The sequence below is a fragment of the Asparagus officinalis genome, chromosome 8, assembly GCF_001876935.1.
Source record: "Asparagus officinalis chromosome 8, Aspof.V1, whole genome shotgun sequence".
NCBI classification, from domain to species: Eukaryota; Viridiplantae; Streptophyta; class Magnoliopsida; order Asparagales; family Asparagaceae; genus Asparagus; species Asparagus officinalis.
This window is the reverse complement of record NC_033801.1, coordinates 43107719-43179807: the sequence shown is the minus strand read 5'-3', so window position 1 is coordinate 43179807 and position 72089 is coordinate 43107719. Positions and strand designations below refer to the sequence as shown.

At 35.9% G+C, this 72089-nt stretch overlaps 3 protein-coding genes across 3 annotated transcripts; all 3 read right to left on the bottom strand.

Moving 5' to 3' along the window:
• Positions 38334-41810, bottom strand: LOC109821182. Its single transcript, XM_020387372.1, has 3 exons — positions 41215-41810; positions 38714-41104; positions 38334-38448 (listed from the first exon to the last, which is right to left on the bottom strand). The coding sequence occupies exons 1-3, from the start codon at positions 41808-41810 to the stop codon at positions 38334-38336; spliced, it is 3102 nt and encodes a 1033-aa protein (XP_020242961.1).
• LOC109821181 lies at positions 41933-45283 on the bottom strand. The gene is made up of 7 exons (XM_020387371.1): positions 45279-45283; positions 45123-45141; positions 43927-43983; positions 43474-43501; positions 43181-43390; positions 42228-43103; positions 41933-42138 (listed from the first exon to the last, which is right to left on the bottom strand). The coding sequence occupies exons 1-7, from the start codon at positions 45281-45283 to the stop codon at positions 41933-41935; spliced, it is 1401 nt and encodes a 466-aa protein (XP_020242960.1).
• Positions 47510-49844, bottom strand: LOC109821180 (replication protein A 70 kDa DNA-binding subunit B-like). The gene is made up of 8 exons (XM_020387370.1): positions 49802-49844; positions 49556-49724; positions 49201-49468; positions 49047-49131; positions 48689-48769; positions 48181-48301; positions 47944-48104; positions 47510-47868 (listed from the first exon to the last, which is right to left on the bottom strand). Exons 1-8 carry the CDS (start codon positions 49828-49830, stop codon positions 47547-47549), a joined length of 1236 nt encoding a protein of 411 aa, XP_020242959.1. The 5' UTR covers positions 49831-49844; the 3' UTR covers positions 47510-47546.

Genomic DNA, 72089 nt, shown 5'->3' with positions numbered 1-72089 from the left:
AGGTTGAGAAAATCCTAGAAACGTTTAAACAGGTCAAGATCAACATCCCTCTCTTAGATGCAATCGAACAAATCCCTTCTTATGCAAAGTTCTTGAAGGACTTATGCACTAAGAAAAGAACCACCAATGTCCCCAAGAAAGTCTTCTTAGCTGCCAACCTCAGTGAAATTTTTTCAAAACCCATGCTGTTGAAATACAAGGACCCTGGTTGTCCCATAATTCTATGCGTCATAGGTAACACTCATATTGATAAGGCACTTCTAGACTTGGGAGCCAGTATCAACCTCCTTCCTTATTCAGTCTATCAACAGCTAGGTGTAGAAGAACTTAAACCGACAAGATGCACTTTATAGTTAGCTGATAGATCTGTAAAAATTCCCAAAGGAGAGGTGAAGGATGTTCTGATCAAAGTTGGAGAGTTTATTTTCCCTGTTGATTTTATTGTCTAGGAAACGCAGCCCATTTCTAATCTCGAAAGTCAAACCCCCGTCATTCTAGGAAGACCGTTCTTAGCCACCTCAAATGCTTTGATCAATTTTAGAACCGGTCAGATGAAACTATCTTTTGGGAATATGACTGTTGACCTCAATATCTTCAACCTAGGAAGGCAGCCTAGTGATCCATCTGATGAACCTATGGAAGTGAATTTCATTCAAGGAATATCCAGTGAACAACAAGAGAGAGAATGTGAGTCTGATACAAATGCATCTGATTTTGTGATTGAGGAGCTTTCTGATGACGATCTAGAGATAGAACCGCTGGACAATCATGTTTTTGCTATTGTCTGGCAACGAGAACCTTTAGAAATAGAACCCCGAGTCCAGCTTCGCCCATCTATGGAGAAACCCCCTAAGTTAGAGCTCAAACCTCTACCCGAAAATCTAGAGTATGCCTACTTAGAGGAGAACGAGTCTTTACCAGTTATCATTTCTTCTGAGTTGACTACCGGTCAAAAGGAAGCTCTCTTAGCTGTTTTAAGAGAGAATAGGGAAGCCATTGGATGGACCATGGCTGATATCAAAGGGATTAGTCCAACCATTGTTCAACACCGAATCCATTTGATAGATGATGCCAAACCTACTAGAGATGCTCAACGTAGGTTAAACCCAGTAATGAAAGAAGCCATTAGGAAAGACATTCTGAAATGTCTCGATCATGGGATCATTTATCCCATTTCAGATAGTTTATGGGTGAGTCCAGTCCAAGTTCCAAAGAAATCTGGGATCACCGTGATCCAAAATAAGGCTAATGAGCTGATTCCCACTCGGATTCAAACTGGATGGCGAGTTTGTATTGATTACCAAAAACTTAACTTAGCCACTTGGAAAGATCACTTCCATCTTCCTTTCATTGACCAAATGTTGGAGCGATTAGTAGGACACGAGTTCTACTGTTTCCTGAATGGATATTCAGGATACAATCAAATCCCTATCGCTCCCGAAGATCAGGAGAAAACAACCTTCACTTGCCCGTATGGAACATTCGCATACCGACGCATGCCTTTTGGCCTGTGCAATGCACCGGCCACATTCCAACGTTACATGATTAGTATTTTTTCTGACATGGTAGAGCGATTTCTTGAAATTTTCATGGATGACTTTTCCATCTTTGGTGACACATTTTCTCAATGTTTGCATCATCTTAAACTGGTCCTAGAACGGCGTAGGGAGAAAAATCCTAGAACGGCGTAGGGAGAAAAATCTGACTCTCAATTGGGAGAAATGTCATTTCATGGTTAAACAAGACATTGTCTTAGGACATGTAGTTTCCAATAGGGGAATCGAAGTGGACAAAGCTAAGGTAGATCTCATTTCTAATCTCCCTCCTCCCAAAACAGTCAAAGATGTCAGATCATTTCTTGGTCATGCTGGTTTTTACCGACGTTTTATCAAGGATTTTAGCAAAATTGCTAGACCCTTGACCAATCTCTTAGCCAAGGATACATCATTTGTCTTCTCTCCCGACTTCCTCAAAGCTTTTGAATATCTAAAAAAGGAGCTAACCACAGCTCCTATCATTCATGCATCGGACTGGACCTTACCCTTCGAACTGATGTGTGATGCATCTGATTCTGCAATTGGTGTTGTTTTAGGACAACAATTTGATGGAAAACCTCATGTGATCTACTACGCTAGTAGGACTCTGAATGATGCCCAGCAAAACTACTCTGTCACAGAGAAAGAGTTTTTAGCTGTAGTCTTTGACTCTTTGCCTTAAAAAAATTCAGGTCCTACCTCATCGGTTCCTTAACCAAAGTTTTCACAGATCATGCCGCACTAAAGTATCTTTTGACCAAAAAGGATGCTAAAGCACGGCTCATTAGATGGATTTTCCTTCTTCAAGAGTTTGACATCCATATTCTTGACAGAAGGGGAACAGAGAACCCTGTAGCAGATCACCTCTCTCGACTCTCAAATGCACAAACATCAACCGTTCCGATCAATGAACATTTCCTAGATGAACAACTCCTAGAAATCCAATCTGTTCCATGGTTCGCTGATATTGTGAACTACATAGTCATGAACCAGATCCCTTCTCATTGGTCCAAACAGGATAGATCCCGTTTTTTCTCCTAAGTAAAATACTTTTACTGGGATGATCCATATCTGTTCAAATACTATCCTGATCAGATCTTTAGGAGGTGTGTTCCCACGGAAAAAACTAGGAGTGTTCTATCCTTTTGTCATGAGCAAGCCTGTGGGGGTCACTTTGGCCCGAGAAAAATAGCTAAAAAAGTTCTCCAATCTGGGCTGTATTGGCCCACTCTTTTTTAGAATTCATTCGAGTTTTACAAAACCTGTAACCACTGTCAGCTTTTAGGGAAGGTCACTAGAAGAAATATGATGCCCCTACAACCCATCTTATCCGTTGAACTTTTTGATTTGTGGGGTATCGATTTCATGGGACCATTTCCAAATTCCTTTGGAAATATCTACATTCTAGTAGCCGTTGAATACATGTCAAAATGGGTTGAGACGGTAGCTTGCAAAACTAATGACAACAAGGTTGTTGTCAAGTTTTTGAAAGAGAACATTTTTGCCCGGTTTGGAATACCACGAGCAATCGTCAGTGATAACGGTACACATTTTTGTAACCATTCTTTTGAGGCTTTGATGAGGAAATATTCAATCACACACAAATTGTCAACTCCTTATCACCCCCAAACCAGTGGGCAAGTAGAGGTTACAAACAGACAGATCAAACAAATCTTAGAAAAAACAGTTAATCATAACAAAAAAGATTGGTCTGTAAAATTATGTGATGCTTTGTGGGCATATAGAACAGCTTTCAAGGCCAAATTGGGGATGTCACCATACAGACTGATATTCGAGAAAGCCTGTCACCTACTAGTAGAGTTGGAACATCGAGCAATGTGGGCAATAAAACAGTTAAATTTTGACTCAGACTCGGCAGGTAAGAACAGATTGCTCCAAATAAATGAGTTGGAAGAAATTCAGAATGATGCATACATAAACTCAAAAATTTACAAAGAGAAAACAAAGATTTTTCATGCAAATCAATTTTGCGAAAAAATTTCTCTCCAGGACAAAAAGTTTTAATGTACAATTCAAAATTGTATCTTTTTCCTGGAAAATTAAGATCAAGATGGACAGGTCCATTTTTTGTCAAACAGGTTTTTTCACATGGAGCTGTCGAGATAGAAAATCCTAAAAATGGTAACATTTTTAAAATAAATGGTCAATGTCTAAAACTATTTTTAGAATTTTCTACGCTTGGAGAGGAAGAGGTGTTGGTTCTTCATGAACCTCATTATCTGTAAAAATAGAATTTTCTACGCTTGGAGAGGAAGAGGTGTTGGTTCTTCATGAACCTCATTATCTGTAAAAAAAATCTAATTTTTCTTTTGTTTCTTAAAATAAAATAAAAAAATTTGAATAAGTAACATAGGTTATAAAAAAAATAAAAAAATAATTACTTATAATTTTCCTCTTATTTGATTTTTTTTCATCCTCATACTAACAGTAATTGCAGATCCTTATCATTATTGTCAACCGAACAACTGTAAGTTCTTTAATTTTATCTGCTTTACTTTATGCTTCAGCAAATTTGCATTAAGGACAATGCAAAATTTAGATGTGGGGGGTAAGAAATACATATTTTCCTCTTTATTTTACCCTTTTGGTTGCATTTTTTTCTTTTTGTTAAAAATAAAATTATAAAAATATTATCACTTGACAAATTAATAGAGTTAAATAATAATTGATCAAATTGATAGATTTTAAATTTTCTAATTCTTAGTTAGTAACATATTCAAGTTTACCTTTTATGATAACTTCAAATAAAATTCTTAATAAATGATTTTTCAACTAGTATACCTTACTTAAGTCTTACCTTAGATTTTTAATTAAAAATAATAAAATTTTTGCATGCTTAACTTAGAGTTCATCCAAGGGCTCTCATTCATTGTTGTTTACTATAAATAGGGGTAGAGAGTAAGGGGTTAGAGGGTGAAAAATTTTGTAACTCCTTTTGGAGAGGAGAGCTACTCTTAATTGAGAAAGCCTTCTAAAAATTATAACTTTAGTTGTAATTAATAATAATAAATTTTCCCTCTTTAAATTTGTTCTTTCTCCTCTTTGTTGAATGATGAGGATGGAGATGAAGAGCAATTTGAAAGTTTGCATTTATTTTCTCTTTTATTTTTTTAGTAATTTTTTTATTATTGCTTATTAGTTAGATTTAAATTCATGCTTGTAGTGTAGATTTATTTTCTTATCTTTTTATTTCTTTTTGCACTTTAATTTGTAGAGTAGATTTATTTTCTTACATTTAATTTTTGTAATATATTTTGTAGTTTAGATTTTAATTCTTTGTAGTTAGATTTATTTCTTGTTCATAGTTTAGATTTTTCTTTTCTTTTTATTTTTGTAATTAGTTCTTTTTCTTATTTTTTATTTCTAAAGATGTGAATTTAATTCTTGTAGGAAGTCTAGAATATCGAGTGTGTTATCTACTCTTTCGATTGGGTGAAAATGCATTATCGAGCCCTACGTGCCCTCTCGATTCGCTAGGTAATTTGGATATTATAGGCATCAAAAATTACCTATAGGTTCCCACACACAGCTCGAGATAAAGAGAAGGTGATGAATGTCGTTATTCAAGTCAAATGGGATTGTCCGATGCCATAAAGAAGCAAGAACGCATGAAGCGAGTCGGCGAAGAGTACAAATCAATGGAACACGTGAAACAGCAAAACAATAGACAAAACAAATCTGTGTTTTGCACTTGTGGTGCGAAACACCATTGGTGTTTCACACATGGTGAGAAACACCATTCCCTATCAGAACTCCCGGGACATGTTTTCGATGGTTTCGATCTATTTCGATGGTTCCTGAACCTCCCTATCTACCTTAAGGCTATCTCTAAATGTGGTTAAGTGGTTTTAACTAAGGATAAGATAAAATCAGCACGGGCAATCGGGCAATCGGGAATTTAGAGCTATTGGCGATGCCTTGTCATTTTGAACAGCAGAAGAGCACGAATTTTAGAGAGGAGGAAGAGAGGTCTATGAGTTTTTCAGCATAAAGAGGAGGAGTTCGGCAGATCTGTAGCCCCTTCAGCACCTGTTACTTGCTATCCTTGAGACCAAACTTTGATTTGATCTTGAGAAGAGTATTTACCTCAACTTGCTAAGTCATTCACTTCAATTTCTTGTTTTCTTTGTGAAACAATGAAATCAATCGGATCTGATCTGCGATGGTCCACGGATAAACCCCGACATAAGCAATGACCCCACGCAAGCAGCGGGTAATAAACATTATCTGCGCGTGATTCTAGGAAATTTTCTGTTTAAATTATTTTGTGTAGAGAAGTCTTATAAGAGGCTCACTCTTTTAAACTTGTAAGTCAATAAACGATTGTAATGAGTTCCCAAATGAATCAAATTTATGATGCAAACACGCTGGCGAACACAATGGGAACCAACAGCCTCGTTGTCGAGGCTATCTTGTCATAACCGTTGATCAAGATCCCGATTGAAGTAGAGATTAAGTACGAGTTTGACCAGTAGAAGTTCGAGGAGTATGTCTCATCCTCCTCCTCCAGATCCTCCTCTCCTTAAAAGCGTAGGAAGACCTCTTTGTTGAAGAAGGTTTGTTGGTCTTCGGATCTGAAGACTCAGAGTGCTGATTCTTACCCTATTGCCTCTCCAGCACTTAAGCAAGCCGGATCCGATGCTGAGAACAACTCCTTATCAATCAAGGAGTTTCCCGTTGAAGCTACGCCAATTCTGATGAAGAGGGCTCGTTAGAGGCAGCGCTAATGTCTTGCCCGTCAGTTTGCCAAAGTTCTAGAGCAGGTGGAAGGATTCTGCTATCAAGCGGACTTAAAATTTAGGAGGCGCCAAACGACTAAGCCACCGCCGCAGTAAGCAATGGAATCCTCAACCAATAAGTGGGTTCGTGTTAAACGAGCCCATTCGACTCTCAAGGAGCGCATCTAGAAGCATCGCACACTTCTCGTTCATGCACGGGTTCTCATGCGAAAGGCACATGAGTTGTAGAAGAAAGAGGTGGCCAAATAATTGCCGAAATCTAAACAAGTCTGGGTGCCAAAGGCCAAAATAACGTCGAAAATAGCACCAAAAATAGTCGAAACACCTCTACCTGGTGCAAAACACCAAGTGTGTTTCGCACCAAATGGTGCAAAACACCAAATGTGATTCGCATCTGGTGCGAGCATGTTTAGCACCTGGTCCTAGCTCCGCACGTGTTTCTTAGCCTCCAACAGCCTCCGGTCATGCTCCATCTGATCCCATGCCTCCAGTACAGCCTTATGGTAGTGTGGACATGTCCAAATTCACAATGAATATGGCGGATCGCCTTGGTCCTTTGCACAAGGATTGGGACAAAGCTCTAATTAAAGAATGCTTGGGTCCGGTAAACAAATCCCGAACGACTCTTTAGGCTGGGGGTCGTCCTATCCTACCAACAAGTTGAAGCTACCCAATATCGGGAAAACAATCGTAATCACCCACTTGGGGTTGCGTTTCTGGGTTAAGGAGCCCGTTGAGATTTGATAATCATATTTTATTACAATTTTATACCCTCATTATCTATTTTATATGAATAAATATGCCACTAATAAATGCTTTTATCTTTAAATGCAGGTTAATGAAGAATAAATCTCAAACTCCCATCTCACAACAAAAACCCCTTGATTTATTGAAGAAATAAAGCCCATGAAGCCAAATAAATATTTAATGAAGTGCTAAAGCCCAAAATGCCAAGAAAATGTCCAAGGCCCAAGCCCAAGAACAAACACAAGAAGCTAGCTTCGGACAACAACCAGGAAAAGGCACACATCGATGCCAGCATCAATGGGCGCATCGATGCCAGCATCGATACGCCTATCGATGCTGGTATCGATACTGACGTACAATTTGTTACGAATTAAGGGCTAAAATTTGTTGTTTTTGGATAAGAGTTCAATCATTCACTGATGTTTACTATAAATAGGGGTAGAGAGTAAGGGGTTAGAGGTGTGAAAATTTTTGTAACTCCATTTAGAGAGGAGGGCCACACTTAATTAAGAAGGCCTTCCAAATTTATAACTTTTATTACAATTAATAAAATAATTTTTCACCATTTTAAATTTTTCTTCTCTTTATTGGATGATGAAGATGAAGATGAAGATGAAGATGAAGATTAATTTGGAGGTTTGTTTTTCTTATTTTCTCTTTTATTTCTTTTCTTATTGCTTAGTATCTTAGATTTATTTACATGTTTGTAGTTAAATTTTATTTTCTTGTTTAAATAGGCAAAAGGCTAGAACCCTCTTGCCTTAGATTTATTTTATGCTTATAGATTAGATTTATTTTATGCTTATACAGTAGATTTATTTTCTTGTATTTAATTCTTACAATTTATTTTATAGTTTAGATTTTGTAATTTATTTTGTAGTTAGATTTTAATTTTTTATACTATTCACCTTGAGGCTAGAACCCTCTTGGGTTTAGTTTTTCTTTTTTGTTTATTTTTATTTTCTTTGATTCGCCTTTAGGCTAGAACCCTCTAGGGAATCACCATTTTCTAAGAAGTGTGTTCAATTTTAGATTACTCATATCTTTAATTAAATCCACCATCTTTACTTTTTTGAATTTTATTTTTTATTCTTGATTTTTATTTGTTCTTGATTTTTCCTTCTTGCCTTGTTGATCATATTTATATTATCACTTCCACTCTCAAATATATTCATTTACACAATTATTTTTATTCTCTCCATCTCTCCACAATCATATTCACTCATCACTCCTATTTGTCATGCACACAATATAAAAACCAATTTATATTTTTTTTCCTACAAAACACCTTCCTCGTGGGATCGATAACTTTTTATACTATAACTTGACACGGTTGTGCACTTACAATATTTTTGGTACATGTTTATGTCGCATCAAGTTTTTAGCACCGTTGCAGGGGAAGATGCTTAAGTAGGTTTTAATTATTTTGGTTCTTTAACTTGTGTGTTTATTGTGAAGGAAACACTTGGAGCTTGAAGATTGCGGATTGGAGAACTAGGATTTAAAGATTTGCTTGTAGGTAACTCTTCTTTCTAGAATTTTTAATTCCACCCTTTAGCTACTTCTTCACAATTAGAGACAATTAGGACTTAAAAAAAAATTATTTTTGTTGACCATAATAAAATTCACCCTCCACTTTGATATTTACTAATAAGATAATAAATTCAAATAATTTCCCCCTTCTCATTTGTTTAACTGTTAACCCTAATTAAAAAAAGATTTTTTTTTCTTTTCCATCCTTTTTAGTTGCTTTTAATTCATAGGGTTGCATTTCATATTGTTAGTAGGAATTCACCAAGTGATTTAAGCATCTTGATTTGGCACACACTTAAAAATATTTTTAAGGGCAAAACCGCATAATCAAGATAATGTGAGGGATTTTATCACCCTTTCCTTAGCCCAAAAATCACTAATTCCTCACTACACCACCCAAGCCTAATAAAACTCATTAGATGTTGGCCCTAAGGATTCAAGCTCAATAAGGAACTTGAGGAGGTATGTATTTTTATCTCGGAATTTGAGGAAGTATGTATTATGATTAAAATAAGAGAATTAACAGAAGATACGATCAAACTCAGATTTATTCTATTTGCTCTCAAAGACAAAGCAAAAATGGCTATATAGTTTACCCATAAATTCCATCACTGCTTGGGAGGAATTTATCACCGTTTTTCTTAAGAAATTTTTCCTGATCCATAAAACGGTGAAGCTAAGAAACAACATCATGAATTCTAAAATTATCCCGGGAGAACCCTTTTGGAAGTACTTTGACCGATTTAAAGATCTTCTCATCCAATGTCCTCATCACGGTTTAGAAAAATGGTAATTGTGCTAAATAATTTATGAAGAATTAGATTATTCTGCAAAAACTTCCTTAGAATCAATGTGCCATGGGGATTTTATGAGGAAAAACGCTGACGAAGCTTGGGAGTTTTTAGAGAGCCTTTCTGAAAAAACCATGCAATGGGAACACTGTGATGACCGAGTGTCATCAGTTCCCTAACCCAAGTCCAGTGGTATTTCCTTAGAGTCGAACATTGCATCTGAAGCTAAGATGGCCACAATCATACGTAGGTTAGAAGCTTTAGAAATCAAGAAAAGAGCCCAGCTCAAATCAATCAAGTTTCAGCCTCAGGATGTCACAACTGTCTGTCCCCAACTCATATTTCAGAAGAATGTCCTCTCTTAGGAAATAATCAGCCATTAGGATAGGTCAACGCTGCATTCCAGCGTTATGCAAATGATCAATTCTCTCCAACCTACAACCCAGGTTGGAGAAATCACCCAAACTTTGCATATAATCAAAGAACTCACTCCGGAACTCAAAACTTCACTCTCTCTTCAAACCAACAGTTTCCTAGGGGAAACACAGTTCCTTTCAATTCTCATCCATAATTTCAACAACCCAATCTGTCGTATCAAAATCACTCTCCTCTTCATCAAGCTGTAATTTAGACTCCTCACAATCCAGATCAGGATAAACATCTCAATGTCTTGGAAAGTGGTTTGGAAACCATAATTAAGGCCTCCACTTAAACCACGAATATGTTGACTCAAACGTCCAGAACTTTGAATTTCTTTATGCAATCAACCGGACAAATGCTCAATTCTAACACTCAAGCTATAGCTAGATTAGAATCCTAACTTGGTCAACTAGCTAGTGCCGTGAGTGAAAGAAAGAAAGGAAAATTTTCAAGTCAACTCGTGGTCAACCCTAAGGACACAGGATGCAGTTCATCCTATGAAGCTCAAGTGAATGCAATCCATTCACTTCGATCAGGTAGACATGTTGATAATCAAGTAAGAACTCCTCCAAGTTAAACTCTTGATCCAGTACAAATTCCTTCTCCTTCTCCTTCTGATGAATCTATTCAACAATCACCCCCCTCAGATGACCAAGAACCTGAACCCGAACATGAGCCTACTTCTGATAGGTTTAGACAAGTTGCTCCTTTTCCAGATAGACTCAGGCCTAGGAAACACTCCCCTCAAGAGGAGAAGATCCTAGAAACATTCAAGCATGTTAAGGTCAATATTCCTCTCTTAGATGTAATTGAACAAATTACATCTTATGCCAAATTTTTGAAAGAATTATGCACCAAGAAGAGGAAAATAAATGTTCCAAAGAAAGTCTTTTTAGCCGCCAATATCAGTGATATGCTCTCAAACTCCATACCTTTGAAACGTAAGGATCTAGTTTCTCCTATTATTTCATGTATCATTGGTAATACTCACATTGATAAGGCACTGTCAGTGTCAATTTGCTTCCATATTCAGTCTACCAGCAATTGAGTTTAGGTGTACTGAACCCAACCCACTGTAGTTTACAGTTAGCTGATAGATCTGTCAAGGTCCTATGGGTGAGTTAGAGGATGCTCTGATTATGGTTGGAGATTATATTTTTCCAGTAGATTTCGTAGTCTTGGAAACACAGCCCGTTTCTAATCCTAAAGGACAGATACCTGTCATCTTAGGATGACCATTCTTAGCCACTTCTAATGCTCTCATTAACTGTAGAACTAGTTAAATGAAGTTGTCCTTTGAGAATTTGACTGCTGATCTTAACATTTTCAATCCAGAGGACCAACCAAATAATCAGCTTTTAGAAATAAATTACATTCAGGAAAGATCAGAAGAAGAAGAAGAAAAGGAAGAGTCTGATTTGAGTTTTGAGGAAATTTTTGGTAAGGAGCTGGAAATTTTAGAAATAGCAGATCAGATATTTGAGAATAATGAAACAGTATTAAACATGTGCTACTTTGAATTAGATTTTGAAGAACTCTTTCTTGATGAACTTAGATTCTTGGAGAATAATCAACAACCTAATTTTCAGAACTCAACCATGAATCTTGGGGTTGAGGAAAATGCTACAGAAGAATTGGTTGTTAGAAAATAAAAATTCACAGTACAAGAGTCTACGTTCATTAAGAAATATAAAATGCATGACACCGATAATACCTACCTTACTTTGTTGCAAGAATTACTGGACACCCCGAAATGCTTAGAATTTCACATTATTGATTATATCATTCTGAATTTATTTGAAATCCGGGGAAGAATTTTTAACAATAAGGTAGGATTCAATGTAGAATACGAGCTCTTCATGTTGAACACTTTATGCTACATTGTTTGTTTTGTTTATTTCAGAATAACAAAAAGGATTTATTCTTCTCTCATTTGAGAGTTTCTTGTTCAGTTGTAAAAAAAGAGAGAAAAAGAAGAATAAATTGATGATTTCATCCTCTACAAGACCAAAGATAATTGCAGATTTTTATCAGCCGACCAATTGTAAGTACTTCACTTCTTATTCGCTTTACTTTGTATATCATAGAGTTTGCATTGAGGACAATGCAAAATTTAGGGGTAGGGGTGGGAGTGGGAATTAGTTATTTTTTCTCTTTATTTTACCTTTTTAGTTGCATTTTTTATTTCTTTTTATTTCTTAAAAAAATTATAAAAATATTGTCACTTGCCAAATTGATAGAGTTATGTAATAATTGATTTATTTGATAGATTTTAAATTTTTTAATCTCTAATTTGTTATTTACTCAAAGTTTACCTTTTATGATAACTCTAAATAAATTTCTTAAGAAATGACTTTCAAAGTAGTATACTTTATTTAAGCCTTAACTTAGATTTTTATTTAAAATAATAAAATTTATATATGCATAGCTTAGAGTTGAAAATAATTTTTCAAAGTGTCTTGATTTACATATTTTTCGGAATAAGTATACATATACATATAAAAAGATTAATAACATTGCAAAAGAAGAGTGCGAAAAATGGCCACCAAAAGAAAAAAAACTCTTAAATTCAAGGTGATTCTATCTTATAAAGCCTAAGCTAACTGAGTAACGAGTAATTAAGCCTAAGGAGTATTTCCATACTTAATGACCTAAGCCCAATTAGGTTGGGATCCATTGGCCCAAAACTCGTTAAATGGTCACTTAGAAAGCCCGTTAAAGTAAAAAAAATCACCAAGGAATAAAGAGTATATATATATATATATATAGATATAATAAAAATACTAAAATATATTCTTGGAAAATATTTTAGATCAAGCAACTTGAATATTATTTTAAACAAAGAGTTAGCATGTTCTTTTCAAAACTTTTAAATTAAATTTCTAAGTTTGGCTTGGTTTTGTATTATTATAACGAGAAGATTTTCTTGGATGTTTACCTTAGAGTTATATATAAAAACGTTTTCTTGAGTGATAACTAGCTTCAATTAGATTATATAAAATTATCAAGTAAATTTAGTTATTTACTAACTTCTTTAATTTGGCAATTTGACCGAATTTTGTGGGTATATTCACTACAAACTCTCACGAGACTACAACTCGTCCACTAGGGTAACCTAGGGGTTTAAAGGCTTATTGTATGTGCTAAATACAACTGCGATTCTTGCGAAAATGAGTTAGGTTTTTTTATTTTTCTTTCTTTGCTAGAGGACTAGCAAAAGTTTAGGTGTGGGGGTATTTGATAATTATATTTTATTATAATTTTATACCCTCATTATCTATTTTATATAAATAAATATGCCACTAATAAATGCTTTTATCTTTAAATATAAATTACTGAAGAATAAATCTCAAACTCCCATCCCTCAACAAAAACCCCTTGATTTATTGAAGAAACGAAGCCCATGAAGCCAAATAAATATTTAATGAAGTGGTAAAGCCCAAAATGCTAAGAAAATGTCCAAGGCCCAAGCCCAAGAACAAACACAAGAAGCTAGCTTCAGACAACAACCAGGAAAAGGCACACATTGATGCCATCATCGATGGGCGCATCGATGCTAGCATCGATGCCCGTATCGATGCCAGCATCGATACGCCTATCCCATCATCGATGGGCGCATCGATGCTAGCATCGATGCCCGTATCGATGCCAGCATCGATACGCCTATCCATGCTGGTATCGATACTGGCTTACAGTTTGTTACAAATTAAGGGCTAAAATTTGTTGTTTTGGATAAGATTTCAATCCAGTGGCTCTCATTCACTAATATTTACTATAAATAGGGGTAGAGAGTGAGGGGTTAGAGGTGTGAAAATTTTTATAACTCCATTTGGAGAGGAAAGCCACTCTTAAATGAGAAGGCCTTCCAAATTTGTAACTTTTGTTACAGTTAATAAAATAATTTTTTTCACCACTTTGAATTTTTCCCCCTTTGTTGGATGTTGAAGATGAAGATGAAGATTAATTTGGAGGTTTGTTTTTCTTATTTTCTCTTTTATTTCTTTTCTTATTGCTTAGTAGATTAGATTTATTTACATGCTTGTAGTTAGATTTTATTTTCTTGTTTAAATAGCCAAGAGGCTAGAACCCTCTTGCCTTAGATTTATTTCATGCTTATAGATTAGATTTATTTCATGCTTATACAGTAGATTTATTTTCTTGTATTTAATTCTTGCAATTTATTTTATAGTTTAGATTTTGTAATTTATTTTGTAGTTAGATTTTAATTTTTTACACTATTCACCTTGAGGCCAGAACCTTCTTGGGTTTAGTTTTTTTTATTTATTTTCATTTTCTTTGATTCGCCTTTAGGTTAGAACCCTCTAGGGAATCACCCTTTTCTAAGAAGTGGGTTCAATTTTAGATTACCCATATCTTTAATTGAATCCACCATCTTTACTTTCTTGAATTTTATTTTTCATTCGTGATTTTTATTTGTTCTTGATTTTTCTTTCTTGCCTTGTTGATCACATTTATATTATCACTTCCACTCTCAAATATATTCACTTACACAATAATTTTCATTCTCTCCATCTCTCCACAATCACATTCACTCATCACTCATATTTGTCACGCACACAACATAAGAACCGATTTATATTTTCTTCTACAAAACACCTTCCTCGTGGGATCGTATTTGTCACGCACACAACATAAGAACCGATTTATATTTTCTTCTACAAAACACCTTCCTCGTGGGATCGATAACTTTTTATACTATAACTTGACACGGTTGTGCACTTGTAATATTTTTGGTATATGTTTATACCGCATCAAGATTCCACATTCGCAAGGGGGTAGATCTAAACATACGACTCCTAAGAACGTCAACAAAGTGTTACATTCCCGGAAGGAGACATATTCGTTACATGACAACGTCATACCTGGGGAATCAAGTCAACAGCTGATAGGTTGCTCCGACTACAGTGTCGATGAGTTGTACTATTAGGCTAGGGGTATGAATAAATCTCAAAAGAGAAGTACCCCAGAATCAGACTCTTACTGTCTTTGTGAGAGGTTAATCAAGTCAGTATTATCAGAATGTAGTTACCCTAAGACCGCTCCACGGAGGGTCTCGGTATTCAAAAGAATCACCACCAAAGTGTCTAAATCTAAATCAAGACGCTTCTACAAGAAAAAAAATCTATCGATCATGATGATGAGCTTCCAGAACTTACCATCAATGTGGCCGATCAAGGAAATCAACAAGACATTATAGCCCTGACTCTTTCTCGGAGGTATCTCAGCGCATTGCTTAGTTACGGTCAGGAACTAGACGACCTAGACTGAATAGAGGACACTCCTCGGCGGATGAAACATTAGACACCAACTCCGCGATCACTTCTGACAATACGACGTCCAACACAGGATAATCTCGTGAGGCGTTCACGATTATTGCTGAAGAAATGGCCAAAATCCTCAAAGATGCTCTGGCTAAGCAGAAAGAGAATTTTAAATTCAAAATGGAAATGACTGTGCAACGGATAAGGGAATTACGTGATCAACAGATTTAAGCCTTATCAAATCAGATTGATGAATTGAGCCATCGCAACACTACTAATTAAGGAGGTAGTGATTCAGACATGGATGAAAATCCTAATATTGATACCCCTCCTGTTGACCAAAATGATGTGCGTGGTCCCACTGAGGGTAACAACGCTAGGGGTGGTCCAGTTGTTTCTTCTTTAAATCGTCCAAATAAAAAAACAAACGAGGATGAGAAAATGAAAGACCTCGAGAGCAAGATCAACGCATTGATGTCTGCTTAAGAGGTAAAGAAGACTGGTATTCTATGTCTCTAGCCAAGAGAATAGGAGTTGATCCAATATCCGACAAAGTTTAACCTGATCAACATCACGTCATTCAACGGGAGAGGTTCAACCACTCAACATTTAATCTGCTTCAAGTCCCACCTAGGCGTGATCTCTGGTAATAAACCCTTGATGGTTCGGTCATTCGTTGGCACCCTTCGCGGAGCTGCCTTAAATTAGTACCGCCGTATCAAGCCAGAAAGTATCAACATTTGGGATGACACGAAGAGTATGTTTTTCACTAACTTCTTCGATGATGACACTAAGGTGTCAATCGGCACATTGTTTGATGAGAAGCAAAAAGATGAAGAAACAGTCAACAACTTCATTAAACACTTTCGAAATAAGGCAATGAATTGCCGAGACCCGGTCACGAAGGAGTTTATCCTCCAAACTTGTTATAACAACCTCTCTTTGGACGTGCTAGAATTCATGGGAATAGCATCGTCCAAAACCTAAAAAGATCTGAAGGTGCACGGGAGCAAGCCGAACGCTTCCTCAAGAGAAAGAAGGCTGAGAGAGACCAACCGGTAGTGAATCTCCCTAAGCAGAACTTCATCCCGAACGCTTCCTCAAGAGAAACAAGGCTAAGAGAGACCAGCCGGTAGTGAATCTCCCTAAGCAGAACTTCATCCCTTGTGGTAAAGGGAAGGAACCAGTAAAGGCAATGGACATGAATCAGACGTTCCAACTGTAGCCATAGCAACAAGCACCAAAACAACAATCGCCTCATTGGTAGCAACAACCTCAAAGGCAGTAGAAGGCTTCTACCCAAAATTCCCGAAGGAGTATTCTTTTAAGGAAGACGAGGTCCCCGATATATTTAAATACGTTCTGGAGAATAACAAGATCAAATTACCTCCAATCACTAACCAAGAGGGAGCTAAGAAGACTAGGATCCGAAATATTGTGCATTCCATAGGGCGGTTCATCATCCCACCAATATATGTTATGCGCTCAAAGACAAAATCTAGGCCCTGATTGACGTCGGGGTCATCACTACAAAGCAACCCAAGGAAAAGAAGGTAGGAGCGAACATAGTTACTATCAGCTTTGAGTCTGTTCCCCTAACATGGTTTCAACTAGAACTCATGATGAAGGTGGATATCCAGACCGTCAACGACAATCCTCATGGACAACACCAAAAGGGATTAGTGCCACATACGGACCCGAATGGTGAAATTCTTTGGGTCCATCCAGATCTGCTCGAAGACAAACAGTGGACAGGGTCCTCTTCTTAGAAGAAATCAAAGTCTAAGGGAAAGTCTTGTTGCGCCACCATAACAATTCTGGAGGGAAACAACGAAGGGATCCCTACCTTCCCGCTTTCAGACGATGAACATGAAGTTTTTGTCACTAGCGAAGAGCCAGCCTTTGGAACGAGTATCGATTCAATTATCCCAAGGTGACCGATCAATTGGCTGAGCAGAGGATGGTCATGACCACGCCAAAGTCTTCTGAAGAACCTGAGCAACCATCAACCAATAAACAAAGGGAGGCTGTAGCTAAACAAAAGGAACCCCAGCACTAAGACGTTCAAAACCCAAAGTAATCTCATTTCAATTATCTGATTAGGAGAGATAAGCTGGGAAGTTTGAACGCTCCGTACCACTTTGATGTTATGGCTCAATTGGCTAACATCCTAACGAGGATAACTCTATATGAGTTACTAGTCTATCTAAAGACACCAGAGAGGCTTTGCAAGAAGCTCTGGCTGATTCTGATGTATTTCTCACTCAGATCAAGCCAGCCACTGAAGAACTGGAGTCATTAGTTCAGTACTACAATCTTGCGGCCAAAAACAATTCCCCTGCATAACCTTTACCAAAGAGGACATGCAAATGAGGAACTCAAAGCATGACAGATAGTTGTATTTCACCGGATATATCGGTTCCAGTATTGTCAACCGGATCTAAGTTGATCCGGGTTTTGCTATCAGTATTATACCACTTCGATTGATGTATAATCTCAGAATTCCTACTAGCAAGTTGGCATCCATAGGCACTGTTATCTTCAGATTTAACACCAATGGGTCTAGGCCATTGGGTAAAATATGGGTGAAGTGCCAACTTGGAGATTTAAAATCAAAGGTCATGTGCTATGTGATCGATGCAGAGGCCTATTATAACCTACTATTGGGTCGACTCTAGATCCACAGTAACTTTATAGTCCCTTCCACCCTCAATCAGTGTTTAAAACATGTAAACACTAATAATGAGGTCAAGACAGTGGTTGCGGATAAGCAACTATTTAAGGGATTAGAAAACTATTTTACTGATTCCCTTCTTTACGGTGCTGAATCTGATACTGAACCATCAGCCCAAGGATGGGACAGTGGAGAAGAAGCTGACATCGATGCTGGGCTTGATTACAATAGAGATTTTGTATTAAATGACATTGTACCCTTTGTAATCAATCTTGATGGTGGAGAATCGTCAGATGGGAGTTGTAATTGGCAACTTGCTGAAAGGGAATTAAATAACAATTTAGAGTATTCGTCTTGTCTTGATAATATAATGCAGGGGTTGTATGATAACCCCGATATACATATGCCGCTTTGGTCATCTTGTATGATGAAGATACGTATCCAAGACTCGCTTCAAACAACCCTCCTGCTAAGGCAGGGGGTGAAAAGGAGTTAATCTTCGACAAAGGGGAGATATCTCCACCATCAGATCCCTTCTCAAAGGAAGATAGTGATGATGAAAGACCCGGTCCTTACTTGTTCAGATACAGTCAACAAGCGCGTAACTTCATGGAGAAATGGGGATACAACTTTTTACTCGAAAAAGGTCTCTGTTTTGGTCAAGGTCCATGAGTTTCACCTCGCCCGGCCTATGTACCGAAAGGAAAACCCGATAATTATTATGGCTATAAAAAGGGTCTAGGCTACGTCTCTTCATCCTGTGATGAGTGTTGTTGATAAGTCATCGACTGATTAGTGAATAAGGATGTATACTCATCCGATTCTTCAAGTTAGGACTCTGACGTTAGCCTTGGAGAAATGTTCAGAGGTACGATGTTGAATATGACCACGGTCGATCCCGCCATAATAAAGGAGGATGATCAATTGCCAACTTGGGAAGATTCTGTGATCCATCACCTAAATATCCAATATGGTGATAGATTTGAGCAAATAGAACCTCCCACCAAAGACAAAGTGGTCCGTGTGAATATGGGTGACGAAGTGAATCCGAAACCCATATTCGTCAGCGATAGCCTTCTGTTAGATGAGAAGGAAGAGTTGATTGCCCTCATCAGGGAATATATAGATGTTTTCACTTAGAATTATGAGGATATGCCAGGACTTGATCCAAACATGGTGATGCATCACCTCAATATCAAACCGGATGCCCAACCTGTCAAGCAACAGCAAAGACGGTTTCATTCACAAATTATGAAAGTAATCAAGTCTGAACTTAAAAAACTAATCGACTCAAGCTTTATCAAGGAAGAGCAACATCCCGACTGGCTAGAAAATATTGTACTGGTCCTTAAAAAGAATGGGAAAATCAGGATCTGCATCGACTTCAGAGACATGAACACCGCTTGCCCAAAGGACAAATTCCCTCTTCCGATCACGGATGTCATTATTGACAACAAGTAGGGTTTGAGAGAATGTCCTTTATGGATGGATTTTGGGTTACAATCAAATCAAGATGTACTCGGATGACAAAAGCATATCACGTTCAGAACACCCCTCGGTGTTTTCTGCTACACAATCATGCCCTTTGGCTTGAAGAACGCAGGCGTTACATACCAGCGAGCAATGACGAAGATTTTCCAGGAACACCTACAGAAGACCGTCGAGTGCTATGTTGAGGATTTGGTTGTGCAAAGTCATAGCAAAGACGACCACATTAAAGACTTGAAGACGATGTTCGATCTCATGCAGAGTCACCAATTGAATATGAACCCTACTAAGTCCTTCCTGGAAATATCCAAAGGCAAATTCCTCTGGTTCGTCATCACCACTAAGGGTATCCACATCAATCCTGATAAAGTGAAGGCGTTACATGAGTTATAACCCCCGAGAAACTTCAAAGAACTCAGAGGACTACAAGGGTGATTGGCTTATATCTGCTGGTTCATCTCAAACCTATCCGAAAATACCAACCATTCTCCAAGCTCACGAAGAAGGGTGTGTCATTTATTTAGGATAACACTTATTAGAAGGCCTTCGAAGATATCAAAGCATATCTGGTGAATCCTCCTATTCTTGTTGCATCGAATTTGAGTAAATCATTCTTGATTTACATCAAAGCAATGAACCACTCGTTTAGTGTTTTACTTGCACAAGATGATGACAACGGTCACGAATAGGCAATATATTATCTGAGTCAAACTTTGATAGGTGCCGAGTCTCAATATCCAATGATCAAAAAGGAGTGCCTCGCTTTGGTATTCGCAATTCAGAAAATACGACACTACCTGATTAGACAGACACTCTACGTCATCTCTAATGTCAACCTAGTCTGGATATTCATTACGCGACCGGTTTTAATAAATTGGCGATTAACGAGATGCGGCCTACTCTTGTCCTAATATGACCTGCACTTAAAGCAACAGAAGTCGGTCAAAGGGCAAGCGATTTGTGATCTTCTAGCGGCTAACCCTACGAAGGATACAGCCAAATTATATGAAGATTTGTTGGATAAAACTCATGAAGTCAACACTACCCTCATTAGTAGGTGTGGCAATTATACTTTGACAGTGCTTCTTGGGCAACCAATGTAGCGAGTGCTCCCGGAAGTTTGAAGATATCCTCAGGAGTTAGAGTTATCTTAGTTTCCCTAGAGAAACACATGCTACCTCAAGTCTATTCACTCATCAAGTCGTGTTCCAATAATGTAGATGAATACAATGCGCTACTCATTGGGCTCAGTTTTGCCAAAGAGCTGGGGGTCAAATATCTCAAAGATTTTGGTGATTCTCAAGTAATAGTCAACCAAATTTGAGGAGAGTATGAAGTTAGGAATCAAGACCTAATACCGTACTACAAGGTAGCCATTGAAATGGCAGACTCGTTCAAAGAATTCTTCATTGAGTACATTCCATGTCTCCAGAACACATATGCAGATGCACTGGCAGTATTAGCAGTATCTCTGGCATAGTCTCCTGAAATAGAATAGTTGGTTATTGTGAGAACTCACCAACTCTTTATACCAGACTGCGCCCTTGACATCAAAGAGGTACACTCGACTAGAATTGAACTCGAGCCTCGAGATTGGCATTTTCCCATTATTGATTACGTCTTGTATGGTATTTTACCAGAAAACATAAAAAAAAGAGACTCGGTCTAATGAAGAGCACCGAGATTCTATTATAATACGGTGACCCAGACACTGTATCATCGCACATATGATGGTCTGCTACTCCGATGTATTTCAACCAAAGAGGCGGAGGAGGCTCTCAAGGAAACGCATGACGCGACCTGTGGTGCACACCAACCCAGTCCTAAACTCTGTGATCGACTCAGAAGAATGAGATATTTTTGGCCAATCATGGTCAAGGACGCAGTTGATTATGCCTAACGATACCACACATGTCAAGTACATGCAAATTACATGTACTAACCTCTGGAACATTTGCACCATTCGGCCACTTCGTGGCCATTCGAGACATGGGGAATGGACATTGTTGATCCTATTTTTCCACCGTCAGCCAAATGTGACCATTTCATTTTGGCAATTACCAATTACTTCTCAAATTGTACCGAAGCGATTCCATTCAAAGAAGTGAAGACAAGCGACATCGTCAAGTTCATCAAACACCACATCATCTACCAATACGGTGTTCCAAGACGAATTGTGCGCGACAACGGCCCTAAGTTTGTTAGTAATGCCTTCATCAAATTCTATGGAAAGTTCAAGATTCAAGACATCTCGTCGTTAGCATACAATCCCAAGGTGAACGGATTAGCTGAAGCTTTCAACAAAACTATTATTAAGATTCTGTCAAAGCTTGTCAGGACCAATAAATGAGAGTGGGATGACAAACTCGGTGAAGCTCTCTGGGCATATCGCACTACAGTCCGCACGCCTACCAAAGTGACTCCGTACTCTCTAGTGTATGGATATGAGGATGTTCTTCCCTTAAAAATTCAAATTCTATCCATTTGCATTGCTCTCGCAACAGGGATGATGACAAAGGAACAACATCAGTAATGTCTCAAAGAACTTGAGATGTTAGATGAAAAGCGCCTAGAGGCTCAGTAACAAATTGAGTTTTACCAGGCTAGAATCTCCCGGGCTTTTGATAAAAGAGTCCGACAGTGAAGCTTTAAGGAAGGAGACTTAGTTCTCGCTATCTAGCAACCGATGATACTCAACTCCAAGAAGAAAAGCAAATTCTAACTCAAATGGGAAGGACTGTTTGTGATAGAGATATTCTACTCAAATGGGTAAGAAATTAAAGATGATGGATTCAATTATAGATATGGATAATCTAAAATTGAACTCACTTCTTAGAAAAGGGTGATTCCCTAGAGGGTTCTAGCCTAAAGACGAATCAAATAAAATAAAAATAAACAAAAAGAAAAACTAAACCCAAGAGGGTTCTAGCCTCAATGTGAATAATATAAGAAATTAAAATCTAACTACAAAATAAATTGAAAAATCTAAACTACAAAATAAATTGCAAGAATTAAATACAAGAAAATAAATCTACTCTATAAGCATGAAATAAATCTAATCTATAAGCATAAAATAAATCTAATCTATAAGCATGAAATAAATCTAAGGCAAGAGGGTTCTAGCCTCTTGGCTATTTAAACAAGAAAATAAAATCTAATTACAAGCATGAAAATAAATCTAAACTAATAAGCAATAAAAGAGAAATAAAAAAAACAAACCTTCAAATTAATCTCCATCTTCATCTTCATCTTTATCATCCAACAAAGAGAAGAAGAGAAAAATTTAAAGTGGTGAAAAAATTATTATTATTAATTGTAACAAAAGTTATAATTTTGGAAGGCATTCTCAATTAAGAGTAGCACTCCTCTCCAAATGGAGTTTTTTTATTTTTACACCTCTAACCCCTCACTCTCAACCCCTATTTATAGTAAACATTAGTGAATGAGAGCCATTGGATCAAATTTGAGCCCTAAGAATGCAATTTTGGCCGTTGATGAAATCTGGATGACTTCGCATCGATACAGGCATCGATACTGGCATCGATGCCCACATCGATGCTATCATCAATGCTCCAATAAGAATTCTGACTTTACGGTTAGCTTCATCTCGTCGAGATAGACGATTTTTATATATTATATGTTAAATTCCATCTTTCGAATTGGGAGATATCGTTGTTTCTTTGCAGCCAACTATCTTGAATACATTTTTTTCATATTTATTTTTTTTTATTTTCTCCGGCTTCTACAGGCTACTTGGCTTGATTCTGGGCTTGGGCTTTGACTCTTGCTTGTGTTCTTCATTTAATTCATGGGTTTTTGTTGAGATAAGAGATCTTAGGCTTTATTCTTCACTAACCTGGAATTAAAGATAAAAACAATTATTAATGGCATATTTATTAATATAAAATAGATAATGAGGGTATAAAATTATAATAAAATGTGATTATCAAATACACTCACACCTAAACTTTTGCTAGTCTTCTAGCAAAGAAAGAAAAATGAAAGAAAATCTAACGTACTTTCGCAGGAATTGCGGTTGTATTTAGCGCATACAACAAGCTTTTATACCCCTAGGTTACCCTAGTGGACGAGTTGTAGTCTCGTGAGGGTTTGCAGTGAATATACCCACAAAATTAGGTCTACTTACCAAATTAAAGAAGTTAGTAAATAACTAAATTTACTTGATAATTGAAGCTAGTTATTACTCAAGAAAATATTTTTATATATAACTCTAAGGTAAATTTCCTATAAAATCTTCTCATTATAGCAATACAAAACCAAGCCAAACTTAGAAATTTAATTTAAAAGTTTTGAAAAGAATATGCTAACTCTTTGTTTAAAATAGTATTCAAGTTGCTTGATCTAAAATATTTTCCAAGACCATATATACCAATATAACTATATATAAAACATTTATTTTATTTTATTTTATTTTTTTAACTCTTTCTTCCTTGGTGACTTTTTTTCTACTTTAACGGGCTTTCTAAGCGACCATTTAACGAGTTTTGGGCCAATGGATCCCAACCCAATTGGGCTTAGGTCATTAAGTATGGAAATACTCCTTGGGCTTAATTACTCGGTCAACTTAGGTTTTATAAGATAGAATCACCTTGAATTTAAGAGTTTTTTTCTTTTGGTACCCATTTTTCGCACTCTTCTTTTGTAAATTTTATTTTTTTTAAATGTATATGTATATATATTCTGAAAAATATGTAAGTCAAGACACTTTGAAAAATTATTTTTAACTCTAAGCTAAGCATGCATACATTCAATTATTTTAAATAAAAATCTAAGTTAAGGCTTAAGTGAAGTATACTACTTTGAAAATTATTTCTTAAGATTAAATAAAAATCTAAGTTAAGGCTTAAGTGAAGTATACTACTTTGAAAATTATTTCTTAAGAAATTTAATTAGAGTTATCATAAAAGGTAAACTTGAGTAAATAACAAACCAGAGATTAGAAAATTTAAAATTTATCAAATAAATCAATTATTACATACCTCTATCAATTTGGCAAGTGAGGATATTTTTATAAATTTTTTAAGGAAAAGGAAAAAATGACAAAAATGCAACTAAAATGTAAAATAAAGAGAAAAAAATAACTAAAAAAAATGACAAAAATGCAACTAAAATGTAAAATAAAGAGAAAAAAATAACTAATTCCCACCCCCACACCTAAATTTTGTATTGTCCTCAATTAATTCCCACCCCCACACCTAAATTTTGTATTGTCCTCAATGCAAACTCTATGATGTACAAAGTAAAGCCGGTAAGAAGTGAAGCACTTATATTTGACCAGTTGATAAAAATCTGCAATTACCTTTGGTCTGAGGAGGATAGAATCAAAAATTTATTATTCTCTTCATTTTTTTGTTTTTTTTTGTTTTTTCTCTTTTCTTTTTTTTATTTTTTTATTTTTTTATTTTTTATTTTTATTTTTTTCAACTGAATAAGAAACTCTCGAACGAGAGAAGAAAAAATTCTTTTTATTATTCTGAAATAAACAAAACAAATAATGTAGAATGAAGTGTTCAACACGAATAGCTCGTATTCTACATTGAATCCTACCTTATAGTTGAAAATTCTTCACCGGATTTTAAATAAATTCAGAATGATATAATCAAGAATGTGAAATTCCAAGCATTTCGGGGTGTTCAATAATTCTTGTAACAAAGTAAGGTAGGTATTATTGGTGTCATGTATTTTGTATTTCTTAATAAACTCAGACTCTTGTACTGTGAAGTTTTATTTTCTAACAACCAATTCTTCTATAGAGTTCTGAAAATTTGGTTGTTGATTATTCTCCAAGAATCTAAGTTCATCAAGAAAGAGTTCTTCAAAATTTAATTCAAAGCAGCAAATGTTTAACATAGTTTTATTATTCTCAAGGACCTGATCTGGTTCTTCTAAAAACTCTAACTCTTCATCAAAAAATTCCTCAAAACTCAAATCAGACTCTTCTTCTTCTTCTTCTTCTTCTTCTTCTTCTTCTGATCTTTCCTGAATGTAATTTATTTCTAGAGACTGATTATTTGGTTGGTCCCTTGGATTAAAAATGTTAAGATCAACAGTCAAATTCTCAAAGGACAGCTTCATTTGACCAATTCTACAGTTGATGAGAGCATTAGAAGTGACTAAGAAAGGTCATCCTAAGATGACAGGTGTCTGTCCTTTGGGATTGGAAACATGCTGTGTTTCCAAGACTACAAAATCTACTGGAAAAATAAAATCTACAACCTTAATCAGAACATCCTCTAACTCACCCATAGGGACCTTAACAGATCTATCAGCCAATTGTAAGGTGTATTTGGTTGGGTTCAGTACACCTAGACCTAATTGCTGGTAGACTGGGAAGCAAATTAACACTGGCCCCTAAGTCTAAAAGCGTCTTATCAATATGAGTATTACCAATGATACATGAAATGATGGGGAAACCTGGATCTTTACATTTCAAAGGTATGGGATTTGATAGCATTTTACTGATATTGGCGGCTAAAAAGACTTTCTTTGGAACATTTATTCACCTCTTCTTAGTGCATAATTCTTTTAAAAATTTAGCATAAGATGGAATTTGTTTAATTACATCTAAAAGAGGAATATTGACCTTAACCTGCTTAAAATTTTCTAGATCTTCTCCTCTTGAGGAGAGTGTTTCCTAAGCCTGAGTCTATCTGGCAAAGGAGCAACTGGTCTAAACCTATCAAAAACTGGCTCAAGTTCCGGTTCAGGTTCTTGATCATCTGAGGAGGGTGATTGTTGAATAGATTCATCAGAAGGAGAAGGAGAATGAATTTGTACTAGATTAAAAGTTTGACTTGGAGTAGTTCTCACTTGATTATCGACCTGTCTACCTGACCGAAGTGAATGTATTGCATTCACTTGAGCTTCATAGGATGAACTGCATCCTGTGTCCTTAGGGTTGACTATGGGTTAACTGGAAAATTTTCCTTTCTCTCATTCACTCACGGCACTAGCTAGTTGACCAAGTTGGGATTCTAATCTAGCTATAGCTTGAGTGTTGAAATTGAGCATTTGTCTGGTTGATTGTATAAAGGAATTCAGAGTGCTGGATGTTTGAGTCAACATATTCATGGTTTGAGTAGAGGCCTTAATTATTGTTTTCAAACCCCTTTCTAAGACATTGAGACGTTTATCCTGATCTGGATTGTGAGGAGTCTGAATTACAACTTGATGAAGAGGAGTCTGATTTTGATACGACAGATTGGGTTGTTGATATTGTGGATGAGAATTGAAAGGAATTGTGTTTTCCCTAGAAAAATGTTGGGTCGAAGCGGGAGTAAAGTTTTGAGTTTCAGGAGAATTTTCTTGATTCCATGCAAAGTTGGGATGATTTTTCCAACCTGGATTGTAGGTTGGAGAGAATTGATCATTTGTAGAACGCTGGAATGTAGCGTTGACATGTCCTAATGGCTGATTATTTCCTAAGAGAGGACATTCTTCTAAAATATGAGATGGTGACAGACAGTTGTGACATCCTGAGGCTGAAACTTGATTGATTTGAGCTGGGCTCTTTTCTTGATTTCTAAAGCTTCTAACCTACGCATGACTGTGGCCATCTTAGCTTCAGATGCAATGTTCGACTCTAAGGAAATACCACTGGATTTAGGTTGGGGAACTTAGCTTCAGATGCAATGTTCGACTCTAAGGAAATACCACTGGATTTAGGTTGGGGAACTGATGACACTCGGTCATCACAGTGTTCCCATTGCATACCACTGGATTTAGGTTGGGGAACTGATGACACTCGGTCATCACAGTGTTCCCATTGCATGGTTTTTCTAGAAAGACTCTCTAAAAACTCCCAAGCTTCATTAGCGTTTTTCCTCATGAAATCCCCATGGTACATTGATTCTAAGGAAGTTTTTACAAAGTAATCTAATCCTTCATAAATTATTTAGCACAATCGCTATTTTTCTAAACCGTGATGAGGACATTGGATGAGAAGATCTTTGAATCGGTCAAAATACTTCCAAAAAGGTTCTTCCGAGACAATTTTAAAATTCATGATGCTGTTTCTTAGCTTCACCATTTTATGGATAGGAAAAAATTTCTTAAGAAAAACGGTGACAAATTCCTCCCAAGTAGTGATGGAATTTACGGGTAAGCTATACAGCCATTTTTTTGCTTTGTCTTTGAGAGCAAATGGAATAAATCTGAGTTTGATCGCATCTTCTGTTAATTCTCTCATTTTAATCATAATACACACTTCCTCAAATTCCAAGATAAAAAAATATGCATCTTCTGTTTCATTTCCAAGGAATTTGGGAAGCATGTTTATGCAATACGGTCTAAGCTCAAAATTTATTCCATTTGTTTCGGGAAGCCTAATGCAAGATGGAATTGCATTTCTGGTGGGGTAACACATATCCTGGAGAACGGGTTGATTTGCCATTTCTTAGATTGGTTCAATATGGATTAAACGATGAGAATTATCCCTAACCCAAGTTTGCATACACCAAAACAATTTTTTTTAAAGAAGAAAAAGATAGAGAAAACCTAACTAAAACAAATCAAAGCAATCACTTTTTAATCACTCTAATTCTAGGGTTTAGTCTAACTCAACTAGACCAGCTCCTAACCAAAAACTCCTACCGTGAAAAGATTAAAGTTTTACCCAGATAGTTAGCCAGGTAAGGATAGTACTAGAGGGTGATCAGAGATCAATTAAGTACCTCGTTCCTTACGGAGCGCTTTACGCAACCCCTAAACCTTGCCTTAGACACCAACTAATCTGAGAAAACTTAAACCAGTTCACTTAAGGATTTCTTGTTCCTTATTGAGCTTGAATCCTTAGAGGCCAACGTCTAATGAGTTTTAGAAGGCTTGGGTTTGTGAAGTGAGGAATTAGTGATTTGTGGGCTAAGGAAAGGGTGATAAAATCCCTTACCTTATCTTGATTAGGGGTTTTACCCTTAAGAATGTTTTAAATGTGTGCCAAATCAAGTGCTACAATCACTTTGGTGAATTCCTACACTATATGAAATGCAACCCTAGAAATTAAAAGCGACTAAAAAAGGGAGATAAAAAAACATATTTCCACAGGATAATTGAGTAAAAGTATTACAAAAGTATCGTCATTTCATGTATCTAGAATAGGAAGATAAAACCTATTGCCGCCGAGCGATTGAGTAAGAATATTACAAAAGTATCGCTATAGCATAAGGAGATGCACACATATATGTATTATCAGTTGTAGTTACTCCCATGTTAGATTACCCATGAGTAGGATACATTCCTTGATTTGTGGCATACATGATATGGCCTATGGTGATTTTTGAGTTGGATGATATTCTCTTATTATTGCACCAACTACTTGAGAAGTAGTTCAAGATTGTGACATTAGTCCTATATGATTTAGGCTTAGAGTATTTCTTTTGAGTGTTGTTTTCATTCATAGAGTTGCAATCAGTATCCAGGGATCTATAATTTGAGACATATGGTATATATATGAGGGTTTCCTTGCTTGAATTATTTCGCTTGACGTACTACGTCTCGTCTTATAGGTGTCTAAATATTAACTCCATTAGATACGTGAAAAATGATATAGGTAGACTATGCTTAATAGATAGAGCATCCACTTCTTCTAGTAGCCCTTCCCCTAGGAGCGGATGGAGGCGATCTTGCTGTAGCACTCTGATACTCTTGTTGTTGATCTTTTTGTTTAAATTATATCTCTTAGGCAGATCAGAGTTTCAGAGAGCCGCATGATGATAGAGTTCTAGCATAGTCATCATCGCACAGTTTTAGCAGTTGAAGCTTCACTATATAGTTATGTTAATTGTTCAGACTTTAGAGTTGTATTCATTGTGTAGAGCCTGAGACGCCCCTGGGTTCACACAAGGCTGCAGTCTGAGGTGAAACCAGGAATGTTAAACATGTCATACACCACACCGTGTAATAACATGTTTCACCATCATAATTCCTATCTCTCTAGTAGAGTCAACAATAGGTGTAGGTACAAAAGCAAGTAAAACATAATACAAGAGATATATGATGAAATAATAGAGATAAAAATGATATTTCATCATCCAACATATAAAAATATAAAGTAAATCTCTGAAATAACTAGTCTGAAGATCTCAACAAGTCTCAAATACAGAATATCTGATAAAAGGAAATAAGACACACAACCTTTACAACTTCTAGAATATAACTCTCAAATGTCTAAACAACATGTCTACAGTGGAGCTCCCCATAAATAAAATAAAACTACAAATGAAAGATGAACGCTAATAAGTATCGATATCAACCTGTGACTCTTCGTGCACCTGGCTCGTTACCTGAAATAGGAGGGGATAATGAGCGTTAAAGCACTAGTGAGCTACATCACAACCAACCCCAAAGGAGAGGGCTCGTTGCATATAGAAAATACAGTTAATACATATATACATAAAATCATTGATCCTAACAATAAGAAGATTTTAGTATTTAGGAAATTACAACGCAAGCATAGGTACGTCGAGCGAAATAATCCAAACAAGAAAACCCTTATGTATATATCTTGTATCTCAAATTGTAAATTTCTAAATACCAAACCCAAGATCTAATATAGGAACAATAATATAAAGAAGACTAACCCATCTCAGAACTCAAATACCATGTCATGTCAAAACCCACATAAGTGTCATGTCCAGCCTATGTAAGTGTAAGTGCCATACTCAAGTTTTAAACAGGTGTCCAACACATGGACTAAGACTAGGTGTAGTGGATGCCCAACACATGGACTGCATAGTGGATGCCCAACACATGGACTGCATATATAAATTGTCCAACACATGGACTGAATGATGAATGTCCAAATATAGACTGAATATAATGAATGTCCAACACATGGACTGAATATGATGAATGTCCAACACATGGACTGCACATAATAATTGCCCAACACATGGACTGAATGAAATGTATAGAATATCGATGAGATATATGAAAAGGATGCATATACACTAATTTCACACGTGTCTTGGTATGCAAATCTAAACTCATGTCAGCAAGCTATCTCACATATGAAGATACATAATAAACAATAATTTCTAACGCCAAATATTTGAGGCGACTCCTCGTTCACATTAAAGCACACAACAAAAGTAATGCACAAACTGTGCCGACGATCAACCGAAACAGGCAGAAACCCTTCACAGGTTTTTGTCTGCTTCGAAACAAATCTAGAAGTGACATCATTATTTTTCAAGCATAACATAACTGATATCAACATATATTAAACAACATAAAATGAAATATTAGCATGTAAATATATCGTCGCCTAAACATTTATATACACATATTTAAACCTTTTAAAAGTAAAAACTTGTGATTTAATTCATGATTAATAGATTTCATATCTGAAATTTATCAAGGTTACTGTTGTAATCAATTAGAAAATTATAATAATGTATTCTCACTTCATAAGTTATAAAGATCTATCTTTTGTACACTAAAAATATGTTTTAGGCGCAAAAAATCTGAATAAAACTTAATAAAACGTGTAAAATAAAAGGGTGCAGAGTTGGGCAAGATGTTACTCACCTTAGATACTGAAAAACTCCTATCACGTGAAAGAGAACCAATCCCCTTCGCTGCACTGCATAAAACCCACTAAAAAATCATCCGAAATCCCTAAAAATCGCCAAAGAAAAGAACTAGGGGTTGAGAGAGGGGAAAATGGGCTGCTAGGGTTTGGAACATAGGAAAAAAGAAGTTTTTTTTATGTTTAAACATGTGTATATATGATAGCAAACCCGAAAAACTACAACCTACAATCTGAAACCCGAAACTGGAAAACCCAGTCTGACTAGAAACATACTCTTTGGTATTTTGGTTGTAACTTTCGTATCCGACCTCGAAATAAAGTGATTAAATATTTTTTTAGAAAGATGATAAAGATATATACAACTTTGGTATTTTAAGTTTTTCCATATTCACAACGTATTAATTTGTAAAATACAAAATCTCTCTATTGATCATAAATTTCCAGATTTATACATCGAGCATGATTTGTGCATTTGCTCTTATATATATACATATATATATTGAATTGATCTCAAATAAATTCCTAGCATACTCAAACATAATAATATGTTATTTATAGACATATAACATATTTATTATTATTTATCACAAAATATTCAAATTTTTGGGTTTTTATAGTGTCTTAGTGAGATTTTATTTGACTCATTGTGTTGAGATGTATTTCAAACTCAGAGATATTTTCATTCTAATTCAGTTGGGCTCATTTGTTGATATACTTATTCTGTGCATATCTGATTTTTTACTACTTCTATTACTTGCCTGTTTTGTACATTCACCTATTTGTTGTTTCCACTAGAGAGATAGTGACTGTGATGGTAAAACATGTCGTAGCATGGTGTTTGGTGCTTAGCAAGTTTGATAATCCAGGTTTCATCTTGGACTGCAGCCTTGTGTGAAACCTAGGGCATCATATTCGATATGCTTATAAAGCATCACATAGTTTATAGACCAATCTTTTCTGTTATGATTAATTATTTTCTCTAAAGTTTATTTGATCTGTCTATTTGTGACCTCTACTTGACCACTAGTTTGGGGTGATAAGGAGTCGATAATTTGTGTGTGATCGAATATTTCCTCATCAAAGCCTTAAAAGAATGGTTACAAAAATGTGTACCGTTGTCACTAATGATCGCTCGAGGCACTCCAAACCGTGCGAAAACATTATGCTTTAAAACTTTGACAACAACCTTGATGTCATTAGTTTTGCAAGCTACCGCCTCAACTTATTTTGACATGTATTCGATGACTACTAGAATGTAGATGTTTCCAAAGGAATTTAGAAATGGTCACATGAAATTGACACCCCACAAATCAAAGAGTTCAACAGATAAGATGGGTTGTAAGGACATCATATTTTTTCTTGTAACTTTCCCTAAGAGCTGACAACGGCTATATGTTTTGCAAAACTCAAATGAATCTTTGAGAAGAATGGGCCAGTATAGTCTACACTGGAGAATTTTTTCAGCTATTTTTCTTGGGCTAAAATGTACCCGCATACTTGCTTATGACAGAAGGACAGAACACTCCTAGTTTCTTCAGTAGAAACATACCTCCTAAAGATCTGATCATGATAGTATTTGAATAGATATGGATCATCCTAGTAAAAGTATTTTACCTGGGAGAGAAAAGGATCTATCCTGTTTAGACCAATGAGAAGAAATCTGTTTCATGACTAAGTAATTCACAATATCGACAAACCATGGGATAGATTGCATTTGTAGGAGTTTTTCATCTGGGAAATGTTCATTGATTGGGATGATTGATGTTAGTGCATTCAGGAGTCTAGAGAGGTGATCTACTACAGGGTTTTTTGCTCCTCTTCTGTCAAGAATTTGAATGTCAAACTCTTGAGGTAGGAGAATCCATCTAATAAGTCGTGCTTTAGCATCATTTTTGGTCAAAAGATACTTTAGTATGGTATGATCTGTGAAAACTTTGGTTAAAAACGCAATGAGATAGGACCTGAATTTTTCTAAAGCAAAGACTACAGCTAAAAACTCTTTTTCTGTAATAGAGTAATTTTGTTGGGCATCGTTCAGAGTCCTACTGGCATAGTAGATCACATAGGGTTGTCCATCAAACTGTTATCCTAAAATAGCACCAATTACAGAATCAGATGCATCACACATCAGTTCGAAGGGTAAAGTCCAGTCTGGTGCATGAATGATAGGAGTTGTCGTCAGTTCCTTTTTTAGATATTTAAAAGCTTTGAGGCAATCAGGAGAGAAGACAAATGATGTATCCTTGGCTAAAATATTGGTCAATGGTCTAGCAATTTTTCTAAAATCCTTGATGAAACGTTGATAAAATCTAGCATGACCAAGAAATAATCTGAAATCTTTGACAGTTTTGAGAGGAGGAAGGTTAGAAATAAGGTTTACCTTAGCTTTGTCCACTTCAATACATCTATTGGAAACTACATGTCCTATGACAACGTCCTATTTGACCATGAAATAACATTTCTCCCAATTGAGAGTCAGATTTTTCTCCCTACATCGTGATAGCACCAGTTTAAGATGATGTAAACATTCTGAAAATGTGTCACCGAAAATAAAAAGTTCGTCCATAAAAATTTTGAGAAATCTTTCTACCATATCGAAAAAATACTAATCATGCAATGTTGGAATGTGACAAATGCGTTACATAGCCCAAAAGGCATGCGTCGGTATGTGAATGTTCCATACGGGCATATGAAAGTTGTTTTCTCCTGATCTTCTGGAACGATAGGAATTTGATTGTAATCTGAATATCCATCCAGAAAATAATAAAACTCATGTCTAGCTAATCGCTCTAACATTTGGTCAATGAAAGGAAGAGGGAAGCGATCTTTCCAAGTGGCTAAGTTGAGTTTTTAATAGTCAATGCAAACTCGCTATTCAGTTTGGATTCGAGTGGGAATCAGATCATTAGCCTCATTTTGGATCACGGTGATCCCAGATTTTTTTGGAATAAATTGGACCAAACTCACCTATGAACTATCAAAAATGGGATAAATGATCTCATGATCAAGTCATTTTAGAATGTCTTTTCTAACAGCTTCTTTCATTATCGGATTTTACCTACGTTGAGGATCTCTAGTAGGTTTGGCATCATCTATCAAGTAAATTCGGTGTTTAATAATGGTTGGACTAATCCCCTTAATATCAACTATGATTCATCCAATGGCTTCCCTATTCTCTCTTAAGACATCTAAGAGGGCTTTCTTTTGACTGGTTGTCAAATCAGAAGAAATAATAACTGGTAAAGTCTCATTTTCCCTTAAGTAGGCATACTCTAGATTTTCAGGTAAAGGTTTGAGCTCTGACTTAGGGGGTTCCTCGACAAATGGGCAAAGTTAGACTCAAGGCTCTATCTCCAAAGGTTCTTGTTGCCAGCTAATTGCAGATACATAATTGACCAGCGGATCTAACCCTAATTCATCCTCAAAAGACTCTTCAAACACTAAGTCAGATACACAGGAATCTAACTTGCACTCTCCCTCTTAGTGCTCACTGGATATTCCCTGAATGAAGTTTACTTCCATGAGTTGATTAGATGGGTCATTAGGCTACCTTCCTAGGTTGAAGATATTGAGGTCAACAGTCATGTTTCCAAAAGATAGTTTTATCTGACCCATCCTACAATTGATCAAAGCATTTGAGGTGGCTAAGAACAATCTTCCTAGAATGACTGAGATTTGACTTTTGAGATTGGAAACAGGATGTGTTTTCAAGATAATAAAATCAACAGAAAAAATAAACTCTCCAACCTTGATTAAAACATTCTCTACCTCTCCTTTGGGAATTTTCACGGATCTATCAGTTAATTATAGAGTGCATCTTGTCGGTTTAAGTTCTCCTACACCTAGCTGTTGATAGACTGAATAAGGTAGGAGGTTGACGCTGGCTCCCAAGTTTAAACGTATAGAATTGTGGGACAACCAGGGTCCTTATACTTTAACGACATGGGCTTTGAAAAACTTTTATTGAGGTTGGTAGCTAAGAAGACTTTCTTGGGGACATTTGTGGTTCTTTTCTTAGTGCATAAGTCTTTAAAGAACTTTGCATAAGAGGAAATTTGTTCAATCGCGTCTAAAAGAGGGATGTTGATCTTGACTTGTTTAAAGGTTTCTAGAATTTTTTCAACTTGCGGGGAGTTCTTCCTAAATTTGAGTCTGTTTGGAAAGGGGGAACGGGCCTATACCTATCTAGATCAGGCTCAATCTCATGTTCAACTTCTTGGTCATCGAAAGGAATTATTTTATCATAAGGAGTATGTTGGATGGGAGAAGGGGCTTGATCCGGTGGCATTCTAACTTGGTTGTCTATCTATTTTCCTAATCGTAAATTGTGAACTGCATTCACATGGGCTGGTTGGGTTGAACTAGATCCATTGTCTTTAGGGTGAGCAACAGGTTGACTTAGGATTTTTTTTCTCTCTCTCACTCACGTCATTGGCTAGTTGCCCAAGTTGGATTTCTAATCAGGCTTTGGCTTTAGTGTTCGAGTAGAGCACTTGGCCGGTTGTTTGTATGAAGGAATTTAGAGAAGTGGATGACTGGGTCAACATGTTAGTGGTTTGTGTAGAAGCTTTAATCATAGCCTCTAAACCCTTTTCTAAGATACTAAGATGTTTTTTGTGGTCAGGACCTGAAGGATTTATGGGTTGATGAGGATGAGGATGTTGGTTTGCAAAAGGTAGATTAGATTGTTGAAAATTATTTGGTGCATTGAATGGAGTTGTGTTTCTTCTAGGAAATTGCCGATTTGAAGCAGGCATGAACGTTGGATTTCCAGCAGGATTTCCTTGGTTCCAGGCAAAATTAGGATGATTCCTCCAACCCGGATTGTAGGTTAGAGAGAATAGATCATTTCTAGGGCGCTAGAATACAATATTCATCTGTTCTAAAGATTAGGTGGTTCCTAGGAGAGGACATTCCTCTGAGATATGACCAAGAATATGACAGTTATGACAACTCAAGGCAGAAACATGATTGATTTGAGCTGGAGCTCGTTCCTTAACTTCTTAGGCTTCTAACCTTCGCAGAATTATCGTTATCTTTACTTTAGAAGCAATGATTGATTCTAAGGAAAGACCACTAAACTTAGGTTAGAAAACTGATGCAACTCTGTCATCATAGTGTTCCCACTACATGGTTTTCTCGGACAGATTTTCTAGAAATTCTCAAGCTTTGTTAGCATTCTTTTTCATGAAATCCCCTTAGCACATGGATTCTAAGGAAATCTTTAAAGAATAGTCTAATCCTTCATAGATTATTTGGCATAATCGCCATTTCTCGAGACCGTGATGAGGACATTAGATGAGAAGATCCTTAAATCTATCAAAGTACTTCTAGAATGGCTCCCCCGGGATAATTTTAAAGTTTTGAATGTTGTTTCTAAGCTTTATTGTTTTATGAATTGGGAAATTTTTCTTAAGAAAAATGGTGACAGATTCATCCCAAGTTGAGATGGAATTTGTTAGTAAACTATACAGCCATTTTTTTACCTTATCCTTAAGAGCAAATGGAATAAATTTGAGTTTGATTGCATGTTTAGTTAATTCTCTTATTTTAATCATAATGCACACTTCCTCAAATTCTGAGATAAAAATATAAGCATCTTCAGTTTTATTTCCTAAAAATTTTGGAAGCATGTTTATATAGTACAGTCGAAGCTCAAAATTAGTTCCATTTGCTTCAAGGGGTTTAATGCAAGAAGGGATTGCATTCCTAGTGAGATAACACATATCTTGGAGAACGGTTTGATTAGTCATTTCTTCAATTGGTTCAACACGAATTAAGCGATTAGTATTATCCCTAATCCACACTTGCATACACCAAAACAATTTTTTTTCTAAAAGAAATATAAGAGTTAGAGTTTTTTTATTAAAAGACAATAAGACAAAAATGAGAAAAAGAAAAACCTAGCTAAAACAAATCAAAACAATCACTTTTGTCAATCACCCTAAATTCTAAGGTTAAGCCTAACTCAGCTAGACTAGCTCCTAACTAAAAACTCCTTTAGTAAAAAGTTCAAAGTTTACTCGGTCAGTAAGCCAGGTAAGGATAGTACTAGAGGGAGATCAAAGATTGATTAAGTACATCATTCCTTACAAAGCACTTTACGCAAACCTTAAACCTTGCCTTAGACACCAACGGATTCAAGTAAACTTAAATCGGTTCACTTAAGGATTTCTTATTCCTTAATGAACTCGAGTCCTTAGAGGTCAACATCTAATGAGTTTTAAAGAGGCTTGACTTTATGTAGTGATGAATTAATGATTTCTGGGCTAAGGAAAGGGTGATGAAATCCCTCACCTTATCTCGATTAGGGGGTTTTGCCCTTAAAAATATTTTTAAATGTGTGTCAAATCAAGATGCTCAAATCACTTGGGTGAATTTCTACTAACTATATGCAATGTAACCCTATGAATTAAAAGCGACTACAAAATGATGATAAAAAAAATCTATTTTTATTATAGTCAACAATCCAACAAAAGTGAGAAGGGAGATACTGTTCAATTATTATCTTGTTAGTAATTATTCAAGTGGAGGATAAATTTTATTATGATCGACGAAATTAAAAAAATTTAAGTCATACTTGTCTCTAATTGTGAAGACTAACTAGAGGGTGGAATTGAAAATACTAGATAGACTCAAGCAAATCTTCAAATCCTCGATCTCCAATTCGTGATCTTCAAGCTCCAAGTGGTTTCTTCACAAGAAAAACACACAAGTTAAAGAACCAAAATAATTAAAATCCTACTAAAACACCATCCCCGGCAATTGCGCCAAAAACTTAACGGGGCATAAATGATGTCTAAAAGTTGCAAGTGCACAACTAATCAAGTTATAGTATAAAAAAGTTATCGATCCCATGAGGAAGGTGTTTATAGGAGAAAATTAGATTCAGTTCTTATGTTGTGTGCATGGCAATTAGGAGTGAGAAAAATTGTAATTGTGGAGATATATGAGGAGTATTGTGAATATGTGCAAAAGTTAATAAATGAGATTTAGATGATAGAAATAAAGAGTGGATGTGATAAAAGAATAAATAAAATCATAAGGAAAGAAAAATAAAGGATATAAAAATCAAGAAACAAATAAGAGAAAATCAAGAACTAAAAAAATCAAGAAAGAAAAGATGGAGGATTCAATTAAAAATATGAGAAATCTGGAATTTAATCCACTAGCTAATCTCAATTATAAAATATGAACTATTCTCTTTTTATCACACTAGTATGATGCATGTGCGTTGCACGTGTAAATACTTTCATGTTTATATGTAGCCCTATAGTTTTTATTGCATTGATTAATTTTTTTTCTACTTAACATATATACGTGAAAGATGTCATAGATAATATATATATTATTTATATGATATAAATAGATGTTATAGGGTTATAAATAGCATCATAAAAAACACTAATTTTGCATATAAAAAACCAGTATATTGACCAAAAAGACTATAAATAAATGAAGTAACCGAAATTATTTAATTATATGTTCACTTAATGTAGCATAATCATATCTTATTTAAGTTTGATATAAATAGACAGAAAAGAGCTCAATTTTAGCAGGATTCATCAACTTCAAAAGATGCATCTTTGTCAAACTGTAGAGAGCCATGGGGAATTGGGCTGCAGCAAGGCAATTTGGTTTGATCTATAATAGGTAGAGTCCATGACCTGTAAACAGAACTGAATCGAGCATGATCAGGCATCATAAACTTATGGAAGATCAAACCTAACTATAAATGTTACATAAATGGGGAAATTACCTTTGAGATCAAAGATAGTCCGTTGCATTGTAAATAGTTAACAACTTTAATACACATCTTCGTTGCATATTAGAATATTGTGTTAGATAATAATTGTTTGAAAGTTAATTTGTACAAAATGTGCATCATAGAATGAAAAAATAATGAGTCATGAAATTGATGAGTTGATTTACCTTTGAGGCAATAATACTTCTGGATACACAATATTTTTCGCGTATGTTTTTGTTGTTCTTCTTGTTTGGTCAACTTTCACTAATACCTTAGTTGTTCTCATTGATATCCCCCTTGATAATGCAACATATAATTGACCATGTGAGAATACATGGTGTGGCAAATAAACTCCAACATAAGGTATTGTTTGTCCCTGCGCTTTGTTTATTGTCATTGCAAAACATAGTCGGATTGGAAATTGTTTTCTACGAAATTGGAATGGATAACCCTCATTTTCAGCTGGAGATAATGGTATTCTCGGAATCATGACATTTTGACCAGAATGTTGACCAATTGTGATTTCAGCATGGATAACATTATGTTCATATCCTCTATAGATCATTCGTGTGCCATTGCACATTCCATTAGATGGATCAAGATTACGTAACAGCATGATCAAACAATTTCTTTTAAGAATCAACTTGTGAGGCGGGAGTCCATTCGGCATTAAGGTGTTCAAGAACTCTTCTTGGTAATAATTATTTGTGTCATCTACTGCTTCAACAAAACTAAAGAATGTTTTAGCTTCACCAGGAAATAATGCAATTAATTTTTCATTAAGTCCATCAACATACTCATTCCTTGTTGAAAGAATAGCACGTTGTGTCATATATTCAGCAGATGATGAATTTGATTGTAATGATGGAAAGATAGCATCAATCAAATTTTTTTCAGAGTTTTCATCATTGTCATATTCTACTACCATTTCATGTGGAAGAAGTATCAAATTCTCATCTATTGTGGGTTCCTCTCCATTCCCCACGCGCAATAAGAACTCTCCAAATACTTGATCAGTTCTTGCTCTCATATTAATAGTGAGAGATAATTTTTCCATTTTTTCCCAGAGATATGATTTCACAAGACTTGCATTGACTGTTTCTGCTCTAGTGCCTCGTGGAACAACTGGTAGAACTTGACGAAAATCACCTCCAAACACGACTACTTTTCCACCAAAAATTCTTTTGTCACCCATTACATCCCTCAATGTTCTGTCAACCGTCTCAATCGCAAATCTTTTTGCCATAGGTGCTTCATCCCATATTATAAGTGATGCCAATCGTATCAATTTTGATGTTCCATCCTGCTTTGATATATTGCACATTGTAGTTTCATTAGCAGTAATTGGAATTTTGAATCGTGAATGTGCAGTTCGCCCTCCTGGCATTATTACTGCAGCCACTCCTGATGTCGCTGTTGCTAATGCTATCATCTTTCTTGATCTTAGATTTGCAAGCAATGCACGATAAAGAAAAGTTTTACCTGTTCCTCCCGGACCATCCACAAAAAATATTCCAGATTTTTTTTTGTTGACTCTATCTAATATGATATCGAAGGCTTGTTTTTGCCTTGGGTTTAACTTTGATTGAGCATGAAAATCTTCAAATGGAATGTCTATCTCACTTTCATCAATAATTTCTCTTGGTAAAGTTTGACATTGGTCAACATCATCATGTATCAGTAATGGTAGATCATAATCTACAATATGTTTACCCATACTCTCAAGGAATAGACTAATGCTTTTTAATGTCCATGCAACACGAGCTGGTAGCATGTAATCATCTACTCCTCCCTTGAAATCTTCTGTCATCGCTTCAAAATGATTGTTCCATAGTTTTCTTACATTTGATGGTTGGCAATAAACTAAAATAATGGCAAATAATCTTCGTAGTGCATAAGGCATTTGGAAGGTAGTGGCCTCAACTAAACAATCAGAAATACTATCATCAGCTTCTAGTAATCCTCTTTTTTGTGCAGCTTCCTTGAAGGACTTATATGCAATACCATCAATTGTTAAAAGATATTCCCATGAAGTAGGTCCCCTCACATGATTTAACAATAGACATAAATAATATCTCTCTCCTTCTTTTGGGTTTGCAGCGTTTATACGACCAATGACAAGTTTGTGCTTCCGATCAGACCAAATCTTTGCTTGGTTACTCCACACGTAGTGTTCAGGAAATTCGACGTATAAAAATTTCCTTGCATTTTCAGTTGTTGTGCATTTTGTGAAGAATTCAGTGAGCATAGTTTTTGATGATCTTTCTGAACCTATTACATCACGAAGATCTCGATGTTGCCAATAACAAATTGATTGCTTATCTGGAAGATGTAACTGAAGACTAATAACTGGAGGAGTAGTTTCATTCATCTTGAATTCATACATTCTCCAAAATGCTTCTTGCGCTGACACCCACCGCCCATCTTGGAAATGTTTTATTTCATCAAACTTATTTTGCTCTTCATTGTGTGCAAGGTAGATAGAGATCTTGTCGTGCCCTTTATATATATATTTATATAAATATTTGATCACTTTTACACTTGAGAAAACCTCAACATTAATGTGGCAATTGTACCTGTTAAGAAGATATGACGATATCATATTTAGAGATTTTCTCACATAGTATATTTTTTGTTGAAATGTTCTCATAAATAATAAACTTTAAAGCTATTATGAAGATTGTACCTGGTAAGGAGATATGGATTATAAGGAACAACCCATTGGTTGTTCAACTCTGCTCGACGCACACTTACTTTTCTACCATTATTCCTCCTCATGTAAATTGGATATGAATCTTTACCAACTATTGTCTTAGAGAAAAAAGGTCGTGGATAATGATGTCTACATTCTTGATTAACCATGCAAGGGCTGTCCATGCGGTGTTTCCCACAGGGACCATGCATCATATGTTTGACAACCATTTCATGAAGTCTTGAATGAGTAGACACATCTGGGATTTCTGCTGAAATATATTTATTGAACTGGTCAGGAGTTAAGATTTTGCAATCACCTTTCAATATAACCAAGATATGAGCATGTGGAAGCCCTCTTTTTTGAAATTCAATCACATACACATGCGCTCCAACTCTTCCAAAGACATTCTTTTTAAAAAGTTGATCTTTTAGGTCTTCAAGTTTTGAACGGAATACACGTGATGTCAAATCAGGTCTGTCTTGAGCAACTTGTCCCATTAGAAGTTCGTCTTTTATTTCTTTCCAATCTGGATTACAAGTCATCGTAATGAAAATATCTGGTTTACCAAACCTCTGAACCAAAGCCATTGCATCCATATACCGACGCCGCATGTCTCTTGGTCCTCCAATGAAAGATGCAGGTAAGATAACCGTTTTTGCCCAACTTGATCACCTCGAGTTTCACCGGTGGTTAGACTATCCATTATTCCTTAATACACTTCAGCTCTTATTTCTGATTGTTTGTTCCGAAAGTAATCAAGTCTAGTTGTCTCAAGTTTGATATACATGTCTACTACAAATTGTTGTAACAATCTTCCAGTAAGCAAAATCACAGATGGTTCTGATTCTCTTATTTGTAACTTGTAGCAATAATATTCTCTGCATGAAACATGAGATTGCTTTGGCATAGTGACACCTATATGGGAAAAAAATTTATTAACATTTAATATATGAAGAAATATTATTGACCACAAATGTAAAATAAGTATATTTATGATAAATTACCTGTCTGTTCTTGTTGTAATAGTTCTTGTACCGATGAGAATCGAAATTGACTTGAATTATTGTTTTGTTTGGAGATGGAGCAATCAATTTTTATGATATTTTGATGCCATCCGGATTCACCTTTCGGAAATAAAAGCGGGTATTGCAATGGATCATAGCAACCATAATAATGCTTCACATAATGTCTTTGACCAGAGTGTTCATGAATCACAATCTCCCTTTCAAATGGAACATTTGAATTATTCCCTTCAATCCATATGGCAACAACTTCATTGGATGTTGGTGTTTTATAGACCCGTTGATCAAGGTTGGTATTTGTAGCAATACAAACACGGATATCTTTGAATGATTCAAGATCTCTCAATGAACGAAGGAAAATAGCATATGGATTATCTTTCAAGATTTCCATTACCATTTTCATAACGCCCTCATCAATTATGTTATTTTGCAATATTTTCATTCGATTGTGAAGCTCATTATCACAATCATGAAAGTACAATTGGAAAAAAGCAGGTTTATCTGTGTTTGGTATCAAACCCGGTAAATGGTGGTAAATTTGCCCTTGTGCTCGAAATGTATAAACACCGTTCGTCGATGATGCCAAACTTTTATCAATAGTAGCTCCAAATGAGGTGAATGAGAATAGATTATTGTATTTTCGGATATTTTTACGGAACTCTATTGCTTTTGTAGTGTTGGACTTGAACAATGAGTAAAGAGTTGGATGGACATGCGTTGAAGCCAATTTGATTCGTTCATTATCGCAGCAAAATGTTGGGACTTCATGTTCGAATTTCTTTGCTCCACAATGAATACAGTGCGGGACTACTTTCATTTGATGTAACTCTGAGCATGAAGGATTATAGAATGTGTTTCCTATAAAATAAATTAAGCGATTAGTATTTAATTTTGTATACCGTGAGTTTTATATAATTTTAGTGTGTTGAATATACCTTGAAATTGATATTCTGATTGTGTAGCACGAAGTAACCACTTGACTCGTCGTTTAGCAGGACTATGATGATCATTCAATGCACCGAGACTTGATTCACGCCTATTCTCAATGGATCTATTTATATAAGAATTTCGCTCTTCTTGAGTGAGATTGGTATAATAATCTTTGAAGTAATTATTCCGCTTTCGCTTTCTTGAGGTCTCTCCATCTGCAAATTTATATTAAAATTTATTAATAATTACATTTTAGAATTGAAGGAAACATTTTAGATATTAAGAACATAGTTCAAACCTCCATCAAAAGTCATCTCTGGTCTAGTCTGTTGAAATGAAACACATGTAAAAGCAATGGAATATAAGTAACTATATGTAACAATTTATTCATATATACATATGCAGAATGAAGGAAATTTAGTTTGGCGATGAGCGAGAATTTTCAAGTATCATATTTTGACTTGGTATTTCTCATAATGTGAAGTTATTTTGTTGTATATATGGAAATTAGATATCAATAAAATATGAAAATTACATGAAATAATTACATTTTCATATTACTGTGATGAAGAGGTGATATGAATTTTACATATTGTATTGTGTTGTATATATGCTAAGTTAGCTATCAAATTATGGTATGGAATGTGCAAAGCACGTGTACCTATTCCAAAAATATTATGATGTGGATATAGCTACAAAAATAGATAGAAACTCCCAAAATAAAAAAAGAAATATTGCAACAAACAAATACCTTCTTTTCACAAAAGTGGAATGCTTGCTCCTTTGCCTCTACCAGGTTCTCTTCAAGCTAAAAAAGAAATATTATTAGCTTCTCATACTTAGCATTAGACTTCTTGATAAATATATACTTCTTAAAATAACATAACTAACTTTGGAGAAGATATATTAATATTTTTTTTTTCTAATAGAGAGAAAAGATATTAAGGTTAATGGAGGTTTAGAGTTTAGATGAGTGGTTGAACAATTTTCTGGAGAGAATGTGAGTGGGATTTATACAGATATGAAAGCAATTCAAATATTTTGAGGATATTTACTTAAAGATTTGGAATAAATTTTAATTTAAGAAATGTGTTTCATTAGGTAAGAAATTTTGGTAATTGACCTAATAAAAATAAAGTTGTTGTATTTAGTAATAATTAACTTGTAGCCAATATTTAGCATTATTGAAACGTTTTTGCTCTCCCTATTTATTCTTAATTATTTGTTAAGATTTGGCTTAGATGAATAACAGAACCGTGCACAAATTTATAGTAAAAATGATATTATTATAACACTTAAGATATATATATATATATATATATATATATATTATTTTATTCATAATTATTTATAAATGAGGTAAGTCATTACCGTTACTTCATAATAATTCATAAATTAGGTAAGTAATGGTTACTTAATAATTATTTGCTAGCCAAATCAAAATAGGAGAGAAAAAACGTTTTGTATATTTCACCAAACGAATGCACGTGATTCAGAGAAACAAAACAGGAATAAATATTAATATGCAATTTCTTTAAATAATTCATAAATGAGCAAATAGGACCTAATTAATCAGGAATAAATATTAATATACAAAACGTCCTCATTTATTAAAGAAATGAGGAATAACTTCATCAGGAATAAATATTAATATACAAAACGTCCTGATTAGGTCATATATATAAATGAGCAAATAGTAACAATTTCTTACCTAATCAGGAATAAATATTAATATACAATAACTTACCTCATCAGTAACAATTTCTTACCTGATGAGGTAAGAAATTTCTTTAATAAATGAGCAAACAGGAATAAATATTAATATACAAAACGTCCTTATTTATAAAACGTCCTCATTTATAAATGAGCAAATAGTAACAATTTCTTACCTAATCAGGAATAAATATTAATATACAATTACTTACCTCATCAGTAACAATTTCTTACCTGATGAGGTAAGAAATATCTTTAATAAATAAGCAAACAGGAATAAATATTAATATACAAAATGTCCTTATTTATAAAACGTCCTCATTTATAAATGAGCAAATAGTAACAATTTCTTACCTAATCAGGAATAAATATTAATATACAATTACTTACCTCATCAGTAACAATTTCTTACCTAATGAGGTAAGAAATTTCTTTAATAAATGAGCAAACAGGAATAAATATTAATATACAAAACGTCCTTCTTTCACATATTTGTTGTGGAGTATATTTGCCAATAATTCATAATTATTTATAAATGAGGTAAGTCATTACCGTTACTTCATAATAATTTATAAATGAGGTAAGTCATTGTTAGTTAATAATTATTTGCTAGCAAAATCTTACCAAATAGGAATAAATAGGGAGAGAAAAAACGTTTTGTATAGTTGGCCAATTTTAGAAATGTTTTGTAAAGAAATTATATAGTTTTGCCAAATATTTATTTAAAGATTTGGAATCAATTTTAATTTAAGAATTTTGTTTCATTAGGTAATAAATTTTGGTGATTGACCTAAACAGGATAAAATTGTTGTATTTAGTAATAAATAAGCCGATATTTAGCATTATTGATTCGTTTTTTCTCCCCCTATTTATTCCTAATTATCATAAATATGTAAAAATAATTATGAAGTTATGGAATTATCATATCATAAATGAAAAAATAATTTGCCAATTGTAGAATGGTTTAGCAAATCCAAAATCGTTTTTGCTCTCCCTATTTATTCTTATTTGGTAAGACTTGCCTTATAACTTAATTATGTAGTAATAATGACTTGCCAAATAATTATTAAGTAATGAAATTATCATTAATGGAAAAAATAGATGAGGTAAGTCCGTGTGTTTGAAAATCGGTGCAATTGTAGAAACTTTTTGTAAATATGAAAAAATAATTATGAAGCAACGGAATTATCATAAATGAAAAAATAATTTGTCAAATGTGAATGGTTTAGCAAATCCTAAAACGTTTTGCTCACCCTATTTATTCTTATTTAGTAAGACTTGCTTATAACTTAATTATGTAGTAATAATGACTTGCCAAATAATTATTAAGTAATAGAATTATCATTAATGGAAAAAATAGATGAGGTAAGATCGTTACTTCATAATTATTTTACCAAATAATTTCAAAAGAAACATTCGATTGTGACCATCTCTATGGTAAAAACATGGGTCTGAGGTTGTCTAAGGGGGTGTTTGGTTCAATTTCTAGAAATTATAGGGAATGTTTTCCACCTAAAATATGATTTTCTTGTATTTCTTAAAAAAATTATAGGAAAAGTTTTGAGAAATCAAAAAGTACCAATTTTCTTATTTTTTGTACTTTGGTTGTTTGGTTCAAACCAAGAAAATAGCTCATAACTTTATAGAAAAGAACAAGATTTGGTAGGGTTTTAATTAAATATGGTATGTGTCAGATTTCTGGTGATTTCCTCTCATTTTGAGAGAAAATTGCTTTTTGTAAAATTTGGTAGGTTTTGATATTTTATAGAAAATATTTCTGTAAATTTTTTGTTGAACCAAACACAATTTACAGAAATCTCTGGAAAACTTTTAATTACAAATTTACCATTGTTAGATATTTTGAGAAAAGTTTTCTCAAAAAATGTGCAACCAAACAGCCCCTAAGACAAAAATTGGGACAATAAAAGCCATAACACAGAAGTTGGGATATTTAGCATACCATTAAACAAAATAGAAGAAATCAAGTTACATATTGATCAATATAGTATAAACAAAAAATTTCCTGATGAAGTTATATATGAATCACTATAGTATTTCTTATTACCCAGGGATAATCCTTTCTGGTCATGTGGACTGAGGTTTTAGCTCTATCAAATCTACGCCACAATTCTTTAGGATCCTATCAAAAGTTTCACATCTAAGTGGCAGGGAGGATATATGTATTAATTTCTGACGTCCATATTAATTTCTTATGTTCATCCTCAGTTTCAAGGCATTAATTAAAGTTTTTACTTAAGATTAAATTATTTCATATGCCAAGGTTGCAAAAGTTGTTATTTGTCCGAAGTAAATAAGAATTGAGGACAACCTGCACAACAACTTCAGCAATGTAACAATGACAAGAAAAAAGAAATGAGATAACCAATATGTTGGGATGCCATCAATCGGAGATGTCATCAAAGTACACAGAGGAAACTCCTTCAACAATCTAACGAATTAAAAGCTTAATTATTAAAATATAACGGTTAACCATATAAAATTAGAACTAATTATTAAAGATGACAAAAAAGAGTGATCACATTACAGCTAAAGAATAAAATAACATTATAACAAAAAAAATTACAAATCTCAGCTGCTTGAAGTACTTGGTTCCATTTTCATTTTCTTTTTCAGCATTTCACTCTTGAGTCCAAATAGTCATTTTCTGGCGTCAATAACTTTGTTCCTGCCAGTTTCTTCAGTTTCCACAGTAGGAGGGTGTATTTCTTCTACTTTTCGAACCTCCTGCGCAATTATACATCTTGCTTTTCGATTGGATTCTTCTTTCTCATTTATCTTCACAAGGAAAACATATTCCTTTTCTAAGCATGATTTCATTTTCTGGTAGCATTCAGAAGATTCATCCTCAAACATCTCTACATATGCAATAGCTGTGCAACCAATTAAAATTTCTGCTTCGTCAAATAAAGTTACATATGCTGTATCTGTTCCATCATTCACCTCTAGTCGCAAATTATACCTGGAATGATTTTTTGCATAAGAAAGCGTACATACATATTAACAATAATCTAATAATAAGTGTATATTATCCAACCTGATTGTCCAATCTGAATTTCCATTTTTACAGTTTGTACAATTTGCTGTGCTGCCATTAATCTCATGCACTGCCTTTTTGCATTTTGTACATGCACTAAAAAATGGTTCTTCCGCATTGATTATTGTTATAATTTTTGCCACAAATGAGCAAAACATACTCTGAAGAGAAGTCAAATAACAAAAGGACTTAGATGATTAATTTAATTAAATTTCATTATTACTAAATTTAACATACCTTAGACAATTGAGGCGAAGTATTGATAACATCAATAAGCTTGACCCTATTTGCTTGAGTAATCCTTTTTGTTGTTGTCAACAATACACTTTTACTGCTTTCACTGTTTGAATTTTTAAGCCTAAAATTTATGAGAAGTAAGAGTTAAATTTAATGAATAATTTAATTTAATAAATGTTTTTTTATATATGCCCCTTTAATTATAGATATGTTAAAACTTACACCACATGTAGTTATATTTCTAATTCGTAAAGTTTAATGACAGAATTTACATTATTTTACTGTTTATATATTTTTAAGAAATAAATGACCCAAATATTCAATGTTAATGGCCAAAAAATAACAATGGACAAAAAAATATTAAAAAACTTGAGAAGATTTGATATAATATTTTTGTATATGTTGGACTTGCCAACAAAAACCATACCTAGGACGTGCAACTGCACCATAGTGATTATTTATTGGCAATTAATCTATTCACTGATCATGAATTTTTTTTCCAACTTACCAGTCTATCATTTCGCTACATTGTGGAATTTCAGGATTCACGAGCACCAGAGTTGATGATTTTGTAGTAATTGAAACTCGCCTAAAAATAAAACAAACTTGAAATTAAAATATTTTCAAATCATTTTAAAACCATGCTTGTCGTTATTTTTTTTTACCTAAATAGCGTCTACCAACTACGCTTAGCAATGCAACAACAGGTTTCGCATCTTTCAAATTCTCCAAAGACGATCCTTCAATCTCCGCTAAATCACCCCATAGTGTCACCGAAATTTGATCAAATCTAAAATATTTAAAAAACATTAGTTTTCTTACCAATAATCAGTACATAATAATAAACAATAATATTAAATTCTTACTCTTTATTCATAATTATGACCTCCCTTCTTTTGGATTTGGGATTGGTAAAAATTGGTTTCACAGTTATTACGAATCCAACAACATCTGCAATAGTGAAAATTTAGTGATTATTAATATGAATTATTTTTCACATAATATTTTAAAAAAACTTACCAAAAGGCATTATTCCATCATCAAAAGCAGAAACATCTTTAAATGAAAGGAATGTTGGTTTCAACTTTTCCAATGATACAATTTTTTTTGTTTCTCGAATGATTGTCTTTGTTGTGAGTGTCAACTCCTTTTCTGGATTAATTGTTGGATATTTCAAATTTGGAGGCTTTACTTCTCCATTGGTTATAGTATACGTCTCTTCCTTTATCAATAAACCGCTGAACTTTTCTATCAGCTTATTAAATAAAATTGCTTGGATAAGTGTTCCCTGCAAAATAAACAATGTAGAATAAATTACGTAATCATGGTAATATGATAATTAAATGAAATAATAACAATGTGAAATTCGTATCACCTCTTCATCAATTAGAATTAGCTTTTGTTTATTCCCTTCTCCATTCTTAAAGGAGTCTATAGTATTACGTAAGACACGAACATTTATACTCCATTGTTTTTGATAAATTTTTAACTCTCGGATCGCGATGTTGGCTTGATCATTAGTTCCATCTTGATCAGATGACAGGCTTCACGAAAAAAAAAATATAATTTATAGAGATAATGCGGAGTTTATACCTTACAAAAAAAACATGATTTTACTAACCTTTTTGAATCACATAGTGTTGCTTCCATCTCTATTTTTTTGGTAGGATTTGATAAGATTTGGTAAGATGGAAGTTGAGTATGGAGTATATTTATATGAGATAGAAGAGACAAAATTGTAAATAACATTCATTACATAGTTATGAGAGAAAAAAAAATTGTAACGGATGACATTAATTCAGCATCTGCAGAAGTTTGGCGGCATTGACGATTAGTGGTCGTGTTCACACATGTACGTACTTTAGCTGTATACTCATTCTCATATTAAATAATTGGGAAAATTGCTTCCATACTCATTTTGGTTTCTTCTCTCGTGGCCGTTTGAGGTAACTATTAATTCAGCAAGCGTTAAGTTTCAATTAAAATGTATGTTTTATGTAACACCCAATAATGTCATTTAGTGTATTCTTCAATCGGCATAGCTATTCTAACATATTAATAGCTAATTATAAAGATCATTTATATGTGCGTGTAAGTTACAAAGCTAGTAATCTGATCTCTTACATAGTAATCTGGCTTTGTAACTTACTTTTTATGCCTCACAGCTAACATTTTTTCAATTAATTCAGCAACGCACGTACCTAATGATTAGTGGCCGTTTAAGCTCTAAGGCATACGTTACTCATTTTGGTCAGTCCATGCTTGACTTGGTTTCTCTACATAAATTTGTATGTTTTATGTATGTGTTATGTTATGTATGTATATGGTTTAGCATAAATTTGAGGGCACTTTGGGAAGAAATGTTTTAACATGCCAACACACTTTTATAATAGTATTAGATTTTACTTTAGATTTATTAAGCATAGACTATCAAACCATTTAAGAAAAGTATAGTCTATCATCTACGCAAAATTAATATTCATGACAATAACAACAACAAGATATTAATTCTAGAATTCACAAGCATAACATATCAAACCATTTAAGATAAGCATAGATTATTAAATTCTTCTTCTATCAATTGGTTCTCTAGTTGATTATCCTATACATGATCATTTTAAGCATAAGAGAATAATTCATGCAATATAAAGAAAATAAAGCTAATTTCATGTAATTTTAAGTTTCCTACAAGAATTAGTTCTACATCTTAAGAAATAAAAATAAGGAATAAAATGAAAAGAATAAGAACTAATTACAAAGAAAAGAAATAAGAACAAGGAACTTTACACTATGAATAAGAAATAAATCTAACTAAATTACAAAAAGAAATAAAAATCTACATTATGTAATAAAATAAATCTACTCTACAATTAAAAATGTAAAATAAAATAAAGACAAGGAATCTACTCTACTAGACATGAATATAAATCTAAACTAATAAGCAATAAAAAAGAAATTACTATAAAGAAATAAAAGAGAAAATAAAAGCAAACCTTCACATTGATCTTCATCTTCATCATCATCATCAAATAAAGAGAAGAAAATATGAAGAGGTGAAAAAAATTTTATTAATTATAACAAAAGTTATAAATTTGGAAGGTCTTCTCAATTAATAGTAACCCTCCTCTCCAAATAGAGTTATAAAATTTTTCACATCCTTAACCCATCACTCTCTACCCCTAATTATAGTAAACATCTATGAATGTAAAATGCTAATCCATAAGAGCTCCATTTTCAGCCTTTGATTCATAACAGACTCGTCAGCATCGATGTTGGCATCAATGCCACCATCGATGCTAGCATTGATGGCCAGCCTTCTCTAATTGTTGCCTGCGGATTTTTTTTCTTCCATTGGCTTTAGGCTTGAGCTTTTTGGCTCTTTCATGTATTCTTCATTTAATACAAGGGCATTGTTGAGAGATATGGTTGTTAGGCTTTATTTTTTATTAACCTGCAATTAAAGATAAAAACAATTATTAGTGATATATTTATTCATATAAAATAGATAATAAGGGTAAAAAATTATAATAAAATGTGATTATCAATGAGCGAATCAACACGATAGGTAAGGCTCTGTGTGACAGCGCTCTTTCACACGAAGAATGTGATATCCGGGCCAGATGTTCATCAACCATCGGAAGCAACCTATATCAAGGATAGCATGCCCCGTCCCTGGCCTCTCTTCATCAATCAGCAAATTATTATAATGGCCGAAGAAACAAGGGAAGCATTTGAAGAATTCCCAACACTTGTGGATGTGAAGATTTTGCCTTGCTTCATGGAAACTTCTCGCAACCCACATGCTCTCTTCTAATGACTGCAAGAGAGGAATGGAAGGATCTGCGATGCTTGGTGCTGACATTAGGTTGGGACGATGGAGAACAAGCTATGCCATCATATAAGTATACGGGAGCTTGACCTTGATAGGGGGAATCTCGTTCAATGGCTTATGCCCTACCTGTGTGAAGCCAGAAACTAATTATCGAAGCCCACTGTGTATATCGGTGACCATCGCCGGAAGTAAGGAAAGGTCTTTCCCATAAGCAAGCTAGATGGTAGGGAAGAGAACCTCTATCTGTAAGGCGGTGGAGAACTGATAAGATATGATGCACTTCTTCAGTCAAATGACGATATATCCTGCAAGAAGATTCATGGGCCAAACCCACTGCTGGCCATGCCACAAGAATGTCTAAAACTTGGTCCTCGTTGGAAACTTTCCCTCAGCAGCAAAAGTAGTGTATGATTAGGCACCTATCTTCTCAATTATATTATTGATCTCTGAGAGAGTAAGAGGAGTTAACTCAGAAACTGCTTCACTGGAACTATCCTCTAGGCGCTAGAACAAGTAGTCGTTGAATTATTTTAGGCTTAGCTGTGGTGATGTCTTATTCGCCACAACACCTACGCTAGCTTAAGCCATATAATAATGACACGTACGATCCCACAACATGTCACGAATATCCGGAGAGGTCTTCTCCAATTTCCTTAGCTGTTGGTTGGGGAGAATACTCCTGATATGGATGATCGCCTATAGGAAGTCCAGAAACCTTCTGCATCTCATGAAGAGCCAACCCCAACTCTCCATTGCGAGTTAAAAAAGTGTTGGTGTCAGGATTATAAAGCTCTAACAATACCAAGAAATGGAGTTTACTGATCTGCAATGTGTACGTACTGGCCTATATCGGTGTATACAATCCGCTATTCTTCAACTCATTACCCCAGCGTCCAAGAACATAGCTCATCATATGAGTCCATCATTTCTTCACCGGTGAGTGCACCCATCTATAACACATATATCCTAACACAGGGAGTTCCCTCCCAAGTCTGGCAAGCTGATTCCTCATCGTGTTGGCGACTACCGATAGCTCATCCGGCGGTGCTGTATCAAGTCCCAGAATGCCCGGTTGGAGAACATGAATAAAGTCCTGCCCATCAGAACCCGGGGTCTGCTGATAAGTAATAAACCCACAATGGACTCGCTCATGATCATCCGTGAGATGCTAAGGCATCACCCGAATTTTGGCTTGCTTCCTCAAACGTACAAGGGTATATATAGCAAACTCCTACCATCCTCGTTCAACAATGCTCATCCTCAAGGGTTAGCATATCCAGGTCTTCAACATGATCACCAAACAAATAGTCCGGCTTCTTCAGGGCTTGAGTAGAGCTAGGATCTATAGTAAGTAAGGCGTTGATGATCTGCCATCATAGTGTACGACGATCCCCATCTCACACAAGCTGAGGAATTTCCCTGGGCCCGTCCGAATTGAATTGAAGAGCAATGGCGACGAATGGTGCATCGTCAACAGCAATAAAAGTCTCGCCACTACCGCCACTTGCCACATGAGATGAGAACACATCTGAGGGGAATTCAACTGAAACAAATAAAACACAGTTAGAAAAATATTTCTAAGGAAATACAAAAGGTTGAACTCATCTCACAAATCCGCGAGATAGGGTCATTACCTTGTAAATTGGCGAGACGATTTCAACTGCCTCACATGTAAGGGACAATGTACATTGTTGTGTAGATAACGTGACAATATACCCCACCCGATGGAGTGCAATACAACATGAAATTGCCCTATTTACCATAGAACGTGTTTTGATGAAACAAAACACGTCTTTTAAGCGTTAAACCCTGCAAAGGAGGATATCCGCTCTTCTCGAATGCCTTGGAAAGGAGACAAAAGAGGGTGAAACATTCAAAATATTAATTTGAGTATACAAGAGCTATAAAGGCTCACCCCCATATGAAGAAGCTGCGAGAGCCATTCTCCTAATATGTTGAGAGACCGATCGACTCTTGTGAAAACGTGGACGCCTCAGAGACATTACTAACTTATAGTGAAAATTAACGGTTTAGGTACACTTTCTAATTCAGAAACCTAAAATTAAAAGGGAAATTATGAACTTTAGCCAAAATCCTATAAACAAAATAGGATTTTATGGTTGGAGTCTAATTAAATCTACGGGATTCATACATACAAACGATGGATTTGATTTTCATCCAAAACCCTTCAAGTTCAACTTTTGGCCAAATTACCCAAAATACCCTTCATGTCTCAAGCTCAATTTTGGCCATGAGCACATCAAAAATTCGGCCATGTTTGAGAAAAAACCACCATCCTCAAATCCATTTTTTTTTTTGCCATTATAACCATCATCCTTAAACCCCAACTTTGAACAAAATGCACACAACCCCCTCATATCAAATTTTGACCATCATCACCATGCTCAAGCCCTCAAATTTTCGGCCATACCCACATCAAAAAACCCCTCAAAAGTTTTGGCCATCATCACCATGCTCAAGCCCATCAAAAATTTCGGCCTTGATTCCCTCCAAAACCCCATCAAAATTTCGGCCATATTCCCTAAACCCAAGTTCTCAAATTCCCTCCAAAATCCAAATTCAAGTCGTTAGATCAAAGCTCTAATCTTTGCATACAAGTTCATGAACTATTGAATCACGCCCATGAATTCTTACATACAAACCCATGAGTTCTTGAATCAAAATCAAGCATATAATAAAGAGTCTATGAAGAGGATCTTACCCAAGAAGAGGCTTGAACTCAAGAAGCTTCAACCCAATGCCAAGAACGCAACTCAAAAAGCTTGCCCTAGATCTTGAAAGAGGAGACCTTGGTCGAATTTCTTGAGAGTTTTAAGGGATTTAATGGGGTTAATATGAGTGGGTTTAGAACTCTTAAAGAGGAGAAAGTATGGGTTTGGAGGAGTTTGAGAAAGAAGAGAGTTTGAAAAAAAGATGGAAGTATGAAAGAGGCAAAAAAAATTGGCCAAATTTTGAAATTCCCCCCTAAAAACCGACCCCCCTGTTTCTCTCTCCTCACATGTGTAAAACACACTTGGTGTTTTGCACATGTATGAAACACTAAGTGTGTTTCGCACTTAGGTGGTCCCGGGTGTTTTCAGTAGTGTATTTTCACTCGTTTTCAACTTTCTCGCCCGTTTCGATGTATTTGAAGCCTGTATTCACTCTGATGAGTATATGAGTATAAATTGCATCTCTTTAAATCTCCAATGGATACACGAGGTTAAACTGATTCCCAAAACTCCTAAGAGTATATGCATATAAACTGGTCCTCCCCGCTCCAATACCTTAAGAGCTTTAACTGTGTAGACTCTAATTAAAGTATGAGTATAAACTGTGTTCACGTCGGTCGTGAGTCAATACAGGTCAGCGCATTACAATGAAGGTTCACGCTGATCAACGCACAACGATGAAAGTCAATGTTGGTCAACGAGTCTCAAAAGAGAGTCAATGTCGGTCAACGCGAGTCAATACCCGTCAACGCGTTGTAGCAAAAAGTCAATGTTGGTCAACACAATGATGAAAGTCAACACCGATCAACGCGTTGTAACGAATGTCAATGCTAGTCAATGCATTGTAATGAAGGTCAGTGTCAGCCAACGCATTGCAATGAAAGTCAACGCCAATCAATGCGTTACAACAAAGGTCTACGCTAGTCAACACATTGATGATTTTCGCCAAAATAAGGCTCAGGATGAAATTCCAGGGCAAAGAATAATCCTAATGAGTTCAATTATGATTCAGATATGAACTACTAACGAAGATGATAATTTCAATGTTGATTCAACGACATGAGCTAAATTCAAAAATCAACATATCAACTTCAGTTCAAGATTTCGACAATGGTCAGACAATAAACGCAGCACCGGAAGAATTTTAGATATTCGATAAAATACTAAATACTAAAAGCTAAAGAAGGTTAGGAGTATCATATCCAAAGTATTCCAGACTCCTCTATAAAAAAATAAGACTGAAACACTTTGGAGAGGGTATCTGTAGGCGTTAAAAATTGCCTATAGGTTCCCACACGTAGCTCAAGATGAAGAGAAGGTAATGAATACCATTATCTGAGTCAAATAGAATTTTCTGATGTCATAAAGAAGTAAATGAATGCATGAAGCAAGTCTATGAAGCATACAAATCAACAGAGTGCATGAAACAGTGAAACGACAGACAAAACAAAGCCGAGTTTTGCACCTATGGTGCGAAACACCATTGGTGTTTCGCGCCTGTCAGAACTCCCAGGACATGTTTTCGACAGTTTTGATCTATTTTGATGATTCCTAAACCTCCCCAACTACCTTAAGGCTATCCCTAAACATGGTTAAGTGGTTTTAACTGAGGATAAGATCAAATTATTAGTTCTTATCCGAAAATACAATTTGTGGAGGCTATAAATACAAGCCTAGGGCCCCTATACACGAGCAATCTGGAATTTGGAGCTGTCGGTGAAGCCCTGCCATTTTGAACAGTAGAGGAGCATGAATTTTAGACAGGAGGAAGAGAGATCTACAAGTAATTCAGCATAAAGAGGAGGAGTTCGGTAGATCTGCAGCCCCTTCAGCACCTGTTACCTACTTCCCTTAAGATCAAACTTTGATTTGATCTCGAGAAGAGTGCTTTCCTCACCTTGCTAAGTCATTCACTTCAATTTCTTATTTTCTTTGTGAGATAACAAAATGAACCGGATCTAATCTGTGGTGGTCCACGAATAGACCCTGGCACAGGCAAAGATCCTACGCAAGCAGCGAGTGATAAATGTCATCTACGTGTGTTTCTAGGAAATTCTCTGTTTAAATTCTTTTATGTAGAAAAGTCTTATAAAAAGGCTCACTCTTTTGGACTTGTAAATCGATAAATGATTACAATGAGTTCCTAAATGAATCAAATTTCTAACACAAACATGTATGACCAACTTTATGTTGGTAACCCTAATCCAGAGTTGGCTCAAATTGGAAATTTGTATGAGGGAACTCGCGCTTGGTACTTCTTCTCTGCTAGAGGGACTCATGCCTGGTTCACCTTACCCAACTCTACGCCCAGTTGCTCCACTGTTTCAGAGTTTCGTAATTGGTTTTATGAAGTTTCTCGGATCCCCGAATACAATATGTACTCTTCTTGTATCAACGAGATTCGAGGACTTTATGAATCTAGGAAAAGTTCTGCGAGGACTCGTTTGTCAGGGATGGAGGGGTACTTGTCCTATGAACAAGTGGCAGCTGAAGCATGGGCAGTCCAAGAGGAGGCACCAGCTACCGAACCTTATGAAGAAAAGGTAGCTGAAGAAGTTCATGAGGAGGCACCATCCATTGGGCTTCGTGCATTAAGATCATCAGGGAAGAAAGCTCTTACTACTAGGAAGGAGGGTGAACATGAGAAGAGGGCTTGCAAGAGAAAACCTACCGAACCCAAATCTTCCAAGAAGCTAAAGTTGATGAAAGACACAATAAAATCTGTGCCTTTTGTATCAAGCCTGTTGTGACCCCAGATAATGAAGACAAGGAACCTTCTACTCCATTATCCCCTTAATGACTTGAGTTTCAATCAAACATCCCTACTTCGGAAGACTTAGGAGGTGGAGGAGAACTAAGTGTTGGGGGATCAGTGTATGTTCCCTTGATCTAGCCTATCACTTCGATTTCTACAGGCCAAGCGTCAGAAGGATTTTCTCCTGCACTTATTCAGTCAGGTTATATATCCTTGCGGGACCTTGTCATGCAGTTAGAGAATGCCATGAAGCAAGCTATCTCACTAGTTAGCCTTAGGCAAGGTACCTATGGAGACTTTAAGCCTTTCCTAATGAATTTCTTAACCAACATTAGGCGTTTGGGTGAGAACCGATGGGATTCACATTGCCTGGTGAATCTTCTTGAGTTCGAGGTATATTTGATGCGTTTGGAAAACTTGACTCATACTAACTTAGAATCCGAAATGAAGTGAGTTTTTGCTCTTCTTCGAACTGCAAAAGCCCATGAGAAAGAAGCTCTTCGCCTAAATCTGTCTAAGAAAGAAGCACGTATCGTGAGTTTATAGGAGCAATATGACCAAGTATAGTCTGCACGGACTGCCTCTGATGCCACCATTGCTCGGTTGAAGGCTCAACTCGCTGAGGAGGAGTTGACTATGCAAGGGATCTATCTTAAGAGTGCTAAAATTTGCAAAACTCAGCAAGGAGAAATGCAAGCTCTTGATGTAATGCAGAAAGAGGTTGCTGCTACTGCGCCCATTGAAGCTGAGCTTAGGAGGGAGGATGCAGAATAGGTTTGAGCGGCCCATGCAAAGAAGCTTTCAGATGTCAAGGCCAAGCTCGCGTCCATTAGCCTGCTAAGTCCTGACGCTTAATTCTTATATTGCTCTTAGCTGGGGATAAATTCTTGTATCATTTTCATACGAAGTATCATCTCTTTGTATCAAATTAACAATATAGAATAAAAATGATATAATTTTATTTTTTTCACTGTCTTCTCTTGTGTTGTGTTTTGACTTAGAATAATGAAAATATTGAAAATACCATAGGTGTAATGTTAACTTAGCATCAATTAGAAATTCTCTTTATTATCACTTAGAATAATTCCAGAAAGTTTCCATCGTCAGAGGTGTAATGTTAACTTGATGATATACAAGGTGAATGATTTATTACTCTTCATTTAAATGAATTCTGAGTAACCAACCCCCAGTCTGAATAAAATTAATTTCTAATCTTAGACTTGCTAGGGAAAGTTAACATAATTTGTTACTCTCTATTCAATGAATCCCGCAAAACCAACCCCCAGTCTGGGGAAAGTCGATTCATTATCTCAGACTTGGCCGAGGATTAGGAGAAGGGGACTTCATGGCTTACGGGTAATATTTCTTGAGAAATTTCTCGTTAATAGTCATCATGAGCATGTCGCCTTTCTAGTTGATGAGACGGTATGCTCCATTCGAATAGACTGATTCTTTTACAAAGGGTCCTTCCCATTTGGGATTGAATTTCCTCTTAGTCTTGTTGTCATCACCATAGGTCGTCTGACAGCTAGGACCAAATCGCCTTTCTTGAAGATTCGCTTTTTGACTTTTTTGTTGTAGCCTTTGAAGATTTGAGCTTGATACAACTCGATCTGTTGTTGAGCTTGAAGTTGTCTATCGTCCAATACTTCAAGTTCTTGAAGATGCAATCGATGTTGTTCTGTCATCCCAGTTGCAAGAGTGACTCTCAGAGATGAGATCTGAATTTCTAATGGTAATACAGCTTCGTAGCCATATACTAAAGAGAATGGGGTTTCGTAGGGGTCCTCACCGTTGTACAGTAGGCCCATAGACATTCGCCAAGCTTTTCATCCCAATCGCGATGGCTCTTGGGAACGAACTTCTTGAGGAGCTTCACGATGGTTTTGTTGAACGCTTCTACGAGACCATTGGCTGGCGGGTAGTATCCTGTCAATGCGACACTCTAGGTTATAAACTTATAGCAGAATCTCTAAAAACTATGACTGGCGAACTGTGTTCTATTATCATGGACTATTCATCTTGGTACATCGAAGCGGTAGATGACGTGATGTTTAATAAATTTGATCATGTTTGAAGCCTTGACTTCTTTCAAGAGAATTGATTCCGCCTACTTGGAGAAGTAATCAGTTACTACCAAGATGAACTGATGTCCTTTAACCGTTGGCGGAGTGATGGGTCCAATAATATCTATTCCCCACATCTCAAATGGCCAAGATGATGATGTTGGGTGTAGGTTCCTTGATGCCTGATGGATGAAGTCACCATGAATCTAACACGCATGACACCGTTTAGCATAATTGACAGCATCTGTAAACATTTTAGGCCAATAATAGCCAATTCGTCGAAGGCGATCTCCTAATTTGGATCCAGGTTGGTGAGCTCCACACATCCCATCATAAGCTTCTTTAAGAGCCTCATGTGCTTCTTTTCTAGAAAGGCAGAGAATCAAGACTCCATCATGCAATTTTCGGTGCAAGGTTTGAGAAACTGCATCATAGTAGAATCAAAGGGTCTTCCATTTTATGATGGACGCTTCTTTAGAATCATCGGGCACTACCGTACAAGACATAGTCAATATATGAGAATCACCAATCCCTTTGTTCAAGCTCAATTGACGTCGCACAGGAAATCTCTATTGTTGCTTCATTTGAGTAGTCTTCTAAGGGAAACTTGGAGTGATACACGTCACGGCCTATGACGAATATCGTTGTCTCAACCCTTGATGGTTATGCCAATGAAGTTGCCAGTAAAGCTAGAGCATCTGCATAGGCATTCTCGACTCGTGGGATGTACTTGTAAGGATCATAAAATTTTGATACCAGTAAAAAATAATAATAATAAATTTTCTGGTATTTTAAAATATTCTATTATTATTTTTAAAAGAGTATTTGTATTTTCTTGGCCTTCTAGAATATTCTATGATTTAAAAATCTGATTTTTATATTTATTAATGATTTTGAAAATTTTAAATTAAATAGTTAGGTGAAAACTTTCAAATAAATAATTGTTTTATTATTATTATTGTTATATTATCATTGTTAATTTTTACAAGAAATTTCCCTAATTATTTCTATTTTCCCTAATTTTTTTTTTGTTGTTGTTAATAAATACCTATTAATCCCTAACCCTAATCCATACCCTAAAAATACCCTCTCTTTCTTCCCCTCTCTTTACACTGCCGCCACACCCCTCTCTTTCTCTCTCTCTCTCTCTCCTCTCTTCATCTCTCTTCTCCTTCATCTCTCTCACCCAACCAAGCCAACAACTTCTTCGGCAACCCCACGCCCTCCAAAACCTCACCTCCGAGCCTGCCTCGTCTCCGTCCTCTCCCGCCGATCTTCCTCGACGCCACCGCCTGGAGAGCCGTAATCCACCGTCGCTGAGCCGCCTTTGACCGGAGCACGTCGCCGTCCAGCCACGAACCTCACCACCTTCGTCACCTTCCCCGCCTCCTCCGTCTAGCCACCACGCCGGCCTCTCCATCCCCCTGACGCGTCGCTGTCCAGACCCGCTGCCCTCTGACGACCATCGCCTCCATCGCACGCCATATGTTCGACGGTATGCCAACAGCCCCCGTTGAGCCCCTCAGTGATGACAACCGCCATCGTCGTCGTCGTCCCCAAACATCACCATCACCCTCTCGATGGCAAGCATTTTTGTCATGCTTTTGTTAAATTTGTTCTCAATATTATTATTACGCAAGCATTTCATATAGTACCCCCCGATACCCCACAATTTTGGTTAATTTTACAAATGAGCCCTTTTGTAGAATTGAGCCAATTTTGCATCTAGACCCCTTCACAAATTTCAACTTAACGTCCACATACCATTATCAAAACTTTGGTTATTGGGTTGTGGTCTAAGCTTTTGGAATTTCAGCCCTAAATTTCAGCCCTTTAAGGATTAAATTTTATATTAAGAGGGATGACATCGGTGGGTTATATATGTTTGGTTTTTAAAGGTCCAATCTGTTAAGATCGTCATTATCAGTCATTCACATGTTAAGTACCATATTCAGCTTTGAGGTATGACGTATGAACTAATTTTTATTTTCCCCACAGACTAGTTGACCAAAATTACATGATTATATAAGTCTAATCGCTGTTTTAAAAAGTCTTTATGAGGGTAATAGCAATTGATAAATAATTATGATGAATTGTGATTTGCATTAATCACACGATTTGTAACATTCCCCCAAATTCTTGTGCCTACACAACCCATTATCAAAGAGCCTATCTCCTAACTCATGAGAACAAAAAGCTATGATCTTTGCATACAAATTCGTGGCATACCCTCATTACAAGCATAAAGTTTCAATCTTTGTCAAAAAATGAGAGAGTTCTTTTGAGGAGAAGCTTACCAAATCAAGAGGCTTTTCTTGAGCTTGAGGATGAAGGAGGAACCCTAGCTTGAGAGGAGAATTTCGGCCAAAGGGGGAGCACCAAAAAAATCCAAAATTTTAGTATGGGTTTTGGAGAGGAACAATGGTGGAAAGATGAAAGGAAGAAGAAGAAGTTTGGGAGGGATTTTCTTTTGAAAATTTGAAAAGAAGGGGGAAAACAAAAGAGGTAATAAAACCAAAACAAGGGAAAGCTAAACAAACAAAAGAAGGAAAAGACAAAACACAAGAGGGGGGGGGTGTCTCGGCCCTAGAACCGAGACACCCAAGGGTGTCTCGGCCAAGGGTGAGACACCCACGGGTGTCTCGGGTCCCGTTTTGTCCCCGTACGCCCATGTTGAACCCGAATTCGCCCGTTTTCGTCGATTATTGGATGTCTTGATGAAAATCGACACTTATTAACATTCGATGCTTGAAACCCTAAGGATCAACGCCGGTCAACGCGTAACCTTAGGTCAACGCCAGTCAACGCGTTGCAACCAAAGTCAACGTTTGACGATTCAAAACCCTAAGGGTCAACGCTGGTCAACGCGTAACCCTAGGTCAACGCCAGTCAACGCGTTGCGATCAAATAGTGTGGTTAGTGCACAACATTTCATGCACAGTCATAAAAAAAAAATTAAATTCGACAAACATGGGGTTTATAAAGGGGAATTAGACGAAGAATGTAACATGTATATAAACGGGCATATGCGCATTCCTGATATCCTGAGTTATATATACATGGGCCAAAAGGCCAATTCCTGACTTGAAGCCGTGTTCCCGGGACGGTTTACGGGGAACCGATTTATATACATGAAAATATTCTTCTCTAATTCAAATAACATGTAAAATAAGAATAATGTGCTTACAGACTTTGTGATAGTTTTGGCATGCACGACATGTCCTGGATGAGGTTTTGATGATGTATATTTGTATTGTTGTGTATAGAATTTTGGGAGTTAAAATTTAGAGATTTACAATGACATGTCCTGGATGAGGTTTTGATGATGTATATTTGTATTGTTGTGTATAGAATTTTGGGAGTTAAAATTTAGAGATTTACAATTTGAGACATATAGTATATACGAGGGTTTCCTTGTTTGGATTATTCCCTCGACGTACTCATCTCTCATGTTGTGGGTTTCTAAATCTTACCTTCCTTTAGCACGTATTTGATATCCATGTTTAGAAACTTCCTTTATCATCTTTAATTGAGTTTTCATCGTATTTTGGTTTATAAGATAGGCATTTTCTTTTATCACTAAAAATTTAGAATTTATCTTTCATTTATATCTACCACTTATACTTACACGTGCACAATTTTCTCATTTTACATGCTTGCTGGGAGTTTTCTGACTCCCCTGGGGTTTGCATGCCCCAGACTTGGGAATTGTTAATTTCTTCGCAGGACCAAGAGTACTTTAAGGATTAAGACCTGCGATAGTGATCACCTTCTCTCTCTCAGCTTCAGTTATAGAGTCTTCTGTAATCACTTGTGGTACTTCAGACTAAGATGTATTTTCCTCTTTCCTACTTTGAAGAGTTGTAGACATGTAAGAGAAATTTGTCCTTTCAGAGTTTTCTTTATCTATCTAGTTCCTTTGCTATTTTAATTACATGCTCTATGTAGTAGTTCTTTTGGTAATACATATGTATACATGATGATCTAGAGGCGTGAATGTAACCGTATGGTTGCATTGCCGACCAAGTCACGCTCCAAATTATCACGTTTTGGACCCGGGGCGTGACATGGTTTTATTGGTATCAGAGCTAGGTTTTAGAATTTGTTGTCTCATCCTGTGTACAAACACAAATTAAGATTAGACCAAAATATGGAACATGTATAGTATAGGTTCTTTTCTTTCCAGAAATACATCCCTTGACTCCTAATATTCTGATTCTTTGTCCTAATCTTGACCAGTCTCCGTTAGGTGATAACTATGACTCCAAAATGTCGACCCCTACTCCAGTTGTCCCTCGAGTATTTGGAATTAAATTTTTAAGGACATGATCTTAGGATTGAGGATATATGAATAAGATGTTATTTAAAACTGAGTTAGAGGATCAAGAGTGGGAAAAAAAAATTCAGAATGTGGATTTGATGTTGAGTGAGTTGAGAAGATACCTTCATATTATATCAAGATTAAGGTGATAAATAAGGTGTTTGAAAAAGAAACATATTCAAGATATCAAAATATTAGTTTGAAATTTTAATGATTGAGATATGCAAAGACCTGAAAAGAGGTTTGCTAGGACATGAGATGAAATAAAGATTTACTAAAGCTAAGAAGAGAGCTATAATGATATGAAATTTTATAACGATATTTGATTTTTGATCCGACTTATTTGATGATTGAAGATGCATGGACATATATATAGATCAACTTAGAAGATATTTGGTGAAATTTATGATAGTGACAATTGAGAATTTGTGAGCAGCGATGGAGGATTTATATAAAAATTTGTACTTCATCTGAATTTATATGATTAGTATAAAATCTTTAGAGATGAGTTTAACCTTAATATTAGTAGAGCAGCACAACAGAAGGATGACATCTAGAATGATATAAATTTTGAAGAGAGGTATACACTATATTTGGACTATGTTCGAAGTTAAGATGAGCGATATATAATTGATTTGAGGCATCTTGAATTTGAATATCACTTTTTAGCATTAAGATATGCATGGATCAACTAAGAGGTTGTACTGGGACAATGAAGGAATAACGATTCTACAAAATCTGAGATAGGGCGTTGAGAATGTGATATTAGCCCAGATTAGATAGCTGGACTCTCATCCTGTACATAACTATTGGATCTTTTAAAATAGGAATAAGAGTCTGAGCATGTATAATATTAGAGTCGTTCCCTCTTGCAATATCTTTTTGCGCTTACTCCTTTGATTCCTCATCCAAATTCATTTCTATCTTAACAGTTAATTCTTTTCCCTTCTCAAGCCAAGTGTATACGGACTTAGTCAATGTGCATAGATAGGGTTTTTGTAGACTAGCCCCGAGCTTCTTTTTGTAGACTAGCCCCAAGCTTCATAAGTTAAGCTAGCATGAAAGCTTATCCAGCCACTAGCCCTCACATTAGCAGCAACTACAACTTCATGGCTTCCTGTTTGGTGAAGTTAGCTCAGCCAACGGATCATCTAAAATTTAATCATTTAGCTCCAGCTAGTTCATATGACTGAACTTGGATGTTCTTTATGTGCTAACCAATCAGGATATTAGTAGACTTGAAAACTTTTCAGTTACCTCCAGCTAGACTAGTATCTTAGCACCGTTAGGACATGTGAGAGGAATGTTTTTTTTTAGCTTAACTCGATGTAGATATGCATGTAAGGCAAATCCATCTTGAGGCGTATGTGCAATTGATTATCTAGGTTATAAATTCTGAATGTGGTTCGTGCTTGATAATGTGCATGGTATCCAAGAATGAGAAATCATGTGGATGATGTTGAGGGTATATATTGGAAACTTGATTTTGTGAGATAACAACCATATAAAGTTAAGTATTTGATTTGAAGATATTATATGACTATGTACCCAGTATATGATCGAGATAATACATGATGCTTGATATCTAGAAAGATATATTAATACTTGAGAAGCGCCACCGAACCATGATTCCAACCACATTGTTTATAAGTTTAAGAAAAAAAAACTTCATGAAAAGTCTCAAGATAAGATCTACCAATTTTATATTAGTATCAAATTATCTTCTGTTATACATGTTTATGATGCCATAGTGTTGAATGTCAAGCGAGTCCTTCAAGACACCATTGTAACATTGATATTGGGATACATGTTTTAGTGAGAGGGGGCTCGTGATCTTCCTCCACTGGATTGTGATTGGTGGTGGTCCTAAGGGTGACGATCCTTAGGACCAAACTTGGGAAAAAAAATTGGTTTACATGTATCACGTCTTGACTGATATCGCAGGCCCTAGGTCAACGCCAGTCAACGCGTTGCAACCAAAGTCAACGTTTGACGATTCGAAACCCTAAGGGTCAACGCCGGTCAACGCGTAACCCTAGGTCAACGCCAGTCAACGCGTTGCAACCAAAGTCAACGTTTGACGATTCAAAACCCTAAGGGTCATGTAAGGATCATAAAATTTTGATACCAGTAAAAAAATAATAATAATAAATTTTCCGGTATTTTAAAATATTCTATTATTATTTTTAAAAGAGTATTTGTATTTTCTTGGCCTTCTAGAATATTCTATGATTTAAAAATCTGATTTTTATATTTATTAATGATTTTGAAAATTTTAAATTAAATAGTTAGGTGAAAACTTTCAAATAAATAATTGTTTTATTATTATTATTGTTATATTATCATTGTTAATTTTTACAAGAAATTTCCCTAATTATTTCTATTTTCCCTAATTTATTTATTTTTTGTTGTTGTTAATAAATACCTATTAATCCCTAACCCTAATCCATACCCTAAAAATACCCTCTCTTTCTTCCCCTCTCTTTACACAGCCGCCACACCCCTCTCTTTCTCTCTCTCTCTCTCTCCTCTCTTCATCTCTCTTCTCCTTCATCTCTCTCACCCAACCAAGCCAACAACTTCTTCGGCAACCCCACGCCCTCCAAAACCTCACCTCCGAGCCTGCCTCGTCTCCGTCCTCTCCCGCCGATCTTCCTCGACGCCACCGCCTGGAGAGCCGTAATCCACCGTCGCTGAGCCGCCTTTGACCGGAGCACGTCGCCGTCCAGCCACGAACCTCACCACCTTCGTCACCTTCCCCGCCTCCTCCGTCTAGCCACCACGCCGGCCTCTCCATCCCCCTGACGCGTCGCTGTCCAGACCCGCTGCCCTCTGACGACCATCGCCTCCATCGCACGCCATATGTTCGACGGTATGCCAACAGCCCCCGTTGAGCCCCTCAGTGATGACAACCGCCATCGTCGTCGTCGTCCCCAAACATCACCATCACCCTCTCGATGGCAAGCATTTTTGTCATGCTTTTGTTAAATTCGTTCTCAATATTATTATTATGCAAGCATTTCTTATCTTTTCAATTCTTTTATTTTTCCATATACTTCAATACATGCACATAATAGGAGCTTGATTACCATCTTTAAGCAAGCAACTTTCCAACTAATTCTTTTTTTAGAGTATGGCTTTATTTGGAGGGCCCACAGCGAATTTGGGAAGCCTACAACGACCTTTGGAGCATAGAAGTAAAAGGATTAAATTTTATATTAAGAGGGATGACATCGGTGGGTTATATATGTTTGGTTTTTAAAGGTCCAATCTGTTAAGATCGTCATTATCAGTCATTCACATGTTAAGTACCATATTCAGCTTTGAGGTATGACGTATGAACTAATTTTTATTTTCCCCACAGACTAGTTGACCAAAATTACATGATTATATAAGTCTAATCGCTGTTTTAAAAAGTCTTTATGAGGGTAATAGCAATTGATAAATAATTATGATGAATTGTGATTTGCATTAATCACACGATTTGTAACATTAGCTTTCATAAGGGATCCTTAAAGCATAAGAAAATTGATTGATTTGGAGAAGTGTATGTTATTATTGCTACGTTTTGGGTTTGACTTTCTTTGATTGGAATTTTAATATTTACTTGAGTTAATAGTTTCCATATGAACGTTTCTAGAAACCACTTAGCCGGTCTGGTAAAATTTTATTGCTTGGATACTTGGAGTACTACACATGCTAGAGATAGCACCTCTTGGTAATTGTCACGTTGCCCGCATTTTTATATACAGAAAATTGAAACTTGAGATGCAACTTTGCAAACAAGCGGAACCTTTCATGATTTTCATTACAAGGAATATTGATTGAAACTGAGACCAATTTCTCTAACCTTGTAGCATGATCTAGTGACATTGACCATATGACACATAAATTTCAAATTTATACTTGTTATGAAATCACGTTTGGAGAGTTCATAGTTTTACGGAATATTGTACCATCAAGGGCCTAGATAGGCGAGACTTATCGGGGAGTGATAATGGAAATCACTTGACATGTCATGATTAGATTAACACCCGGTTCATACTTATAGTATTTATCTTGTTTGATACTGTATTTGACATGAATGGCTATGTGGAAAGTAATTTGTTTGATCACCTAGTTATCATCCAATAGGTGAGACTGTGCATGAAGACGACTCCTGTTAAAAATATGATTTGTAAGTGTGCTTTCATAGCATGGCTATGTTCTCGATATCGACATCCCGATATGAGGTTTTCCTTGGCTATTACTACTATAGCATCGACTAGACGATGCACCCATCTTGATTAGACATGTTCTGGGTCACGGTTATTTTCATAGTTTTACAGAAGTCGTTCCACGGTAATACTGTGGTTAGTGCACAACATTTCATGCACAGTCACTAAAAATATAATTGACAAACATAGGGTTTATAAAGGGGAATTAGACGGAGAATATAACATGTATATAAACGGGTATATGCGCATTCCTGATATCCTGAGTTATATATACATGGGCCAAAGGGTCAATTCCTGACTTGAAGTCGTGTTCCCGGGACGGTTTACGGGGAACCGATTTATATACATGAAAATATTCTTCTCTAATTCAAATAACATGTAAAATAAGAATAATGTGCTTACAGACTTTGTGATAGTTTTGGCATGCACGACATGTCCTGGATGAGGTTTTGATGATGTATATTTGTATTGTTGTGTATAGAATTTTGGGAGTTAAAATTTAGAGATTTACAATTTGAGATATATAGTATATACGAGGGTTTCCTTGTTTGGATTATTCCCTCGACGTACTCATCTCTCATGTTGTGGGTTTCTAAATCTTACCTTCCTTTAGCACGTATTTGATATCCATGTTTAGAAACTTCCTTTATCATCTTTAATTGAGTTTTCATCGTATTTTGGTTTATAAGATAGGCATTTTCTTTTATCACTGAAAATTTAGAATTTATCTTTCATTTATATCTACCACTTATACTTACACGTGCACAATTTTCTCATTTTACATGCTTGCTGGGAGTTTTCTGACTCCCCTGGGGTTTGCATGCCCCAGACTTGTGAATTGTTAATTTCTTCGCAGGACCAAGAGTACTTTAAGGATTAAGACCAGCGACAGTGATCACCTTCTCTCTCTCAGCTTCAGTTATAGAGTCTTCTGTAATCACTTGTGGTACTTCAGACTAAGATGTATTTTCCTCTTTCCTACTTTGAAGAGTTGTAGACATGTAAGAGAAATTTGTCCTTTCAGAGTTTTCTTTATCTATCTAGTTCCTTTGCTATTTTAATTACATACTCTATGTAGTAGTTATTTTGGTAATACATATGTATACAGGATGATCTAGAGGCGTGAATGTAACCGTATCGTTGCATTGCCGACCAAGTCACGCTCCAAATTATCACGTTTTGGACCCCGGGCGTGACAATATCCAATAAAGAAGCCTTCAAACTTCTGGGCTAACTCGAGCACGACGAAGTGGTATGGGACTAAGTCCTCATTACGCACTTCATATCCTCCTCGGACTTGATTCACGATGAGTTGAGAATCACTGTAAGCCTCGAGATCTCGAATACTGAGCTCCTCAGCCAACTGCATCCCTAATAGTAAAGCGTTGTACTCCGCTACATTGTTGGTGCATGGCTTGATTAGAGAGAATCCTCTTGGGATTACATGACCGCTTAGGGATACAAGTACCACCCCCACGCCAACGGTGATTCCTCTATTAGGGTTTGCTCTGGACGCACCATCAAAGAATAATTTCCATACATGTATAACTTCTTGAGTTGTACAAGATTCAACGATTTTGTCAGGTAAGTCTTCATACAATTTAGATGATTCAGATACTGGATGGTCGGCTAAGAAACCTGCCAAAGTCTAACCTTTAACAGCCTTTTGGAGCATAAATTTCATGTCATACTGTGATAGGAGGATTGCTTATTTCACTAGATGATAATTCAGAGAAGAGGGCTTTATCATGAGTATTCTCAAAGGATTTAGCTTAGAGATGACATGAATCGATTGTCCGACCAAATAGTGTCGCATCTTCTAGACAACAAACACTAAAACAAGGCACTCCTTTTCCACCGGATTGTACCGATGTTCGGCTCTAATCATAGTTTTGCTAAGGTAATAGATTTCCTGTTTATGTCCTTGGTCATTATTCTGAGCTAATAAAGCTCCAAGAGAATAATCCATGGTTCTTACATATAACAGGAATAGTTTTTCAGATATCGGGGTCACAAGGACAGGTGGTTGTGTGAGGTATCTCTTGATTTCCTCGAATGCCTTTTGGCAGTCTTCATCCCAAACGAATGAGACTCCTTTCTTCATTAATTTGGTGAAGGGATGGCAGCGTCCCGAGAGGTTTGATATGAATTTCCAGATGTACGCTAATCTTCCTTGTAAACCTCTAAGCTCTTTGATGTTTCTTAGAGGTGGCATTTCTTGGATAGCACAAACCTTTTCTAGATCGAGAGAAATCCCTTTGGATATGACTATAAATCCTAGGAATTTACCGCTAGACACCCCTATGAACGATTTAGTTGGATTCATCTTCAGTTGATGCGCTTGCATGATATTAAATATCATCTTCAGATCTGCAAGATGATCGCCTCTGCTTTAGCTCTTCATTACAATATTGTCCACGTAACACTATATCTTTTTGCATAGGTGTTCATGGAAGATTGTATTCATAGCACGCTAATAGGTTGCACTAGCATTCTTCAATCCGAAGGACATTATCGTATAACAGTACACCCCTAGGGGTGTTCTAAAAGCGGTGTACTTTTCGTCTTCAGTGTATATTTTAATCTGGTGTATCCTAAAAACTCATCCATAAAAGACATTCTCTCATACCCACAAGTATTATCCATCATGACATCTGCGATTGGGAGTGGAAATTCATCTTTCGGACATGCGGCATTTAGGTCAAGAAAGTTGATGCAAATTCGAACCTTACCATTTTTCTTGGACACGGGAACAATATTAGCAACCCAGTCAAGGTGGTGTTCCTCTCTGATAAAGCCTGAGTCGATAAGCTTCTTGACTTCCGACTCAATTGCTTCTATGATCTCTGGACGGAATTGGCATTGTTATTGTTTGACGGGTTTTGTATCCGAATTAATGTTAAGACAATGCATGGCTACTTTAGGATCAAGACCAGGCATGTCTTCATAATTCCAAGTGAAGATATCTATATAGTCTCTGATGCGAGATATGAGGTCTTCCTTCTCGAGTGGTGTAAGCTCTTGCTTATGAAGATTGACTTAGGATCAGACTCATCCCCCATGTTGACCGGGATCACCTTATCCTCCATGGGCGACTCACGCTGTTCGAAGCACATATCCTACAAGATATTAAGGCATTTAATCTAAGGATCGTTGGTTGATTTAATTAATTCTTGGTCATCCTCTGCATCTTAGATTGGATGACTAACTGAAGCCATGTTCACGGACATGCTTTTAAAAATTGCTCTGACACTTACATCGGATTCCCATGAAGATGTTCCAGATGAATGGTCTTAACACAGACAGTTGTTGGTCTCATCTTTTGAAAAGGGAGGAGTTGAAACATAACCTAACCCTCTTCTAGTTTTGTGATAATAAACAAGAAGTTTTCCTTCTGGAGAAAAATTAAAATCTTCATTAATGTACCACTCGCTCTCACTCGGTACATTGTTATTATTCTTATTCTGACCCATCATTGAAATTCAATCCCCATGGACAATCTTCCTTAGGATCAGGCTCGATGTCAGCTTTGTTACCACTGTCAGCAGCCTCTTTTGACTGCTCTAGTTCTTGAGAATCTAAATATAAGACTGAGTTAGTGTGAAAGTTCTCCACCCCTCTAAAAGGTCACTTCACAGTGATCAGAGTTCTGACTTCTCCCTCCTCGTCAACATATTTTATGACCTGATAAAGAGTAGACGGGATAATGTGATTCGCATGAATCCAAGGTCATCCTAACAACAAATTGTAAGACGTGTCTACATCTATGATGTAATAAGTCACTTCGGTCTTGAGATCTCTGATTTGACACCTGAGTTTGATTTTACCCAAGGGTCATGTGCTGTTGGCGTTGAAGCCGAAGATGGTTGTTTGGGTAGAACTCAATCGATATAGGGGAATTCCTAGGACTTTCATGACCCGGTAGGACATGATGCTGAGCACTGAGCCCGGATCAACTTGTACATGGTTGATCTCAGAAGAGCCAA

Coding starts and splice junctions, on each gene's coding strand:
- LOC109821182 (XM_020387372.1), bottom strand. CDS start 41,810: ATGGCTTTGGTTCAGAGGTTTGGTAAACCAGATATTTTCATTACGATG. Junction 41,105..41,214: donor AATCCATATCTCCTTACCAG/GTACAATCTTCA, acceptor TCTTCTTAACAG/GTACAATTGCCACATTAATG. Junction 38,449..38,713: donor GAAGTATTATTGCCTCAAAG/GTAAATCAACTC, acceptor TTCTGTTTACAG/GTCATGGACTCTACCTATTA.
- LOC109821180 (XM_020387370.1), bottom strand. CDS start 49,830: ATGGAAGCAACACTATGTGATTCAAAAAG. Junction 49,725..49,801: donor ACACTATGTGATTCAAAAAG/GTTAGTAAAATC, acceptor TTTTTCGTGAAG/CCTGTCATCTGATCAAGATG. Junction 48,770..49,046: donor GTCATAATTATGAATAAAGA/GTAAGAATTTAA, acceptor TTTTATTTTTAG/GCGAGTTTCAATTACTACAA.
- LOC109821181 (XM_020387371.1), bottom strand. Junction 43,502..43,926: donor TCCACTTTTGTGAAAAGAAG/GTATTTGTTTGT, acceptor TCATTTCAACAG/ACTAGACCAGAGATGACTTT. Junction 43,104..43,180: donor ATCAGAATATCAATTTCAAG/GTATATTCAACA, acceptor TTTATTTTATAG/GAAACACATTCTATAATCCT.